A 60,948-nucleotide genomic window follows, 5' to 3' on the forward strand; every position below is an offset into this window, starting at 1 on the left:
AAGAAAAAGAAATTCGAAGTAGAAGGATGTTCCAAACAATAACAACAATAACTCAGTCTTATCCCAACTAAATGGAGTCGGCTACATGGATCCTTTCAAAACAAAGTAGGGAAAACTGAGATCCACACAAGAAAATGAAAGAGGAATGAAGAACAGAAATGAAGGAATGAGACGAGAAAAGTGAGAGGTGGAAAATGAAAAATGAAAGTTGGAAGTAATAGGAAAAATTAAACCTATATAATTATTTAAATCATCTATAGTCATTACTTAAATATTATAAATGATCAAAATGACTTCAATTATTGTTTCCCATATATAGATTATGACTACCATTGAAATTTTATGAATTTGAACTTTACAGACAAATAAGTATAATATGAGACTCAGGATATGAATACAAAATGAAGTAACCATACTAGAATAAACCCCATGGGCATAAACAGTTCAATTAAAAATCTCAAATACAGTAATCCTAATGGATTTGTTATGATTGGCATTTTTAAGAGCCAGTTTATTTCTAATTCCATAGAGCACTCAATGATCATATAAATTATATGAATATGAACTAGAAACACAACACTGACTTGTCCTATTCTTTTATATTTATGGAGGCAATTTCCATTTTAATACTTCACAGTAGCATAGCTAATCTATTTTTAAAATCAATTGACCAACCTAGCTAGAACTCTTGATACAATTATTACCTACCATTGGTTGTCATATACTTGGCCAAAAAAAATTGATGTGTGACATGAAACTACTATGTGATAAGAATCTCAAGGAGGAATTCCTCAATTTGTTCATGATATGCATATCCATTATATACTAATAATTCTCATATAAAAATGCTAATAATGATGGTAACGCTTAATTACCAAGTGGTGGGGTAGAAATTTGTTTTATGAGGCTGTTAAAAAAGTGGTGCCATTAGCAATTATATGTTTATGCATATACCACAATATATTAGATGTAATATCCCGCATTTATTCAGCTATTCAGATAACTATAAATTTTGAGGATGAAATTTCTTTATGGAGGGTGGATTGTAATATCCCAGCCTAGTGGAGGAATTAATTTAAAGCTTAACCTGTGATATAATACCCAAGCCCAAAATACAAGGGTAATTTGGATATTTTACATCAGCTTAAATTTCAAATCGACGATTAATTGAGAATCTTGACTTTGAATCCTTGATCAATGAATTTTGAGGTAAGATGATCATTTTTAAATATATTAATTTCTATGCATATTAGTATGTAAATTGCTTAGCCTAGTGGTTAGGTTCTTATAAATAATAAAAGAGGTTTAAGGATCAATTCTAGATGGAAGTAATTAAAATATAATTTTTATATTTTTACCTTGGGCTTATAGGTGGGCCCAATTGATATATATTCAAAAAAAAAAGAAAACCGTGGGAGAAGAACTCAACCACGTGAAAGATAGAGTAGAACATGGAATCTAGAAAAAAGAGAGATTGTGGTGAGTAGGAGAGATAAAATAGAGAATTAGAGAGAAAAAAAAGGAAATAAGGAGAGGGAGAAAATCGTGGAACCATAGAAAAGATTGTGAAGAGTAGGAGAGAGAAAATAGAGAATTGGAGAGAAAGAAGGAAACAAGGAGAGGGAGAGAATCGTGGAGTCTATAATCTAGAGAAGAGAGAGAGATTGAGTGGGATTGAAAGAGAAAAGAAGAAAACGTGGAAGAGGGAGAAAGAGAGAGATTGAGTTGAATTAAAAATAGGAAAGGGGGGAGAAATCGTGTGTATAAGAGAGTAATAAAAATCAAAAAAAAAAAAAAAAGAGAAAGGGAGGCAGAAATCGTGGAAAAAAAAGAAAGGGAAGAGAGAAAGAAAGAAAAGAAGAAGAAGAGGAGGGAGGTCTGGTCTTTCACCATTAGAACCTTCAAGTTTTTCTTTAGAATTTGATTTTCAGCAAATCGGTAAGTTAACATCTACACTTTGTGCTTATTTTATGTAAACAAAAATATTCTTCTCTCTTGCTTTTAAAATTCTGGTTTTACAAGCATGTGTTCAACAATTCTTTTTGAGAAAACTATGTTGAAAAATCCATTGATTTATGCGCATAATGGCATGAGATATAGTGAAAAGGATGTTATGATGATATTCTTCATGATTATGAAAGCATGGCAATCCTTTGCATGCTTATGGATGTATGGATGTTTTTTTTTAATTTAAATTGTGATTGAGAAGATGAGCCTGTAGTACGGTACAAGGCATATTTCTCGTCCTCACCTTAGGTGAGTGAGCTGCGTTTGTAGTACGGTACAAGGCAGGTGTTTGTGTATACATTGATGTGCATGTTCATGATTAAAATTGATATCGTGGTTATGCTCTTGGCCAGGTGTAAGCATGGTATTGGTACTTGATTATGTATATGCAATGCTGTTGTTTTTGTGAAATTTTCTATAGGGATGAGTAACCCTAATGTTATGTATATATTTTTCCAACTTTGTTATGGTGCATGCTTTTTAAAATGCTCGTATAAGGTTTAGATGTTATCTTGCTAAGTTTCTTCCCGAAGCTTACCCCAACTATGTTTCAGATGGAGAGACCGTAGATATTGATCAAACTTGTGTGGAGAATCATGAGGATGAAGCATATGATTGTGAAGGAGACATCATTAGGATTGAATCTTGAAGTTGATTTAAACTCTGTTTCAGACTTGAATTTTTTGGACATTTAATTTTGTTTAATTTGGGTTTTGAGACGATGTAATGGTTAGTTAATTTTTAGTACTATTAGAGACTTAAATCTTATTATATTGATTGAATGGATGTGGTTAGAGACTTCCGCTGCAATGTATAATTTGAGGTTACTAGATGATTTATAAATTTGGTTCACATTCCGGTTCCTATTTTCCTATGACTTAGATCTTGTGGACCGTCAATGTCCCTAAAACGCTAGGGTGGTTTTGGGGGCGTTACATTAGAACTGTTGGAAAATATTATGATTAGGTCAATGTGTTGAAGATTTGGCCATTTAATTTAAGGCAATTTCCTAATCAGCAAACCAAGTAAGGGTTGTCTCAGATCGGGACACCTAATTCAGCCATGTGAAATTATCAAATGGCAAGTCAACTATCGGGACACCTATTGGCATGAATTCCCCATGTATGTTCAGCATGCCTCTGATACTCAAACCAGTATTAGATCACTATTAATTTTTCAATGCTTTGTTTTGTCACATGACAGACTCCATTCAAGCTGAAATATCAAATGTGAATAGGAAAGAATTTATCTATCCACAAAAAATTCAGCCTAATACAATTTATTATATGATAGGAATAGACACTCGACCATAGCTGGATTATATGGACCATAGACTAAACTTTTCTCCCCATATTTGCTTCTTATTTTAGCAATTTTAATCATTATAACACCAAATACATGGTCTGATCACAGGCAGATTTAGTTTTTAGGCAAACCCAAGAGAGGAAACTCAAGATCTCAAGACAATTGTAGCGATTGTTGCAGTTCCGGTGATCGGAGTCTCAGTACCAGGTATATTTGGTTTTGGCCAGTGGCTTTGTGGGAATCAGAACATGCAATGTAGAACAATTTGTCCTTTAGCAGTCGCTCTATCCTTGTTGTGCATATCTTTCCTCATGGGCATAGTTTTATTTGTATTGTCCTAAACCCATTGGAACATCCAGACCACGAGATTCTTCAATAAATTTCTCCTCTGGTCTGCAGCAACTTCAATTAGTATAGGTGTACTATTGGTAGCTCTTTATATTATTTTGAATAGACTATAATTTTATTCAGGCTGTTCAATAGTTTTTACTTTTTGTGGTGCTAGCAGAGGACATGCATCTACTTCCTGTCATACTTTCAAATAATTATTCAATGAAAATTCCTAACTAAGGTCCTTTATTTTGGTGAGCATTAGTGATTTCAACTGAATCAATTCAAAACCTTCGATTTGAAATCTTTTGAGATGAGGGGTTCAAAAAGTAATCCCATTGAATCAAGGCTTGGGGTATCCACTGATCCTGCTGTCTTTTTTTTTTTGGTAAACCACTGATCCTGTTGTTGTTGGCGTCTATAGTTGAGGACAGTAGGTGGGAGAGGCACATCAGCGGGTTCGGAAGCCAACAATGGAATGAGAATAGTTTATTTTTTTTTAGGAGGGGAATAGGGAGGGGGTAAGGTAGCAACCAGGAGACTTGAACTTGAGACCTCCTGGTGAGCATGGGCATGAAGCGCACCACGGCTCACCAACTGCACTAGGCAGCTATTGGTATAGGAATAGTTTGTTCTCCAGGTGAGCCAACACACTTATTGAAAATGGAAACATGGAACACATGGTGGATCCGTGATGTATCTGGTAATGCCAAGTGATACGCCACATGCCCAATGTGTTCTAACACTTGAAATGGACAAAAAAATAGACCGCTCAGTTTTTTATGAAGACACAAGGCGACTAAATGTGGGTGATACGGCTTTAATTTGACAAACACCCAATCTTCCACAACGTACTGCTTATCCAGCCAGTGTTTATCAGCTTGGGATTTCATACGGGTTTGTACGCGGAAAAAACTCGAACTGAGTGAGTGTAAATTCACATCACGAAGCTGCAACTCCTAATCCACAGCCGCATTAGAAGAGGAACTACCAATATACCTGGCCAGCACATGTGGTCATCCCCACAGCAGAATGGAATGACGTATTGTACCAAAATTCGGCCCACAGTAATGCTTAGATTCATCAGAAACAAAGCTTCGAAGATATGTCTCCAAACATCTATTGAGGATTTCAGATTGACCATCTGATTGTGGATGGTAGGCACTGCTCATGGCCCAGGCCGTCCCTTGTAGATGAAACATTTCTCTCCAAAATGAGCTAACAAATAGAGGGTGTCGATCACTTGCAATGGTACGTGGAATTCCATGTAATTTGGTGATGTCCCAACACAAACAAAGCAACAACCTTAGCACTGGAAAAGGGGTAAGAAAGAGCACAAAAATGTGTGTACTTTATGAGTCGATCCACCATCACCATAATTGCAGATTTGCTATTGGAATTTGGTAGTCTAGTGAATAGATGGGAGCCTTAAAGCGCTCAATAGACCCATTTGCAAGTTCCTTAATTTTATACACCCATTGGCAGCCAACAATATTGATAGAGAGAGAGAGAGAGAGAGGGACCCACCACTCTATTCATATTAATAGTTAACCTAGGGCATAACAGGGAAAAATATGAAAAAGAAAAATAAACACAATTACACACCTACCCTCACCGTCTCGGTATTAGCTTGGCGCTAATACCTAGATTCACATAATCATGATTAACACTCCCCCTTAAGCTGGACATAGACGTTAATCATGCCCAGCTTGTTACAAATATAATCCCCTCTTACGCTCCCCAAAGGCTTTGTAAAAACATCTTGCTCTCCTGTACGAACATGACAAAGAGAAATCAACCTTTGTTGCATTTTTCCCAAACAAAACGATAGTCTACTTTGATGTGTTTTATTTTTTCATGAAACACAAGATTCGAAGCAACATGGACAACAACTTGATTATCACCCTCCATAATTGCATAGGAGAATCTTCTGAAAATCCAAGCTCAGTCAATAATTGTTTCACCCACTTTAACTCACAAGTAGCCTGTACCTTGATCCCATATTCTGACTCTGCCTGTGCTAGGACACTAGTTTCCCTCCAACAAATGTATAATAACCTATAGTCGACCCTCTTGTCAACTGGAGTTCCCACCCAATCAGCATCCAAAAAACCCTCTATTTGCCCATGCCCATGATTACTATAGAGGAGACCACGTCCAGGAGCCTTTTTGAGGTAACACAAGATATGCACAACTACCTCCCAGTAACACGTTAGAGGAGCAAACAAAAACTGACTCACCACATTAACAGGAAAGGCAATGTCAAGCCAAGTCACTGTTAGACAATTCAATTTTCCAACTAGCCTCTGGTACTTCTCAGGATCACCTAAAACATCACCATCATCAGCTGTAAGCTTTAAATTGGGATCCATGGGAGTATAGGTTTAGAGCCCAACATCCTTGTCTCCGAAAGAAGATCAATAACACATTTTCGCTGTGAAAATTAAATCCCTTTCTTTGACTGAGCCACTTCCACACCCAAGAAATAACTTCAAATTTTCCAGATACTTGGTCTGAAATGTTTTTTGTAAATGCACTTTCAAGTTCTCAATACTAGAGGCATCATCTCCTGTAATAACAATATCATCTACATAAACGATAAGGAATATTTTCCTTGCACCGAAACGTCGGAAAAACACTGAATGATCACTACCACACCGTGTTAGCCAAAATTCTAACGCAACTTTAGTGAACCAGTCAAACCAAGCCTAAGGGGATTGTTTTAGTCTATACAATGATTTTCTTGAGCTTATGAACCGGACCAGACTCCCCCTTAGCAACAAACCCAGGAAGTTGCTCCATATAAACTTTCTCATGAAGATCCCCATGCAAAAAGCATTCTTAACATCTAACTAAATAAAGGCCAATGATAAGTAGCAACAAGGGAAATCAAAATATGAACAGAAGTATATTTAGCCACAGGAGAAAAAGTATCCAAGTAGTCTACACCATATACTTGGGCATAGCCCTTTACCACAAGATGGGCCTTTAAACGGGCGAAGGATCCATCAGGTTTCACCATCACCACATACACCCAACGACAACCAATAGTAGATTTACCTAAGGGTAGGGGAACAAGATCCCAGGTCTGATTTTCCTCCAACGCCAACAGTTCCTCATTCATAGCAACCCTCCAACCAGGAATAGATAATGCCTCTGAATAGACTTCAGAATAGGATGATTTTCAACAGTATTCATACACGAATGGAAGGTAGAAGACAAACTAGAGTTGAACACAAAGTTAGAAATGGGAACAGCTCCGAACACCTTTACGATGAGCAATAGAAATATCAAGATCAGACTAAGGTTCTAAGGAAGAAGAAGTACCTAGTGCAGGCTCAGCAAGCGAAGAAGTAGATGGAATAGAGACAGCCGGAACGGATGGGGCCCATATCCAATGGTGACGTTGGAACACAATAGGAAGTGTCAGTGATGAGGCAGCCTGTGGAATGAGGTTAATAAGCGACTGAACAACATAAATGGGAAGATCATCACCCAATTCAGAAATAGTAAAAGAAGATGCATCGTAAGGGGTGGATTCAAGAAGGAAACATCAACAGTAACAAAGTATTTTTGTAAGTTAAAAGAGTTACAACGATAACCCTTCTTGGAGTGGGAATAACCAATAAAGAGATACTTAAGAGCTTCAGGATCCAACTTCGAAATACTAGGATGATGATCACGAATGAAGCAAACACTACCAAATACACGGGGTGGTAAAACAAAGGCATAAAAGGAATTAAGAAAGAATAAGGAATACCACCACGTAAAATAGAGGAAGTCATATAGTTAATAAGGTAACACATAGTCAAAACAACATCTGCCCAAAAAGGTTTAGCCACTTTCATCTTAAACAAAAGAGATTGGATGACTTTCATTAAATGTCTATTCTTCCTCTCGGCCATTTATTTTATTGTAGAGTGTCAGCACAAGAGGATTGATGAACAATACACGTTGAACCATAAATTCAGTAAAGGGGGCATAAAAATACTCCTTAGTATTATCACTATGAAGAACAGGCAAAGGATTTTGACATTGAATATTGATTTAATTTACAAATACACAAAAGATGAAAAATAATTCTGAATGATTTTTCATTAAATAAAGCCAGGTAATTCTGGAATAGTCATCAACAAAAGTAACAAAATAACAAAAATCTAACTTGGAAATGACTAGACAAGGATCCCATACATCAGAATGAACCAAAGAAAAAGGTTAGTCAGACCGTTTATTGACTCTAAGAGGATAACTCGTAGGGTGAAGTTTCCCAAATTGACAAGACTCACAATTTAAACTAGAAAGAGACTGAAACAAGTATCTAAAAGTTTTAAACTCTCCAACAAAGGATGACCCAAACCATAATGAATCTGGTAAGGTGACGCCACACTAAAACATGCCATAGATGAAGTGTCCTCAAGTATATAGTGCCCCCCTGATTCACGACTTCTACCAATCATCTTCTTCATCGTAAAATCCTGAATTACACAAGAGTCAGAGAAAAAGGTTACAGAACAATTATAGGTTTTGATAAACCTATTCATGGATAAAAGATTAAAAGGAAAGTCAAGTAAATAAAGAATGGAAGATAAGGACAAAGAAGATGTAACATGAACAGTGCCAGTACTAGTCACTTTAGCTACGAAACCATTAGCTAAAGTAAACACTAGATGATGATTTATGGAAGGAGAAAAATATACTTGAGATATCAATCATATGATTTGAAGCCCTTGAATCAATGATCCAGGGATGAGAAGTAGAAGTCGAAAGACATGCAGTGGCCCTGTCTTAACAAAAGTGGTAGTTAGAGGCTAGGATGACTGAGAAATCTAAAACTGGGTAAAACGAGCATACTCCTCATCAAACATCATCACAGTCTTACCCTCAGACTATGGAGATGAAGAAATAGCAGACTTAGTAGTAGCAACAGAATTGCTAAATTGTTGCTAAGGTGGTTTGCCATGAAGTTTCCAATAAAAACATTGGATATGACCTGGGGCGACCACAATAGTGACCAGTCTTCACCGAACTTGGATTATCAAGAGCAGTCTACATACCTGAAGAAGGGGTTTTCCCACAACCAGCCAGAAGACAACTACTACCACCACTATTAATATTGCCACCATTACCAGCCCCACTATTGGGTCCACGATTAGATAGAAAAGAAGCCAAGGCTGATGTATCCACTGAAGCAGAACTCTCGCAAGAGACACAGAACTTGGGAAAATGTTTTTGATAGTGTGGCTATCTTGTTACCACCACGAATTTGAGAACGGAGTGAATCAAACTCTTTCCCAGGTCCTCCTAAAAATTCCATGACAACGAGCTGCTCTCGTTGACTTTGCATTTGTTCCACAATAGAAGTGATAAGAAGTAGGGATCTCAGCTTATCATACATCCTCTTGAAGTCAAAGAAATACTAGGTCAAAGGGCGACCCTTTCAATCAGACCGATAAAACTCTTGAGACAGATCATAAATGCGAGAAAGGTTGTTCTGTCCAGAATGCAAAACATTAAGATACTCCCACAGCTCCTTAACAGTGTCAATGTGAGTCACCAAATCCACAATTTGGTTATCCATAGAATTCAGCATTTGTCTCAAGATTCTTGCACGAATTGCATCTCACAAGTATCATCATCTGGTTTAATTTTCAATAAATGATCCTGCTAATCACATCTAGTCAGAACCAACTTAAGAATTTTCTTCCATTGGTGAAAGTTGGTAATCCCCTCCAGCTTCTTTTCAGTAATACGATTTGATGATGAAGATAATAGCTTAGTCACCACATTCTTCGATCGTTCAAACATTATTCATAGAAAAATGATGGAATGAAATTATAATAAAAGATGAAAAATTCTGGAAAGTCAATTCTATAAACCCTTCCAAAAATCGATCTCAAAAACTTGAAGTAAAAGGAAAATCTACCTATACAGTAGCTTCTGAAAAATCCAGCAAGCTCCAAAATCTCCAGCAAACTCAGAAATTGATTCCAAAAGCCCAACAAAAAGAAAATCGATTAATCACCTTGGGAAAAATTGATCTCAAAACCATGACAGGGTGCTGCGGATATTTGATCTTCAAGTTCCAGCGTAATTTTCACTCCATCAATCATCCAATAACATAAAAGAGACCTAGTTCTTAATTTTGAACATGAACTAATCTCTAAACAACCCACAACACAGCATAGGGTGTTGCACCCCTTCAAACAAAAGACAAGAGAAGGCGCAAAACTCTAATCTGAAATGAACACTTCAATACCGATAGATGTCTTGAGAAAGAGAAGAAAATAATCAAGGAGAGCTGTAACAGCCCTTATAGCTCTGAAACCATATAAACAATGAGAAAGAGAGAGACAGAGTTGGGAGTCACAACTAAACACAATTACACATCTACTCTCACCATCTCTGTATTAGCCTAGCGTTAATACCGAGATTCACATAATCTCGACTAACAAAGGCATTATGGTTTTCGAGTGCCATCCCTGGAGCGGGTAATCATTGGGTGTGATCGAGTACTTGGTATGGAAATTGGTAATGGGGCATAATCAGGGGGGACAAAGCAGGGACTAGAAGGTCGACAACTAAGGGGGTACCTGGAGAATAGTTTGACGAGGGAGAGGATTGAGACACAGGGGAACTTGAGGATGGGGGTGATGGTGGCAAAGAAGACAATGGAGAGGATTTAGTAGCTGAAGATGAAGAAGGTGGAGATGATAGGAACAGTGGTAGAGTGGTAGGAGCGGCCGATGAGGAGAGACCTGTAGGGATAGAGTCCGAAGAACTTACAGTAGAGTCCTGAGAGGCAAAAGGAAAAACTGCTTCATCGAAGAGGACATGATGAGATAGATATATGCAAAAAGAGATAGGATCAAGACATCAATAATCTTTATGAATATTACTATAATCAAGAAAAACACATCGGTTTGATTTTTTTATCAAGCTTATCGTTGTGAATGGAACCAAGATAGGGATAACCAGGACACCCAAATACCTTAAGATGTGCATACTCTACAGGGGACCTAAACAAGATCTCATGAGGGGAGCGATTGTCCAACACAGGAGTCGGAAGTCGATTGATTAGGTAAACTATAGTAGCAAAGGAATCAAGATAGAGATGAAGAGGGTAAATGAGCCTGAAAGCTAAGAGAGAGTGTTTGCTTTTCCCTTCTTGACAAGCTTCACAAATAGATGCATTGGATAGACTCGGACAAACAAATACTTTTATACACGAGATTAGAAAGGACACGAGAAGAAGGGTAACCAAGGCGCCGTGCCATAACACAGGTGAAGCTGGCTTTGACGAGACTAAGGCAGACGTAGTTAAAGCTACAAAGGGACAACCAGGGAAAGCACAAGAATGAACCTGAACATCTTTGGACTCCATATGCTGGCAATCGATAGAGGTTGTTTTCAACTGGACCATCTAAATTTATCCTCTCCGTGCGAAGATCTTTGATCGAGTAGCCCCAAGGAAAGTATTGAAAGACACAGAAATTATCACAAGTGAGTTTGGCAACAGATAATAAATTTTCTTTAAGAATAGGAACATTAAAATTATTAGATAGGGATAATGAAGAAGAGAGAGTGGATAGAAGACCATTACCAACACGCTCAATATTTAACGCATTACCACTGCCCACATAGACATGCTCATTGCTAGAGTAAGGACTGGATTGGTTCAAAAGTGATGGATTGGCTACTATATGACTAGTTACTCCAGTGTCGGCAATCCACTGAGAGGACAAATGGTCGGAGAAGGCATCAGATGAGCAATTGGCAATAAGGTGCATGCCAACAAAGTTAGTGGCCAGGGATTCTTGCTCATGAGAAGGACGATCACTACGCTTGCTGGAATCACGAAAATCTCAAGAGTCGCGATTGTAGTGGAAGTAACAGTGGTTGGCAGTATTCCCCGACCATTTACAAATTTGACAAGTGCTGGAATTTCTATTATTAGTCCAACCATCACGAGAGTGAGTACCACCATCACAAGATTGAGTACCACGAGAATCACGTCGCTGATTGCCAGGCCAAAAAGTCTTGTGTTGGCGATCACCACCACATATTGGATTGGAGGGACATGGTGACTATGATCGGCTACCATTGAGGTTTCAGTAACTTGAAATCCAATTGGAATGGGAGCAGGAGACGTGATATGAAGTTGTTGGACCCACTGTTCATGTACAAGGAGTTTTGCACAAAGATCATTATAGGTGGGAGGTTGCTCACGATTCTCAATTACAAACACAATGGGCTTATGGTATATATATCATTCTGCAGTCTATTCAAGATTCATGTGACTTAGAATCCGAGTCGGTAACACGATGGCTGAGAGCAGCAAGTTGATCAGTGATGCATTTGATTATGGCGATATAAGTTTCAGCAGACAAATTTATGTTCCCATTTTGATATTCTGAAGATGATCATGCAATAGACCAAGTCGAGCCTGAGATTGTTGTAGAAAAAGAAATTCAAGTGCGTTCCAAACATTTCTGGAATTCTACACACCCAAATCATGTCCACACGCTGCAGGAGACAGAGTGGCTTTGATGCAACTAAGGAGAAACTGATCTCGGTTCAGCCAAACCTTATATTTTGGATTTGGCAAAGTTATCTTTTTTTCAGTATCAGTAATGAGTTGATCCAATGGAGACAATGTGCCATCAACAAAACTGAGAAGATCGGTACATATGAGAATGGGCATGAATTAATCTTTTCAAAATAAGAGTTTTCAAAATCTAGTTTGACAGAGACATTAGAGACACTATTGGTCATAGGGAATGCAAAAGGAGGGAGTGAGAAAGTAGTAGAAGAAGAAGCCATGAATAAAGAGTGAAGGCGACTGTTTTCTTAGTTTTCTAGTTTGTTTCTCTGGTGGCTCTGATACCATGTAAGAGACCACTATTAGAAAGAGACAACATACCCTAATCTGGGGTGTTGTGTTATTATATATATGTGAGTATGTCAGTAATAGCCTTTACAATATAAAGCCCAAAAACCAGTTACAATAATACCCTTAACAAATGTCCCTATACTTAAATGCTCTATTAGTATATATTGGGTTTCTATTAGTCCAATAGCCAAACCAAAAGATTTCAATCTGACAACTAACATGATCAGCAATTCAATTATCTCTTCTCAATCACATTCGTTAGATAACTAAAAAAAAAAAATGAGAGTGAATATTAAGATCATATTCTTATTTTTTCTGTAGGAAAATATACAAGTGTTGAATTAGGGATACAAGCAGAAGTTGACAAAACCTGACGTGGTTGATGTTTTTTTATGAAAAGAAATTTATTAAAAGACTAGGAATAGTAGTGGTTAACAATATTGTTTAGAACATCCCCATGAATTTAACTAGTTCTAGCAAAGTTAGCTAAAATATGAGCTACCATGATCTATTGTCCATGCACTTTAATACAAACTAAAATAAAATTGTATTAGCTAAGTCAGTCCAAATTTTAATTTTCTGTTGTCCCATTGATAATGCATTGACTTGTTGATGTTGATGAATATATTCAGGCAACAAGCGAAGAGAGTGATACAACCACTATGGATATGCCGCAAAACACTGCCGATGTCATGCAATCAGTGAATTCTCCAATGATTTCTTCAAGGCAACAAAATCTTGAGGTATGAAATAAAAAAGAAGCATGTATACTACACTACTATCATCTTGATATTTTTTGCATTCAAGATTGCTAATTGGTTTCGAAAAAAGAAAAATAAATACTAACCGATCTGAGTTATTTATTACTAATTCAATCCAATAGAGTTGTTTGACTAAAAGAAAAAGAAATTCGAAGTAGGAGGATGTTCCAAACAACAACAACCACAACTCAGCCTTATCCCAACTAAATGGAGTCAGCTACCTGGATCCTTTCAAAACAAAGCAGGGAAAACTGAGATCCACACAAGGAAATGAAAGAGGAATAAAGAATAGAAATGAAGGAATGAGACGAGAAAAGTGAGAGGTGGAAAATGAAAAATGAAAGTTGGAAGTAATAGGAAAAATTTAACCTATATAATTATTATTTAAATCATCTATGGTCATTACTTTGATATTATAAATGATCAAAATGACTTCAATTATTGTTTCTCATATATAGATTATGACTACCATTGAAATTTTATGAATGTCAGTTTTACATAGACAAATAAGTATAATATGAGACTCGGGATATGAATACAAAATGAAGTGACCATATTAGAATAAACCCTATGGGCATAAACAGTCCAATAAAAAATCTCAAGTACAATAATCCTAATGGATTTGTTATGATTGGCATGTTTAAGAGCCAGTTAATTTTTATTGAGGATTTTAGACTGACCATCTAATTGTGGATGGTAGTTACTGCTCATGGCCAAGCCCGTCCCTTATAGATTAAACAAGTCTCTCCAAAATGAGCTAACAAACAGAGGGTTTCGATCACTTTATTGTGATGCTACTAGCGAAGTATCCCAGACGTATGATACCTGGAAGTGATCGCTTTAATGAGATTGTGGAGGAAATTAACCCTTCTGCAACATCATTTTGTATTGCTATTCATGTGTCCGCAACAATGACCAAATCAACATGGAAGTAAAATTTGGAGGCTTATAAGAGATGGGGTTTGCCAGAGGGTGAGATTGTCTTGGTGTTCAGATTGTATCCTTGGCTTATGACATTTTCTGAGAAGAAGATAATGAGTCAAACGGACTTCTTTGTAAAAAGAATGGGTTTGGAATTAACAGATATTATGAAAAACTGGGTAATTCTGGGGGTTTAGCTTGGAGAAGAGGATTGTTCCAAGGTGTTCAGTTTTAAGAATTCTGATATTGAAAGGCCTGGTGAAGAAAGATCTTAAAATAGGGTATCTGTTGTAGAAAAGTGAACAGCAGTTCTTGGAGAAGTTTGTAACTAAATATGTGAAGCAATGGTAGGCAAAGCAGCAATGTGCAGGGCAGAAGGGAGGATGGTGCAGGTAGCGATGGCGAGGCTGCAATGGCAGGTGTGAGGTGATGGGGCAATGAGCAGTTGCGTGCTTGGTGCTGGCGGTTAGCAGAATGTAGACTGTAAATGGGTTGCACCAAGTGATAGGTGCTAATGAGGAAGAAGGAGGAGGTTACCGTTAGCAATGTTAGTCAAATGGGGTTGACCGTATATTTTGGAAACACAGGAGAAGATCGTGTATTTAAGGCAAAACTCAGGGGAGGTCGATATAATTTACCCTTAAATTTTATTGTTTGGAACATTCTTCTACTTTGAATTTCTCTTTATTTTAGACAAGCAATTCTATTGGACTGAATTAATAAATAACTACGATTGATTAGTATTTATTCTTCTTTCTATAAACCATTCAAGCATCATTTGGATGCAAAAATTATCAGAATGATCTATAGTAGTAACATCTTTCTTTCATACCTCAGAAATGTGATGTTCTGATGGATTCACTTGTGGGTTCTTCAACTGCATGTCTAGACTTATTTGCTGACCCTGTTCAGTGGTTGTATCACTCTCCTCGCTTCTTGTCTGAATATGTTCATCAACCAAATATTAGTATATTAAAAAGCACTATAAAAGGCATAATAAAAGATATACATAGAAGTTATTATACCAAAAGTCATTACCATAACAACTAAAATAATTTACTACACAAGATAATAGAAGTTTGTAAATCATAAATAACGACAAGAACACACTCAGCCTTATCCTAACTTAATGGGGTCGGCTACATAGATCCAAACAAAACAAAGTAGGGGAAGATAAGGAAAAGAGGGATGAAAAAATAGATGAGAAAAAAAAAATGAAAGAAAAAGAATCAAAGAAAAAAATGAAAGATGAAGGATTGAAGTAAGAGGAAAGAGACACAACCCAGCAAGTCAGGGGAATCTCAGCTAAATGGGGTCTGGTACATGGAACTTTGCCTTCTACACAATGCATGTCCTTCCTCACAACCTCTCCTATGGTCATCTTAGGCCTGCCCCTAACTCTTTTAGGTCCTTCAATCGAAATCATATCACTCCTCCTTACTAGGGTGTTCCTAGGCCTCTGTTACACATGACTATACCAACCATCAAACAAAAACAAACTAAAATAAAAACTTGTAACAAAATCATACGTTGAAGCATATCAGAAGCATGTGTACAACAATAACTCAGCCTTATCTCAACTAAATGGGGTTGGCTACATGGATCCTTGCCCTCCAATCAAAGCATATGTGTAAATCATAAATAACGCACAAAAAAAGCTTACTAAACTAGAGTCTTTAATATATGATATATTAAGTCTAAGAATTTACTAAATTTATTGTTATAAAAAAAAAAAGATAAATGGACAAGAAAAATACCAAAGAGAAAAACCCTTAATTTGATCAATGATGTTTAGAAGCTAGAACAAGTTGTCCATTTGTCATCTCATGGAAGTCTTTCCATGACCACCCATCTGATTTGAGCAACAGGAAGGTCTCGTTTGGCCATCAAAAGTTGGTTAAAATTTTCAGTCTGCTAAATTGGGGGAAGAAGGAGAATGGATGTTGCAGAATTACTAAAAAGGATGAGTATCATATCAGTGCGTATTTCTTCCCTATTAAGACCCTTGTTATGAATTGAAGATCAAAGTAATTTTCCTTAGAGAAATTGAAAGAGAGAACATTATCAAAATCCCTCTCATTTTTTTTTCTCATATTTGGGCGGCTCCAAACTCTATTCCTAGTATTAATTTTTAGTACAAATCAGAAACCAAAAAAACCCAACACACCAAAAGAGGGGAAAAAAACTGCTAACAGGCCAACAACTCATCACATTTAGGTTGGATATGGACATTTTTATAGTTAAAATATGATCAAGTCCAAATCCTATCCAACATGGCTGTATAAAAATTCGCTCTCCATTGCTATAAAGAATGAGAAAGAATTGAGCAGACATACCTTCAATATTGAAGCTTTGTGTCTCAGAATTCAATCCTTTCTGGAGTTCATTAGATCGATGAAGATAAATCAAATAAGCATTGCTAACGAAGACATATATATATATATATATAGGAATGGTTAAGATCCGCCGTGTCCGGAGAAAAATCAGGAAGTCTCGACATCTTCTAGAAAATGTTGACAATTAATTATGAGATTCTGTTATAAATAAATCTAAAGATAACCCTCCAACTAAAGTGGCGGTTGGCATATTTTAACTTTTCTTGTTCCGCTGTCTGGACAATATGTGGAGTTGTAGACCTTTTCCAAAACGGGATTTAAGTGATTTAAGGAAAGTACTGTTTAAATGACCACCTTTATAGGTATATTTAGAATTTAATATCTTGTAATTTTTTGAAGTCAAAGATAAAATTAAAAAAATTTTAAATAATTAGAAAGTGATGTAAGATCATGTTATTATCAAAATTGTTACTATATATGTTACACATTTTTCACATATGCATGTAAAATAATATGATTTATTCCTCGTTGTAAAACAAAATATACCGTTCGAGTAGTCTTTTTGAGGACTATCCAAAGGTATAATTTGTAGTCCAAGATTAGGTGAAAAAATATTTTAATTTATAAAACAGTGATTAACCCTAATTTTGTGTCGGCAAATTGCCGATAGTGTTTCCGATCACTATTTCTGCACCCTTGGCTATCATTGAGTATTTGACACTTTAAAAAACGCTTGTCCGAACCTTATTGGGATAGAAAAGAAGCATGTTAAGTGGTTTAGCCCTTCTTGAGAGAGAAACTTCACCAATTCACATCAGGTTGTCATCATTGTCGAGGGGGTGACAAAATTCAGGGTCTACAGAATGCCCCTCTTCTCCCACTAGTCAAAGGGCAAAGACAAAAGAGCATTTGATTTTGTCACCCATAGCATGTACTGCCGATATCTTGCTCAGAGCTGACGGAGATGCAAATATGAAATGCGAACGATAAGACCAAACTCGGTAAAATCGATCGATTGAAGGAAATAGCGTTAACCAAAACTAAAAACATGATGGTTGGCCCTCATAAGGCTTCAATAATTGTTTAGGTAAACCCCTCGTAAGGTTAAAATAATTGTGTAGATAAACTCCTCGTAAGGCTAAAACAATAGTGTAGGTAAATCCCTCATAAGGTTAAATCATTTGTGGAGATAAACCCCTCGCAAGGTTAAAATAATTGGGTTGATAAACCACTCGTAAGGCTAAAATATTTGTGTAGTAAAGCCCTCATAAGGTTAAAACAATTGTGCAGATAAACCGCTCATAAGGTAAAATCCATTGTGCAGATAAACCCTTCGTAAGGTTAAAACAATTGTGTAGATAAACCCATTGTAAGGCTAAAACAATTGTGTAGGTAACCCCTCATAAGGTTAAAACAATTGTGCAGATAAACCCCTTGTAAGGTTAAAACAATTGTATAGATAAACCCCTCGTAAGGTTAAAACAATTGTGTAGATAAACCACTGGTAAGGTTAAAACAATTGTGTAGATAAACCCCACATAAGGCTAAAACAATCATGTAGATAAACCCCTTGTAAGGCTAAAATTATTGTGTACGTAAAACTCCTCATAAGGTTAAAATTGTAGGTAAACCCCTCAAAAGGTTAAAACAATGCAAACTGCCTTTCATGAGGCTGAAAATCTGTAGATTGATATGCATGAGTAGCCAGCCCCTCATAAGGCTAAAACTACGCAAATTGCCTTTCATAAGGCTGAAAAGATGCAAATTAATATGCATGAGTAACCCCTCATAAGGCTGAAAACATTAGATTGCCTTTCATAAAGCTGAAAATATCTAGATTGATATGCATGAGTAACCCCTCATAAGGCTAAAACTATGCAGTTTGTTAACAACTGATCCACCACAAAAAGCATTCATATGGTTATTTACTTATGGTGAGGTTTGGAGGACACTCCCTACTGGCAGCCTACAGCTATCAACCTACAGATTTCGGATAACAGTCCCTATTGGCAGCCTCATGGCTATCAACCTAACGGTTTTTTAGTAACAATCTCTATTGGCAGCCCCATGGCTATCAACCTAAGGGTCTTTTAGTAACAGACCCTATTGGCAGCCTCATGGCTATCACCCTATGGGTTTTTTAGTAACAGACCCTATTAGCAGCCCCTTTTTAGTAACAAACCCTATTAGCAGCCCCACAACTACAAATCTAAGGGTTTTTAAGCAACAGTTCCTATTGACAGTCTCACAGCTATAAACTTAAGGGTTTCTGAGTAACAGTCTCTTTTGGCAGCCTCACGACTATAAACCTAAGGGATTCTAAGTAACAATCTTTAATGACAGCCCCATGGCTATCAACCTAAGGGTTTTGGATAATAACCCCTATTGGTAGCCTCATAGCTATTAATCTAAGGTGTTTTTGAGAGTAACAGTCCCAATTTGAAATAATCCCTATTGACAACTTCATAGCTATCAACCTAAAGGTTTTTGAGACTAACAGTCCCAATTTGAAATAATCCCTATTGACAACTTCATAGCTATAAACCTAAGGGTTTTGGGTAATAATCTCTATTGGCAGCCTCATAGCTATCAACCTAAGGTTTTCTAAGAGTAGGAATCTCTTTTGGTAGCCTCATAGCTATCAACCTAAGGGTTTTTGACGACTGAGGATCAAAGGTAGTAATTATGGTCAAACAACATTGGTACTCCTTGTCGACTTAAATCTGGTTACAAACCTGAGGGGGAAGGTATGAAGGAGAATGTGGGTGAGATGGCAACACTCAATTGGACCAAGATGCATGAGGGTGAGAAGGCACCACTCGACCAAAGGGTAAAGATGATTAGGCACCACCCAACCAAAGAGTGAGTATGATAAGGCATTACTCGACCAATTACAGGTTTATGAGGGTGATAGGGCACCGCTCGACCGATTAAAGATGTGTGAGGATGATGGGACACTACTCGACCAATCAGAGAATTATGAGGGTGATAAGACACCACTCGACCGATTAAAGATGTGTGAGAGTGATGGGTCACCACTCAACCGATCAGAGATTTATGAGGGTGATAAGGCACCACTCGACCGATTAAAGATGTGTGAGGGTGATGGGGCACCACTCAACCGATCAGAGATTTAAGAGGGTGATAACGCACCACTCGACCAATTAAAGATGTATGAGGGTGATGTGGCACCACTCGATCGATCAGAGATTTATGAGGGTGATTAATGCACCACTCGACCGATTAAAGATTTTTGAGGGTGATAAGGTACCACTCGACCGATCAAAGACTTGTGAGGGTGATAAGGCACCATTTGATCGATCAAAGATTTATGAGGGTGATAAGACACCACTCAGCCGATCAAAGATTTATAAGGGTGATAAGGCACCACTCGACCAATCAAAGACTTGTGAGCGTGATAAGGTACCACTCGACCGAACAAAGATTTATGAGGATGATAAGGCACCACTCGACCGTTCAAAGATTTATGAGGGTGATAAGGCACCACTCGGCCAATCAAAAATTTATAAGGTTGATAAGGCACCACTCAACCGATCAAAGGTTTATGAGGGTGATATGGCACCACTCGACCGATAACGAATAGAACTTTGGATTGACTCCCTTTGGTCAGTTCAAGAAAACAAGAAGTGGAAAGACATCCATTGGTCGATCGTAGAAAATGAAACCTTGGAGTGACACCCTTTGGTCGATCCAAGAAAATGGTATGGTTTTGGCCGATCTAGCTAACTTGTGGCTAATCTAGTTTTTCAAACTTTGGAGGAGTAAAAAGAAAGATGCAATCCTATGCACAACAATCCATGATGTAAATGGAAAAGCAATCCAACATGTATACCATTGGAAATCAAGTAGTATCTATGCTAGTACTATGGTGACAAGAGATCAAACAGCATATGAGTACTGCTATAATCAGAATATTAAAAAGTACAAAGGTGATGAAACCCTATACACATAAATCCAATGGAAAGGAAAAGCAATCCAACATGTATTGGAGTCACATAGTACACAAGTATTATGATGATAGAGATTTGACAGCATATGAATGCTGCCATAAGCAGAGTATGGGAAAGTACAAAGGAAAATGAAATCCTATGTACATAAATCCATGATGGCAATGAAAATATGATTTGTAACATGTATTTGAGTCACGTGGTACACGAGTAATATGGTGATAGAGATTGAACAACATACAAATGTTTTCATAATCAGAGTATTGGAAAGTACGAAGAAAGATGAAATCCTATGCGCATAAATCCATAATGGAAATGGAAAACCGATCCGTAACATGTATTGGAGTCCTATGGTACACGAGTACTATGGTGACAGAGATTAGATAGCATGCAAATGTTGTCATAATCACAATGTTGAAAAGTACAAAGGAAGATAAATCCTATACACATAAATCCATAACGGAAATGGAAAAACGACCTATAACATGTATTGGAGTCATGTGGTACACGAGTACTGTGGTGACAGAGATTGGCCATCATAAGAATGTTGTCATAATCAGAGTATTGGAAAGTACAAAGGAAGATGAAATCCTATGCACAAACCCATAATGGAAACGGAAAAATGATCCATAACATGCATTCCATTGGAAGTCAGGTAGTATGCTAGTACTACGGAACTGAGAGACGAGGGCTTAGGAAACACAGTCCTATTTAAACGATTGTAAAATTGATGAGAATCCAAAAGGAAACACAATCTTATGTGAGTAATTTTTTATTTTGCAAAGACAAACCCTAGTGACTTCGAGCTCGAATCCATAATGGGTCTTGGCTGAAAAGCCAAAATTAAACACCAAAAGCTCTCTTTCTTGTTATTGATGCCTCTGCAATGCAAAACTGTAGCTACTGCAAGACCTCTGATCCCACATGGGTCTTAGAAAGGATTTTTTTTTGCCTTCGGAAAGCAAAAAGCCCTAGCGACCGTGCAAGCTCTGATCCACCATGGGTCTTAGCCGAGAAGCCAAAAATTAAACACCAGAAGCTCTCTTTTTTGTCCATGATGCTTTCGTAAAACCCTAGCTACTGCAAGAGCTCTGATCCACCAAGGGTCTAGGCCGAAAAGCCAAAATTAAACACCAAAAGCTCTCTTTCTTGCTATTGATGCTTCTATAACGCAAAACCATAGCTACTGTAAGAGCTCTGATCCGCCATAGGTCTTAGAAGGATGCCTCCGCAAAGCAAAACCCTAGCAACTGTGCAAGCTCTCCTGATCCACCATGGGTATTATCAAGGTTCTTTCTTTTTCTTTTTTTGGCAAAGAAAAACCCTAGTGACTACACGAACTTTGAACCACCATCGATCTTAGTGAGGATTTTTTTTTGTCTCTACAAAGCAAACCCCTAGCGACTACGCCAACTTTGATCCACCATGGGTCTTGACAAGGATTTTTTATGCCTCTGCATAGCAAAACCCTAGCGACTGTGCAAGCTCTGCTCCACCATGGGTCTTAGCAAAGATATTTTTTAATGCCTTGGCAAAGCAAATTCCTAGAGATTGTGCAAGGTCTGATCCACCATGGGTCTTGACAATGATATTTTTTTGTCTCTACAAAGCAAAATCTTAGCGACTGTGCAAACTCTGATCCACCATGGGTCTTAGCATAACAAAACCCTAGTGATTGTGCAAGCTCTAATCAACCATGGGTCTTAGCAAGGATTTTTTTTATGCCTTCACAAAGCAAAACCCTAGTGACTCTGCAAGCTCTGATCCACCATAGGTATCGACAAGGAGCCAAAACTAAACCAAGATTTTTTATGCTTACGAATGTAACCAACTTTTAACACTAAAGGGAGGGTGACATTCTCAAAGACACTCCTAATACCTGAAAGGCAATAACTTTTTTTTTTAACCGACTGACCCTTGAAAAGAGACTTGGTGCCAAATGGCAGAATTGATCATGAGGATATCTTAACTATAACTCAAACTCTTTTTAAGATGCAAAGGAAAACACAATCCTATGCAAACATGATCAAAATGCAAAGAAAAAACACAATCCTATGCAAACGATTTTTTTTGTTTTTGAGATGCAAAGGGAAACACAGTCTGATGCAAAATATATCGTGACATGCAAGAGGAAAACACAATCCTATGCAAATACTTTTTGAGATGCAAAGGGAAAAGAGTCCTATGCAACATATAAAATGCAATAAGAAAGCCCAATCTTATGCAAATGATTTCCTTTTTTTTTTTTTAATACACAGGGGAACACAATCTTGCACATACAATCCTACACAAACAATTTGTTGTTTTGTTTTTTTTTTTTGTTTTCTGAATGCAAAGGGAAAAGAGTCCTATGCAACACATGAAATGCAATAGGAAAACACAGTCCTATGCCCTATGCAAATCATTTTTTTTGGAGTAAATATCATCCCCCTCCCCTCTAAGTTTGCCTAATATCAATCCAGTACCCAAGTTTTGAAAAATATCTTCCCCTCCCCTACTTTATAAAGTTACTATCAACCGTACCCTAACTATATAATGTTGTTAAAAAAATATGTAAAGACAAAATTACCCTTTTAAAAATACTGTAGAGCCCTTTAACAAATTTAACAATTCAGTATTCAGAGACATAGCCATGTGAATCTGTGATTCTTCTTCGTCTTCCTCTCGGAACACCAGTAGTTCCTCTGAATGCATCTGTAACTCCGCACCACCCAGCCCTGTAAACCTGCCCCAAAATCCCACCATCACCACCTATTCCGCCTCCTAACCCCATACCCTCCCTTCCCTGCCAACTGCTCCGCCATTCCTTAGTTCCCTGAACTCTGATATTTCCATCTCAAATTCATCTTTCTTCAGTTCTTCTACTCTCTCTCTCTCTCTCTCTCCTTTTACCTCTCTATTTGTTCTTATTCTCACACTCTCTCTGGTGGGTCTTTCAGAAAATTAAAAATCTATTACAATTGAAAAAAAGGGTTTTTTTGATTCATCCATAATCCTCCGATAGCCCCTGTTACTGTTTGTTTCCTTCGTTTTACACTACTAGTACCGATTAGCTTTTTGTTTAGTTGCTTCCTGAACCTTATCCTTGTTGAAACAGAGACCCATGGCTAAATACACCCGGAATTTACTATTTCAAGAGCGAAGAACGGATCTAATTTTTTGGAGGATTCGTGTACTGTGAATGCTTCAAAGAGAACCCAGATCAGATTTCAGAGCTGAAATTGATATTGAAGACGAAAAAGAAATGGGATGCTGGATACCCCATTGCTTCATCAGTCTGAGACTCAAGAACTGGACCCTGACATCACAGCCAATCGTGGCGGCCGTCAGAGAGATGAAAACAATAAAACAAAAAACAAAAAGAAGAATATTTTAGAAAGAAACCAATTTGGGATTCTGATATTGGGATCAAATTTCAGGCACTAAAGTTGATTTTAAAGGAGAGGTCAGTAACTAGCACATGAGCACATCGGAGACTTAGAACAGATGCAAAAAAACAAAAAGAGAAAAATTAATGGAAAGTAATTGAAACTACAAGTGAGGGTTTTATTTTAGAACAGGAAGGAAGAAGTAGGGGGAGAGAGCGAGAGAGAGAGAGAGAGAGATATGGAAAAGAGGCAAAAGGATTGCAGACTTGCTGTACACAAATGCCACACTGCAGCAAACCCGTCAATAATGTACTGTTTACTTTTAGGAAGAAGAAGTGATGATGATGGTGGTGCTGGCCGAGGAAGAAGACAAAGAAGAAGAAAGTAGCAAAAGGGAAAGTACGGGAGGGTAAAATTGGAATATACTTATACTAAGGGTATTTTGGGGTTTTATAAATTTTGTACATGCCACATCATCACTTAATGGAGTTTTTTAACGGTTAGGCTACGGTTGATAGAATCTTTATAAAATAGGAGAGGGGGTAGATATTTTTCAAAACTTGGGTACTGGATTGATATTAGGCAAACTTAGAGGGGAGGGGGATGATATTTTCCCTTTGTTTTTTTTAAATGTACAGAGGAAAACAGTCTTGTACAACGCATTGAAATGCAATAGGAAAACACAATCCTATACAAATGATTTTTATTTTTTTTGAAATGTACAGAGGAAAACAGTCCTATACAACATATTGATGAAATGTAGTAGGAAAAAAAAACACAGTCCTATGCAAATAGACAAACATAGGCAAAGGAAAACACAATCATACACAACCATAGACAAATGATTATGCTTACATTCTCCACTTTCTTTGTCTACATTGCAAGACACCTGCTCTTCACAAAGGGTTAGTGCACATGTGATGACATCACTAAAACAAAAAACCTTTGATTGTCTTGTTGTAGAGACAAAATGGGAGTCATTTAAATAGTTCCTATAATTGTGACTCATTTTTTAAATTTTTTTGAAAAACATTTTATTTCTGGAAACCCATGTTTATTCACATTTTGACTTTGTAATGTACAGTTCCACATAGACACATTATTCACATTCCCGCTACACACGTAGACTCAACAAATAACACTAGTGGCCCAATATTGAATAAGTCTTGGATAGACTTGACGAAATGGGTCAATGGGTGAATGAAGAATGGCTATAAACAAGATACGTATATAGGTCATTTTTTCCCTCATAGATATGCTTAAAGGATTTCTTTTATTGAGTGCACCTTCCCTGTCCGAGAGCGCATCTGGATGTAGGCTGCACCCTTTTATATTTTATTTGGAGAAAAAGTCGAAGCTCGATGTGTATAATCCCTTAAACGCAACACTTTTAATCTCATCCGTTGAATAACTAAACTTAAATCTCAACCGTCGATTAAATAATTGGCAACCGACTTTCTACCCAAGTAGGGTTCTATTCTCGCTCCTCTCTCACAATACCACAGACCATCTCTCCGACAATTCTCCGACGCTCTCCATCTCGCCGACAATCAGCTCAAGATTACAGGCGAAGGGTGATGACTCGATTCTCCACTGCTTACAGGCCTTAGCATCACCAAGCATAACAACCGAGTGACATTTGAAGCTTTGATCAGAGCATGGAGCAGAAATGAGAGTTTTTCTTTTGTTATTTGGTTCGTTTTAGGTTTTTGGTTTTTTTTTTTTTCTTTTTTTTTTCCTGTCTTTCTTTAATCTGCTTTGATCATGGAAGTTTTAGAGGTTTAGAGAGAAGAGATTCCATTTCTTTTGAAGAGGTTTAAATAGAAACAGGATTATGGAACCGAAGGAACATGATTATGACCTAAAAAATCTATTGCAGAACATAAACTCCAGGAGCAGAAGGTAGGGGAAGATCAGAAGGGATGGGACCGCCAAGAAAGTCTTTCAGCGTCATGGTGGACCCATTGAAAGGTTTCTTCTTCGACATTCTCCCTCTTTAGCTTCGCTACTCTCCACTCCGCTTCTGTTCTCTCTCCTATGTGTACAATTACAGAACGACGATCACTCATTCTTTGAGTCTTTGGATTGCGCAAGACAGACAGAACTCAGAAAAGAGAGTAAAACCCCAATCTGGAAGATGGACTACTCTGATAGAATCTAGGATCCTCAGTAGACCTAAATCTTATTCTTCTTGACTTCTGCTTTCCGTTGCTAGAACAGACCAGAAATTTTCTCTCTCGCAGCTTCTTTTTTTTTTTCTTGTTGATTCCTCCTCCTCAATCCTGATGATGAAATTTGATTTGGAGGAGGAGGTCTCGTTTAAAAGCTGTTTCTTGAGGCTGAAGAGATGCGTTCGCCGACAAGTACAGCCCACTGATAAAACCAACGATTGGATTGGAGGTAGAAGATGGAAGCCCTGCTCCCCCTCTCCCTCTTTCCAAAGACGACGGCGGCGGCGAGACCTGCTGTAGAGAGGGGAGAAAGAAGAAACTTGCTGTCACGGTGAGCAGGTTGAAGGCTTTTTTTTATTCAACGATTAGGATTAAAAAGTAAAAAATTAAACGGCTTAGATTTTCCCGTCACGTTTAGTGGTGCGTTTAACGAAAATCACCGTCGCGCTGCTACCACCCGCTCATTTTTTTTTTAAGATGTGTCCACTTATGCTATCCAGTTAGTTCACCCTCGGTTCATATCAAATCAGTTCTAGAGAATACGTATCAATATCATCGGTACCTGGTATTAATACGATATTGATATTGATATAATCATAGTTGTGATATTAGTATAAGGGTGGGTAATTGGTCCAAAAAAAAAAACTGCGGTATTCATATTTTGTGGGGAAAAGTGGTCCGGTTTGACTGATCTGTATCGATATTAATATTAGCTGATCGAGATGATTCGGGCCATGAATTTATCAATATCCAAAAAAAAAAGGAGAAATTATGTAGAAAATAAGTGGGCTTACCACAATATGTTTTCAGGTTTACTTGGACAATCCTTCTGGAAGGCAACTTATCGACATTCATTAGAGAAACTTCACTTCCAAGGTAGATCCACTTGACAAAATAAAAGCATCCAATATCTCAAATGAGTCCATATTGGTGAGCTTCTATTCCCTCATTGATCTCTACTCCTAATTCCTCTAGTAAGACTATCCATTTGTGATATTATCTTGCTCCAAAATCTAGTACCATGTTATGTACGCCCCTCAATAATCTAAGATATAAGTAAGAAATCATTCTATTCCGTACTTGCATTGTCATTGTTTGCGACCACCATATAACAGAGTGAAAGGAAATGTTTTTACTAGTAATGAAACCAAGTGATAGTAAAATGATGGAAGAGAGTTTTCAAAGTAAACATGGTACTCTAAATCCTCACATTTTTTCAAAGGGAAAATTATACGGTGACCCCTTGAGGTTTGCCATAAATACAGTGTGACCCCCTGTGTTTCCAAAATATACACCCTGACCCCCTAAGTTGACAGATGATGAGATCCAAGAGAAGCTCGAAGAAGCAAGGAAGACCTTGGAAGCTGTTACAGACTCTGAGGAAGGTGGTGCGAAAGGTAGCTTGATGACTGAGAAAAAGGTTTCGGATACACAGACCCACCAAATTGCTTGGAGGAAATTATATGTCAGAATATTGAGAGATCAAACATAAACGAGTTGAAAATTATTTTTATTGTAAGAGCTTTCAAACAATTACTTGCACCATCGTTTCCTATTTGTGAAGTGTCAACCTAAAAATTCTTAAAGATATTCTATCAAGTAAAGAGATGACTACTTGAAAAGGCTTAAGGATATGAATTGAAGATTACAACTAGGGATGTAAATGGATAATCGAAAATTCGAATTCGATCTGCATCCGTATCCGTTAGGGACACTTGTATTCGTTTAGACATTTTCGGGAAAAAATCTGACTAATCCAATAAAAATTTGTGCAGAAAAAAAATTCGAATACTTAATAATAAAAAATTATATAAATAATGATTTTTAGTGTTTTTGAAGATTCAATAGGTTCTAGAATACGAGGAAGAGAGAATCATGTATTCGATCAGAGAATATCCAGATCTGATCACATCTAATCCGTATCTGAGCCGAATCCGATCCGTTTACAAGCGAAATTACAACGCAAAAGGAAACCATGGAGATCTGGAGCAACATGTGAATCTTTTTTGTGATTGGATTTCAGCTGCCACATCTCAAATTCATAATCAAATGCCCCTTAAAAGACCAAACTTAGTTTGAAATCCACCAAAAGACCAAACTTGTTCCTACTCTTTCCTGACTGATGCCAATAGAAATGAAATAGATTTACAGAAAAACATATTTTTGCTATTTCCACTCTTAAAACTTTAATTTACAAAATCCACTTTCTTATACACCAAAACTGGTGCTCTGTACATGAAAGCAAAGAAAAGCTATCATGAATCTTCTTCGACCTTGGAACCCATTCGATACATCCTCTTCGGTGATCGTGTCTAACCTTCTTGGAGAATTAGATGATTTCTGGTGGGGAGAGATGTAGAGGGCTGGTACAACTTCTTCCATCCATGGCTGCGAAACGGATCTGTTCTCTCTTGCCATTTCTGTTAACTATGAAGATGATGAGTAGCTGAGAGTGCCCTTTCCTGCAAAGATCAGGAAAGATCTTTCTTGATCTGAGTTGGTTTTGAACCTTTGGGTGAGAATTAAAAGCAGGTTTCAAGATAAAGGGAGGATTAGAGATATGGACTTCTGAGAAATGTATTCTTGTGAATTGCCTTTATATAGACAGAGTTGGTGTAGGAAGCTAAATTGGTGGAGACACAAGATGGAAAATGAGTTTAAATTAATAGGTTTTGTAAAGGATAAGGTAAGGGTCGCTTGGACCATATCGATGCAGGGGAGGTTTTATTGAGGATTCTAATCAATGACGAAGAAGTCAGGAAGAAACTTCTTCAATTATTCTAAAAGGAAATAACGGGGAAAACACCCTTTTTCTAAAAGAAAGAGGCTGGAAAGATCTAGTATAATAAGGCGAATTTAATATTTTTACTTTTAAGGATAAGCTAAGTAGGGGATTGTCCCACATCGGGTGTGTGAGTGTGGGATCTTTATCCTTACAATTACACTGTTTGTACTTGACCTCAAGTACATCTAACAGAAGAGGTGAAAATGACTATCCTACCCCTTGCCCAAACACGTTGCCCGAGATGGGATCCACATGGGGTCCACCTCCTTCTATTAGATGTACTTGAGGTCAAGTACAGGCAGTGTAATTGAGAGGATAAAAATTCTTGTGGGATTACACTTTCATCAAAAATACAAAAAAGTAGGGGATTGTGGAAATTTTTATCCCCTCCAATTCGTTGCCGTGGGTGGTTATTTCCACTCCTATGTGAGGGATTGGAGGGAATTGGAGCGGGCGGGAATTGGAGGTGATAATGATTTGGGATCCTGGTCTTCAGGATTTATCTTGATCGATATCAATATGAATGGCCCTCAATCGGGTCAAATTGGATGGAATTGTCCTCGCTTTTTAATGAAAATCAGTTTTATTACCTTTTTTGTATCCTTGGGTTGTACTAGTGGATTGGTATTGGATTAGTCAAGAATCAGGATTGGCCTCAACCTCAACCGATACCAATTTGATTAAGATGAATCCACCAATCCGAGACCGATACTACATGGTCTGATCCACCTGACCATGTACCAAATTTGATAGGCTAATTCAATCATACCCTCTTGTATATTGGCATGCATTCATACATGACTATGGTACTCCAACCATAATTCACATTCTTTCTTTTTAGTGAAATAATTGCACATTCTTTCGTCGTTGTAAACTCCTGATCCGTGTGGGTTCATATGATCATGTTTGCTTTCTAATTTCACACAAATAAAGCATATTATCTAGAAAAACAAAAAAAAAAAATTTAAAGGACCATCAAGCACTATATGGTCCTTCATCTTCTTCTTTTAAACAACAAACAGATCTATTAGTGCTCCTCAATTTGTGCCCTTCATTATTCCCAAATTCCCATCTAGATAGACAACAAGGAATTCGTTAAGATATTCTTTCTTTACCGTGGGTACCGGCTCCTCTCCAGTGCATCCAGAGCTGGACCTCGTCCAGCATGGAGGCAGATGTCGCAAAAGTCTGGAATTTCCAGCTTTTTGGGCAGTGGTAGTCGCAAAAGTCTAGAATTTTGGGTCTCAAGGGTGCTTGGACAACGGGTTTTATCTTGATCCCTTGTTCTATTTGGCTTGAAAGGAATGCTAGAAGGTTTAATGGTGTTGCGAGAAGCTCCGGTCATATTTTTTGTTTAGTGTTGAGCGAACTTCGATTTGTGGCCCCAAGTTTCCAAGGTCGGGTTTCTTCAGTTGCTGATCTGCTTTGCGCTAGAAAGCTGAATATTCTTGCTCCCCAGGGTAGACCTTAAATCCATGTTTGAAATTTTTTGGTGCCCTCCCCAGTATGGCTGGTTCAAACTTAATATAGATGGTTGTTTTCTTGGGAAAGCGAGGGTAGGAGGGGTTATCAGAGATTGCAATGCCAAGGTTCTCTTCGTTCAGATCCTACCTCGGGGTCTTTACAAATTCTTTGGCGGAGTTTCAGGCTTTGGTTCTTGGTTTGGTGCTAGCTCAAGCTCTCCATATTCCTAAGCTTTGGATTGAGTGAAACTTTGCAGTTGTGGTTTTGTTGGTTTTGAAGCTAACGTTTCCGTCAGGTTGAGATACTCAAAATTCTTGAAATCTCGACCAAGATATAACGAGTTTTTGTAAATTGGTCAATACTAGTGATATACTGTAAGCTAGCACCCTAAGTGTCTATCTCTCTCTTCCTTCCTTTGAAATGACTCTTTTATCTCTTAAAGGGAGGAAGAGAGAGATATACACAAAGGGTGCTGCCATACCCAGCCTTTTCCCATTAGTTTATGGGGCACTGTTCTCTGTGCCGCAACGTAGCCTGTGCCAGACCTTTATCCCCTGAGGTTCGCTGATTGGTACGGTTGTGCGGTTCCTCTCATAGGGGGGCTGAAATGACCATTCCACTCCCTGACCGAACACATTGCCCGGATGGGGTCCACCCCCTTTAATTAGAGGCACTAGGGAACCGTACCAAACAGGGGAACCACAAGTGATAAAAATTCAGCCTATGTCCAGGCACATGGGGGTGGGCGCAATGACCACCCTGCCAACCTACACCGGCTACCCATGTGCCTGGGCGCAGGCTGCGCTATGTTTACATCTATTTATTAATTGTTCCACCTCTCTCCATTGAATGATGCCAATATAAAAGACAAGCGATTAACAAAGAAGAGATTTGCTATTTTCCACTCCTTTTAATATTTTAATTAACAAAATCTACTTTCTTTAATAGGGTGGCTCTTCATCTTTAGCCGTCCTCAATGTAAATTTTCGACACTAGAAGTGGTTCTCTGTATGTGAAAGCAAAAGAGAGAAATGAAAAGAAAAGACATTAAAGCTATTGTGAATCTTCTTCGACTTCGGAACTCATTTGGCACATCCTCCTCGGTGATTGTCTCTAGCCTCCTAAGAGAATTAGATGACTTCTGACGGGGAGCTATGTAGAGGGCTGGTGCAACTTCTATCCATGGCTGCGAAACTGATCTGCTCACTCTTGCCATTTCTGTGAACCTTTCCTGCGAAGACCTTTCTCAGAGTTGGTTTTGAGCCTTTTGAGTGAGAATTAAAAGAAGGTTTCAATGTTAGAGAGAGGATTAGAGATATGAACTTACTGAGAAATGTATACTGGGGAATGCCTTTATATAGAGAGAATGGGTAAAGAAAGCTAAGAAGGAGGGGGGGGGTACGTGGGTGGGTTTGGCAGGCAAAGCGATTTCGTTGGGGCTCCTAAATCATCTCAACAAGATTGAAAATTCCTTTTAACTGACAGGTTAAATAAATGGTAAGCGTAGCCTGGCTTTCTCTCCTTGGTCATATTGTTACTGGGGGAGGTTTTTTGAAGCTTTCTTCAGTTTCTTCTAGGCGAAATGACCAGAAAGACCTTTTTCTAGGTGAAAGAGGCTGGTAAGACTAAGTTTAGTAGGAGTTCGATTCCTCTGGACGTACCAATAGGTGAGCGTACATGTGAGAGCCAACCACCTGTCCTATTTTTATCATTCACAAGGGGAGGAGAGGTATTTATAGAAACAAAATTAAAATGTGATTGACTCTCACATGTACATTCACCTGTTGGTACATGCAGATGATCCATTCTCATTTAGTAGGGGGATTTTATATTTTTGTTTACTTTTAAGCTCTAAATTGGGATTATGTGGTGTTCCTGGAAAAATATCACCTCAATTTGCCTGCCCGTTAATTTCCTCAATTTCTTCTAATAGAGAAAGGTAGACCCCACTCTGGGTAGTGTGTTTGGGCAGGGGATAGGGTGGTCATTTTCACCCCCTATTAGATGGAATTGAGGAACTTGAGGGCAGGCAAATTGAGGGGATAAAGATCTGATGTTCCTCCAATCTCGTTGTTCCATTTTTGTGCGGCGGTTGGGAGAAGGCCCCAACAGATTTTACATTTAAATATTAGAAAAAGGAATGCTATCTGGTTGCGTGGCTCCTGCGGCATTTTCATTGGCCTCAATTCTGGTGCAGATTGATATGCGATTAGATAGCGATCTCTTACCCATATATTAATGGGGCAATTTCTTAAGGCAGTATTTGGTATGCATTCTTGGAATGCATTCTAAGTTGATTTTACATTCTTGGATGATAAGATAGTTGCTTTTATTGTGTGAGAATGCAAAATCAACCTTGAATGCAGTCCAAATACAACATATATTTACAAAACAAGTAAATTTAAAATAAAGTCAAATCTACTTGTTTTGTAATTAATTTTTTTATCTATTAGGTCTAAACAATTTTCTATAAGCATTGATATTATGATTTGATCATTTGAGCCGCTCGGCATTGATAGTTTGTTAAAGTGACACATGAGTGGCTCTTATTGCCACTAAATTAACCAAAACATGGGTTAATCCATATGGATCCACATAGATCCACACGTATCTGGTCGGACATATCCACTCCGTCACCTTATTTCCAACAATCCTTGAATACATTCATTCCTCTTCTTAGGTGATTAAAAGGTTAAGGGTAAATTACTCAGACCTCGCTTAATCTCTCTGACAAATATGCAACCCCCCTCCTCCTACGTTTCTGACAATTACTCAAATCTCTCTTACTTTTCAAAATTTGTTGCACTTAACCTAGTCTGTTAACGGTTTTAGTAAAATCTTATTGTGACCAAAATACCCTTTTAAAGACCAAAACTTTATCCTTCTTTCATCAAACTATGTTTTTTTACTTTTTCTAATGTAAAAAAGTGTGACCCACCACTACTGCATCCTCTTTTTCTTCTTCTTCGTCTCTTTCTCCCTTCGTCTTCTTCTACCACCGCTCCACTGTGCAGCCCACCGGCCACCACCACTGCAACCTCCGACCACCTCACTACTTGTCCAGGCTATCCATGTGTACTACCAGCAGTGGCAGCAAATCTCCAACCACCCCACATCAACGCACCCTTTCCCTTTTCCCTTTCTTCTTCTTCTTGTTGCTACAACCCCATCCAACCCCATTCCCGCAGGCCACAACCCCCCTTTCTGCTCTCAGTTTTCTTCTATCTTCTTCCTACAATCTCACCCCCCCCCCACCCATCTTCAACCCCATCCCTACAGGACGCAAAAGGTAACAAATAAACCCATTCCGCTAGTTTATGACTAACACTGTTAAAATCAAAAGGTAAAGTGACAAAAATGCCCCTCCAAGAAAAAAAAAAAAAAAAAAAAACCTACAACTTATCTTCCCCAAATCGATGGAAGATGAGTTGCAGGTATCCTTGTAGGTAACACCATGGAACCGATCCCGATTGGCTCTCCTTCCTTTCCCTCTTCCATTTGCTTTAGGTTTTAACCCATTTGTATCTGTGTTTCTAGCTTTTGCTTTTAACTTTACGATCAACTTTATTTCTGCTCAGAATCTAGGGTTTGTTAAATGTTACCGTCTTCAAAACTGCAGTTTAAGTTCAAAGAGTAATAACTAATGGGATTTTATGCTGCTTTGATTAGGTTAAAAAATTCTGGATTCGTGAGATGGAGTTGTCATTCACGCAAGGTCGTTGGAACTACGAACGATGGGGTGGATTTGATCCTGTATCGACCGCAAATGCGAAACCTCCCGGAGTTGAGTTGTGGGTTGTCTTCGATGTCCTCAAGATCAGGTCGATTCAACCTGGAAAAATCTGACCCACACCTTCTCGGGTCTCTTCTGTGCTTCAATTAACTTCTATGTCCGCACAATTTCCTCCCCATCTCCTTCTTCTCCTCCCGGATTTCCTCTTCTTCTTCCTAATCTTCTTCTATTTTTATTGCTCCACATTTCTTTGCACCACAGCCGACAATGGATTCCAGAGAGCTTGAAAAAAAATGATGGCAGCCAATGGATTCTGATTCTGTGTTGGGTTTGGAAAAATGAGAATAAAAGAAAAGAAATAGGGATCCAATGGTTATTGGGAGGGAAAATGGAAAAGGAAATCAAAGACATGATGGGATTAGAAATGATAGATTAGTTGAGGATGGGGTGTGGTCATGGCTGGAATTCAGATTGGGGTTTTGTTTAGACAAGGATGTGGGTTAGATTAGAAGTGAAAAGAAATGGAGAGGAGAATCGGTGATGGTGGGATGAGAAATAGGGATCCAATGGTTATTGGGAGGGAAAATGGAAAAGGAAATCAAAGACATGATGGGATCAGAAATGATAGATTAGTTGAGGATGGGGTGTGGTCATGGCTGGAATTCAGATTGGGGTTTTGTTTAGACAAGGATGTGGGTTAGATTAGAAGTGAAAAGAAATGGAGAGGAGAATCGGTGATGGTGGGATGAGGGTTTTTAGAATGAAAATGATAAAAAAAAAAAAATAATAAGGGTAATTTACACATACCACCCCTGAGGTTTAACGAAAGTATGATTTTACCTCCCAATTTTTGAAAGTTCTGCATACCCTCCTAAGGTTTTCAAACGTTAACAAATAAACCCATTCCGTTAGTTTATGACTAACAGTGTTAAAATCAAAGGGTAAAGTTACAAAAATACCCCTTCAAGAATAAAAAAAAAAAACCTGCAATTCATCTTCCCCAAGTCGATTGGGGAAGATGAGTTGCAAATATCCTTGAGTCTTGAATGTGCTAGGGTTTTGGTTCCGGAAATGGTGTTTTTGAATAAACTATCATGGCAAAGAACGACAATCGATCGCAGAAGCAAAAACGAATTGATTTCGGGGTTGATTCTTGGAATTGCTAAGCTTCCTCATACCGAAGAACTTTCCCCAGTTATATTCCTTATACTTGGCAGGTTGCTTCTCCTTATCTACCAGCTGCTGCAAAGGGTTTCTCATCACGTAATGTAAAGGGTTGATTAAGAATGGAATAGACAACCTCTCCCTCTCTGAGTTTACTAGAACCCTGTGCTCCACGCTCTCGTAAGTCGTAACTGTCATTGCTCCAGACCTGTTGAAGGTTGAAATCTACTTCCATTTAGCTACAATCTGTAGTTACAGTTGGTCATACATGCACACCCAAGAAAAAGGTCAAGAAGGAGAGAAACAATTTGTCATGTACATCACCTGAATAATTTCACCAACGTTGATGATATAAGAATCAGGGAATGGCTTCACCGTCACCCACTTACCATTCATCTTGCGCTTAATAGACTTTAAGATCGGACTGCCTGCATCTTCCTGCACAAGGACTGAGGAAATCGTCTGGATTTTCTCCAAGCTGTTCTCAGTTTCTGCTCTCTGCAACATCAGAAAAGGGGGAGAGGGGGAGAATGAAGGAAATCAACCCGAAAAAAGATCTAATCTCTAAGAAATAGAAGAAACCCAATTTGCAACTGAAACCAAAATCCTCAACCACACCTAAGAAATCCATATCAGTCATAATTTAACACCGGAAGCTCACCGGAGATGTTCCATTAGAAACCATGGATGGAGCAATCGAATAGCATATAATCTTAGACTTAAAAGATATATATATTTTTTTTGATAGGTATAGACTTAAAAGAAATTATTATGAAATTAGAGAATTATAAAGGAAAAATGTTCTGGCGGTGAAACGAGAGGAAACAGAGAGCTCTGTTTTGGCTTTCTCGTTGGAATATGTCAAGCAAGAGACATCTGACCAAGTCTCCGAGGATGATTAGACAGATTTTCCAACCGAAACCAAAGCTTTCCCAACGGAATCCTGAGGAATCTCATCCATATCCGACCATATCTCCGTCAAGTTTTTCTTGGATATCACGATATAGAAAATCGGTCAAATGAAAATATCATATTTGTCGATATCGTGAGATATCGGAGATATCGAAATCCGTGAGATATCGACAATATCTCGATATCTCGGAGATATCGACGAAATATGTTTTTGGCTTAAAGTGTCACGTGAAGGGGGTTATACAATTTCGTAAATTTCGGTCCATATTTCACCGAGAGCTGCATTTGCTAAGGAATTTCAATCTTTTGCCTATTCTTCCACTCTTCCAAGCTCTCATCCAACACTCTAGCCATTGTTCAAGCACATTGTTGTCGGATTTTCCCGGTAAACTCATCGGAGGGTCATCTAAACTCATCATCCAAGCTTTTTTCCACTATTTAAGGTAAATTCTATTCCTCTAAAACTATTTTTTGAAAAGACTATGTACAAATTTTGTTGGATGGTGATGATATTAATATATGTTGACACCGAGGCCATCTATAGCCTCACAAAGAAATTTTTTTCCATATGTATTTTTTTTTTTTTTCTGGTTTTAAAATTCATTTTCCTACAATTAAAACAGGAAATAATTAGGGTAATATGACTTAGATGGTAAAGAATTAAATATATGTTAGACACCAATGGCCGATCTACGGCTTCACGGTGTCGGATTTATTTTTCTCGCTCTTAAATAATTATTTTAATTTTCGCACATACCACTCCATTGGCATCGGATTATGGTGCATCACAACCTTACGATGGATATAGATATGGATCATCATCATATGGGCGCTTAGTGGGGTAGGGACTATGACTACATCCCCACCCCAGGGACATACTAGATCATCTTTTGTAAATAACATCTTTGCATACCCTAGCGGACCTAACTACCAACCTCACACACCATACATGCAGCCAATGCCATCGCCTCTTGCGCGGCGCCAACATCATATCACACGTGGATCATCTTCTTCACGGATCGGATCGATTGGTAACCCTAGTTTATATCCTAGGATAGGTTACCTACAAGATGTTGATGATTCCATTTACGTGACACTTGTGGATGACTACACTCGCTTTCTTCTCCGATTCTATACCGTGGTCCACATATGTCCTTCAAACAGAGAGCAATGGACGTCGACTCAGAGGCATGAGTGGGATTGATCCAGGAGGCACAAGAACTACTATTAGCAGTTTAGCACTTGTAATTTGTAACTTAAGTTGTGATTTCATTGATCTATGAACTTGTGAGTTGTGACTTGCGAGTTGCGAGTCTTGTGACTTACTAACTTTGACACTTAGTGTATTGCCTTTAAGGCTTTAAGCGAGTTATTGAATATTATGGAGTTTATGAGAATCATGGCACTCATCAATGTGTATTGGCTTTAACTTGATATGTGATGAAGTTAAATACTATTATTAAATATTAACTCGCCTAATCTATGTGTATTTAACTATTTATACATTAGGGTCGGTGACCGTATGTCAATCAAGGGTGCAAGCCCAAAACACCAATTTGAATTCACATTTTTACAATTTTATAGTTTAAATGTGTTTATTAAGCTTAAATAAGGCTGTCCATGAAGTTTCAGGCCTAGATATGGCCAAAAACCCCGAGATGGACCCCGAAATATTGCAGAAAAATGCAATATTTCGGTCATATTCGCGATATCTCGGATATTTCGGATATCTCGGTAGGCCCGAGATACCGATATATCGCGAGATATAGTACTATGATCCGAGCATATCTCCGTCGAGTTTTTCTTGCGATGATCAAAAGCTAAAGAGGAAGAATCAATTCGTTTTTGCTTTTGCGATCAATTCTCGTTCTTTGCCATGATAGTTTATTCAAAAACGCCATTTCTGGAACCAAAACCCTAGCACATTCAAGACTTAAGGATATCTGCAACTCATCTTCCCCAATCGATTTGGGGAAGATGAGTTGCAGGTTTTTTTTTCTTTTTCTTGAAGGGGTATTTTTGTAACTTTACCCTTTGATTTTAACACTGTTAGTCATAAACTAATGGAATGGGTTTATTTGTTAACGTTTGTAAACCTTAGGGGGGGTACGCAGAATTTTCAAAAATTGGGGGGTAAAATCATACTTTCTTTAAACCTCAGGGGTGGTATGTGTAAATTACCCAAAAAATAAATAGAAAAGATGTATTTGCTTTTGGGCTTGGAATCATCTACTGCTTATGCTTCTCCACATTGGGGTTTTCGACCGTTCTCGGGTACCCTTAGATATGGTGCTCTGCCACGGGAGGTTGTTTTTACAGAGAACCTAACTCCCTGGTTGAAGTTGCTCCCTTGTTGAGATAAAGCTGGGCTTGCTGTTCTAATGGACAGACCTTCTATCTATAGCCTGCAACTCATCTTTCTCCAATCGATTTGGGGAAGATGAGTTGCAGGTTTTTTTTTTTTTGAAGGGGCATTTTTGTCACTTTAACTTTTGATTTTAACAGTGTTAGTCATGAACTGACGGAATGGATTTATTTGTTACCGTTTGTAAACCTCAGGGGAGTACGCAAAATTTTCCAAAACTGGAGGGTAAAATCATCCTTTCGTCAAACCTCAGGGGTGGTATGTGTAAATTACCCCTTTTTTTTCTGGTTTTTGAAACCGTTTAGTTAAACGGTTTGCTTTCGGATTTCTACCGTTAAGCATGCTTACGGAATCGAACCGTTTAACACCCTTAATCCCAACACCATCTTTCTCTTCTTATTTTTTGGGGTAGATACCATCTTCTCACTAATAAAAATACTATAACCCACTACAGTGACCATTGGTTGGCAAACTCCTTTTAAGAGAGAGAGATTTCACCAAAAGTTCATTAATGTTTCAACTATGTTATGAGTTACAATTGTATGATTTTTGTCCATCTCCATTTTTTTTAAGAAGAAAAAGGTCTGGACAGCTTCATTGGAGATGTGCCACACCAATTTATATCTCTTAATTAATCTCTGTATGTAATAAGTGAGATTAAGAAAGAAAAAGAAGACTCATTACTATGTACCTTCTATATCATCCATTACCTCCTCCTCGACTCGTCTCCAAAGTCGGGCAATTAGATGGTTTCTGTGGAGATATGAAAGGATCTGGTTTGACCTCCATCCATGTTTGCCACAACCTGGCCTTTATTGCCATTTCTATGACAGGAAATGTTATCTTCACTTATGAGAATGGTTCTTTCTCCTCTCTACTCTTAAGGAGAGAATAAGACTTGAGAGATGAGCTTGCTGCTAAAGCTTGAAAGGTCTCAGAATTCATAGTAGGACAAGAGATATATGGGCTAAGTGAAAGAGGAGCCTTTTATAGAGAAGAGAAGGAAAGAGTGTTGTTAGAAGCAAAGAAAAATATATTTCATATCTCAATGTTGTTTGTGCAGTCAAGACTCATCACTGTGTTACCAAAATACTCATGGGCACATCATTGTTCCATGTTTATTGTTGGACACGATAAATTAATGGATGAGATTTTTTTTTTTTTGGATAGGTCTTACTCTATTCTATTCTATTAGGGTGGAGAGATGTGAACTAGAAAGATTGAACCCACACCACATGCTACCAAGTGCGCTAGACACTTGTTCACAATGGATGAGATTAACCCTAGTCTCCGTCGTCGTCAAATGACGCCGTGCATCGTCTCCTTTGTCTCAGAGAATTAGAGAGATACACAGATAAGAGGACCCAAAGAGGAGAGCGTGAGAGCGCTCAGATGAGCTAGCTAGCGGTGGTTCTGTAACCAAAGAAGAAAGCCCTCGTTCTGGAAATGGGAAAACCGAAAATCAGTGAAGTCGAAACACAAAGGCTAAAAGCCTAAAACGGTAAAATGACTAAATTCAGTGCTAAAATCAGGGTCGGGCTCAGCCCAAGGTTTCAACCCTAGCCCGGCCCAATCCTGACACTGGGCCTGAAAAATCGAACACTAACCTGCCCTCAGGATTGAAAAATTTGGCTCAGACCCTGTTTGGGCTCAAGGCAGGTCAGGGTTCACAGGGTCAAACTTGCACCTCTACGGGATCATCAGATGTGTCGATTTGTCCAAGGTAGATCCCAAATATTGATCAATCCAAGGTTAAAAAAGTAATAGAAATTGATTTTTTTATTAAAAAATAAGGACAATTCCATCTACTCCGAACCGATTCAAGCTAGGCACTCCAGATCCGTATCGGATCAATATCGGCTGAGACTTTGAGACCAATCCAAACAAATCTGATGTGCAGGTGTGGAAAGAATAAAGATGTTCACTGCTATATGTGAGACATGTTTAAGGAACGAAATTATCAGCAATGACTAGAGATGATTTTAACAATATATTTTAATCGGGCTTAGTCCCTTATTAATGACTTTAAATCTTTAGTTATTAAACAGAAAACTACCCAAGACAAATTGGATTAGGGAAATCAATTAAAATGGGGTAAAATATTAATCCAGACACTAATAAAACAAACAAGATAACCAACCATCAAAGTAGGAACTATGTATCGTTATTAACTGCACTCACTGCTACAACAAAAGTTGAACTCCCTAAGCGCAAAATCAAGAATCACTATATCGATCCTTACAAGAAATTAATCTCCAAGTAGAAGATTATACAAACTTCAACTCTGTTAACGAACTACTAACCTTCCCTAAACGCTACTGATCACTTCTTTACTCCTTAATCCTAATAATGAATGAATGAATCCTCATATACACAACTACTGTCTACTGTATGAATGATCACTTGCTAAGCTGATCGAGATGGACATGCATCATATTGGGTCGTCATTGTCAAGCACAGGTGGGCTTAGTCGGAGGCGTTTGCGTGCGAATTCACAAAGTTCAGGATCCGGAGGTGGAGGAGCTGCTGTGGCGACTACTGGTTCAGGAGCGGCACCATCTGGAGGAAGAGGAGATCTCTTGAGTACAGAGAAACAGAATCCTCTGGTGGAAGGGTCCCATAACATCCCGATCAGATCCCCTGTTCGAAGCTCTCTCCTCTTCACAAATTCCTTAATCCAATTCAAACCAAGCTTGTAAGAGTGGTTGCTGTTCCACTTCTTGAAGCTCAGCAAATGGCGTGTGCCTGTATCCAAGTCATAAACCCAGACATTGAGTCCTCTAAAGCTCTGTACCACACCATGGATTTCGCAAGGATTTAGGAATGGAAGGACATGCTTCTCCACCTGATCGCTTGGCAATATAATTCTGCTAAGATGATAGAGATCACTGGCCGTGAGATTTTTCTTGACAATCCATGGATCCCTGTACAACTTCAACTCCAATGGATCCTCCTCCTTCTGCTCCTCTCCATCTCTCCTTTTCTTCAGTACTTTCATCTTTCCTCTTTCCTCTCAGCAAGAGAAAGGAAACGCAAGAACACCAGAAACCGATTACGATCAGAATTCAGAGAAATTGAAATTAAAGTAGAGATGAGAAATGGGTAACTGAAATGGTTGAGGGATCGAATGGGTACGTATTATTTATAGAAGTAACTGAGGCGCTCTCTCTCTCTCTCGCTCAGGTGACTTAAACACTACCAATACTAATCTGAATAGGAAACACCAAGGAGTTACTTACTAATTTGGAATGACGAAGTTTCTGATCGGTCCTCTTTGATTTGTTTCTAAAAATGAATCCTATTCAAATTTTGATTGCAGAGTTCGTTGGAAGGGCAGATTCGGGCAGATTATTTGCTTAACCTCCAAGCACTAACGGTCATATTTGAATTTTGTTGGGAAGGAGATCTCGTTTAACTTCCGCGGGCAACAAGGACCGCTCAATCTTTAAAGCATGCCTCTCCCTGATTCTTCTTATCAATGTGCAGCTGGTTTTTCAATAATAATAAAAAAATCCAACCGATTTTTATTGAGTAACTAATTAGTTAATGTGTCCATTGAGAGCCGGACCTAGCATTAACATCCAGATCTTTATTCCCTCCAAGTCCTTGCCCAACCTAGGTCCTTGTCCAACCTAGTTCCCCGATGCCTCTAACAAGGGGGATGTAATGATCATTCTACCCCTGCTCACACACTCTGCTCAGGTGGGGTTCACCCGCCTTATTAGAGAGGTACTGGAGAACTGGGCCGAGTAAGAAATTGGACGAGATAATTTTCCACTAACATCATGGGTTGGGCTAAAGCTTGAGTTTGGGAATGACCCAATAGGTGGTGCTAATTGGTAGAGCAGGTTTTCCCTGACGAGCCTAATCGATCATGGTTTTAGTGCATTGTACCAGATCGGTATCGATCATCTTCAAATCCGATACGATACTAATACAGATTGGCATAGATAGGCCTGTATCGGGCACGTTTGCTTTTGATTTTCCTTAAAAAAATTGGGTTATTTTTTTTTTTTCTCTTTTATCTATCGTCCGTACTATTTCACCAATACAGTATCCACATGGTATCGAGATTGGCGGCTATCGAAAGTAGGGATCAACTACCCCCATGGGGAACAGTAGGGACAGATCTAAACCCTCCATGGGGTCTGGGACCCACCTCTAGGGTGTGGGACCCATGCCCCATGGAGGGTTCAAATCAGTTCCCTTCGTCTCCAAGTGGGGAGAAGATCCGGACTCAGTTAGTGGAGTTTGATTCTTCGTAGGAACAAAAAAAGAAAGTTTAGCTATCACTATGCCGATCAAGTGGTGAGAGAACACGAGCCTTAGTGGGTTACAACAACTTTCATCTTAATATTCCACTTTGACTGGGTCTCATGCCACATATTAATCATTCAACAGTGGGCTATTTTTATACATATGAGATGCTTCTCTACTACTCTGGATCCGAATAGACCTGATGGAGTAATAGGTCATCCACCTGTCTCATTTTCTCTTCTGGTGGTAATACTTTGATCAGTGTTGCTTGACTGCTCTGACATGTGTTTTTTGAAAAAATTTTAAGATTCTTTTTGGCGGGGTTTCCCTAGCTTTCTCAAGAAGCTTTATGGAGTGCTTTCAAGAGCGCACCACGTCGTCAATTCACCTTGAAGATTGGAAGGGTCACCTGGAGAATTGTGAAATCGTGAGATTTTGGACCATCCGTTTAAGAGAACTTGAGCCTTTCATGCTCCTATATAAGTGATGACCAGCCTTCAGTCTTTCTACTTTCGCTTAGGGGCATCAATCGGTCAGTTTGGACCAGCTTCAGTTTGATTTCATCGATTTCAGTGTGAGAATGCGTGAATCCAAAACATGATCCATTAAGGGTGTAGCGGTTTAGGTTTGGATTCGGTTTCATATCGGTTTCTTTTATCAGTTTGGTTTTAGTTTGCCATGTAAATATATCCAAATGTATTAAAAAACATGTTTTTTATTTTTTAATGAATTTCAGGTTGGTACAGTTTCTAATCGGGTTATATTGGTTTCGACCCGGTTTGGTTTCAGTGCCACAAAATCTCAATCCGAAACATGGTTCTATAAGCTCATATCGGTTTCGGTTCGACTTGATTTCGGTTTCACTAGTTCGAGCTATATTTTGACACCCCTACTTTTGCTACTTTTGATTTTTCAAGAGAGGTCGTCTCCGAATCTTCTTGGCTCTTTCTCGTTAGTTAAGAGTGGTGCCTTCGAAAGCTTTCACTTTGGCCCAGTCACCTCGACAATCCACATATAAAGGGAAATCATTTTGAATGTTCCACCACAGATTTGGCCAGGGACACAATCAGACCTATGTCCCAATGCAGGCGGGGCCCACATAATTAGGGTTTAATGACATGGTGGCCAAACAATACAGGATTCGAATAAAATTTTAGGACATGCTTTAAAATCAATAAAAAAAATTCTATTCGAAGAGTTCCAACCCATTCTGACAATGTTTGGCCCTCCAGTCATTACAAAGGAAAATGTTCATTTTTCGCAATGCAAAATCTTGGGGAATATTTTGGGGTCCAATTACTAGCAGTTGGGAGGGAGATGTTTTGGAGTGACAAAATTCAATATCTACAGCCTTCTCATGGTGTTTTCCCATTTTAATGATTTTTTTTGGATTTGAAATTTTTGTAGGTTTGTTTTTGTAGTAGGAAGTTTTCATTGACACCCTCGACCGAATGGACTTGTCATCAACGCTCTTGATTAAGCGACTTAGTTACTAGCACTGTTGACCGAGTGACAGTACAGTAGACAATCATGATCATGCGACGACATTAGTAGTACTTCTGCCCAAGTGTCACACTTTTGTTTCTGGCCAAGTGGTGACTTTCTTTCCTTGTTCCTTGGGGTTATAGTTCTTGTAAAAACTGGCAGTCCAAGTGTCACACTACTATGGCTGAGTATGCTATGGGTCCTGGTTGTCAGTCTAGATGTTGTGAAGTTATGGTACCTGTCACTTCAATGTCATCGAAGCCGTCAGTACGAACACATATGCACTTACTTGGGCTAATTGACATATGCCACGTCCTCAGGTGCGTTGCTTGGAGTAGGAGAACGAAAAGGTGTCTTTTTAATTTTGATATCCATCCTTTCATGCTTGCGTCTGTTCATTTCGTGGGCGCAAATTTTATGGAGCATTTATTGCTCCATTCCTTACCTTCTCCGCTTTACTTTCCTTTTAAAATCCTCTTCTGCTTCATTCTCTTTTCCTTTGCTTTTTCTATGTTTTTTCTCCAAGTTCTACAACTCTTTGCGCTTCTAGGGTGGCCTTCATTGTGCATGTGTCCCATGTGCTAGGGTTCCTCTAGGCTTTGTCAAGCTTTTCACGTCGCCCACCTTTCTCTACAAACTCAACCAGTAAGATTTCCATCACTCCTCTTTCAGTTTCTATAATTTTATGTTTCTGTTTCGCTTTTATCTTGGTGTAGATGACTTCTTCCTCATCTTCCTCCTCTTCTTCCCATCATATTCTTCGTGTATACTACCCTTCACATGCGACTGTGATAGCCTCTGCCAATAGATTGACATACCCTGGCGGAGGTTTAATCCTTCCTCGAGATCCGGAGGCCGTAATTCTTGAGTTTAGGGAGGTTCTGCCCCCCTCAAGGAGCGCGGTAGCTGTAGGCGCACCAAGCTTGGTTGTGCCTGGCGCCACCAGGGGGATCGGTGTCGTGCTTGCCACTAATGTTCCCTAGGCGGCCTTGGACTATCTCAGCTTCTTCGAGGAAAGGGATTTGTCGAATTATAGGGATAGGTATGACCTACCTTCCAGTGTCGTTCTCAATTAAGCTCCCTAGGTCTGGGGAATCTGCGGAGTATGCATGTACTCTATCAGTGGAAGAGATGTGTCTGTTCAAGGGTTTGAGATTTCCGATTGGGGATGCCATTCAGGGTTTCTTAGGTGAGTTGTTTGACCATTTATAGGTAGCCCCCATCCAGATCATCCCTAAATCTTGGCAAAGTGTCTTAGGATTCATGCTTCTTGTCATGAACCTAGACCCTCCCCTCTCCTTTTTGCTTTTTCATCATCTCTACCATCTCCAATCCCAGCAAGGGAGGGGATGGTATAGCCTAAGCCAACGTTCTGGCGTTCATCATGTTGTTGGGTTCAACACCTCGGTCAAGGGGTGGAAAAACCAGTTCTTTTTTGCCTTTGGGTTGGAGGGTCTTTTGATCGAGAACATCTGGTGTGAGCCCGTGATCAAGGTAGTGAATGCCAAGATTCCTCTTAGTCATCACCCTTCGCTTGATGAAAATAGCACCTCCATTCGAAGTTTTTTACTTAACAAACGAGGGGCTTCTATTCCGTCATGGGCTTAGTCCTGGTCATCTTTGCATTTTTCTTTTTGTCGCCTTAAAATCGTTATCTGATTGAGTAACCCTTTTTCTTCTGTCTTTTCAGTGCAATTCAACGATGCGGATATCCAGGCTGCCCTAAATGTTCACTATGCTCGTCACGTTCCTCGGTCTGTACCCGATGTTGTGGCGAGCTTAGCCGTTTGGTCCAAGGTCCCTTCCTGACCCAAAGCTCAACAAGCAAAGAAGAGGAAGAGGACTAAGGGATCTACCTCCCAGAGGGCGAGTCGTTCCTCGGCTGGTGCTTTTCGGGTTGCGTCATCTGTTGGTGCAATCACAGATTTACTAGTTGGGGACCTGACAAATGTTCGTCGAGAGAAGAGATAGTGGATGTGGAGCCGTCATTGGCTGATCTGATCGGTGCTCCGATCGATCCTCCCCCAAATGATGCCCTCCACCTGGCCACGAATCCTCCCATAGCTCCATCTGCTAGCGAAAGTGGTTTGGGAGACACCCTTCTTCCCCTCGAGGATCAAGAAAATGACCTGCTGGTCGATGCACCTGCTCCCGCTATTCCTGACTGGGGACTCTCTGTAAGAGATAGCATTTTTTAGCATACCGGGGAGGGGGTGAAGTGGACAAAGGGCTATGTCCTTCCGTCCGATTGGGAGGATCTGAAGCGAAATCTTCTCATGGTGGTTGCTAAACATGGAAGAGTCTACACCACATGGGTTAGCTTATTTTTGCATTCTTTTTTATCATTCGTCACGGTTTATTGGTTTTCTAATTCCTCCTTGGCTGCAGCTCATTGCCTGTGCATCCCAGGCCTTTGATTTGATTGACAAATTCAACTCCACATATGCGGCACTGGTGTAAGAGGCAGAGGATCTAAAAGGCTCTATCACTGAAGCCGAGGGTGAAAGGGACACCGTGCGCTCCGAGCTCGCTATCTCTGAGACCGACAGGAAGGAGATTGAACTTGAACTCCAAAACTTGATGTCAACCAATTGGAGGACCAAGTTAAGGTGCTTTTCGAGCGGCTCAAGATAGAGGAATCTTGGGTCAAGGAGTTGGAGTCTAACTAGGGTATTGAGAAATCCAAGTTAGAAGGGGTAGCGACCAAGCTGGCGAAAGAGCACATGGTAAGGGGGGCTGCCGAGAAGCGCATAGCCCAGCTCGAGGACTCAGTGAAGGCTGCAAAGGTGGTGAATTCTTCCATAGCTACTCGAGCTATGGAGGACTACAAGGCCTCTGAAGCCTTTAATGCAGACACTACAAGTGCTGGCATGGCTCTCTACATCAAGAGTGAGGAGGAGGCATGGACATACATTCTAGCTTGGATCCCTAACTTTGACTATTCCGATTAAAGGGCTCTTTACGCTGACCAAGTCCCCGTGTGTTCACCGGTTGATGAAGGGGTTCCAGTGGCTGGCATAAAGGAAGTCGATGAGGAGCTAGAGGTCAGTGGCGAGGTGGAGGAGAGTGGCGAGGAATCAGAGGAGGAAGGTGGTGACCAAGGCAAAGAGGTCACCGAATAAAATGATTTGTAGTTTTACAGCTATTTGCCTCTTCTTCTCTCCTTTTTTTTTGTTGATTGGCACTCGCCGATCGTTGTAAACATCTTTCTAGAATGGAAAACCTTTTGATTTTTCTAATTGTTGTTTGGAAAGTTTTGCTAAATCCTTGTGTAATTGGCTCAGGTTCCTTCCGCACCCCTTACTCAGCAGCCCAACGCTAACATGATTTCTCGCGAATCTGCCATACGGATAGCGGAGTTGGAAGTGCAGTTGGACGACTGTAGGATGCGCTTTGATCCTCTACTAGCCTGTGCAAGATCCTTGGAGAAGAAGTTGAGAAAAGTGGAGGAGCGTCTTGCGGATAATGAGACTGATTTATACAAAGCTTATAACCGGGTGGAGGATCTCACCGAACAACTTGAATTTACCCAGGAAGTGAATGATATCGTCCTTGACTGGGTTGAGACAAAGAAGATAGTTGCTGTCGACCTGACTGGGTTGAGACAGAGAAGATAGTTGCTGTCGAACATGCTATGGAACAACTCGAGAGTTCTACTGCTCGACAATGGTTAGGAGTATAATCCCTGATTGATAGGAATCATGGGCGCTACTCTTATAGTTTTCTTATAGGAATAAAGTGGTATAAGGAAGGATTAACTCACGCTTACGTGGCATGTTGTACCGTTCTTGGTAGACTCTTTCTTGGAGTGGGCATGGAAGTGATCTGTTGGATTTTCATCGTTGATAGGTTACAATGCTCCGATGTTGTGGCATGATTTAATTGGATAGTTATATTTGGGTATATTAATGTCTTTTGATATTGACAGTAACTACTACTGGTGAAAATTTTCAGAACAAATGATTCTTTTGCAACTTTAAGTTTCATATTATTTTCATTTATTTTTTAGTAATTATTAATGAAGGAACAAATGCAGTACTAAAGCCAAGGAAACAAACTAAAAGATCTAGGGTCGCATCCCTCTGCTACCGAGCTGCTCGTACTGCCCTGTAAGCCCCAGACATAGCAAGGTGGCAAAAAGACCGCCTTACCCCTACCCAAGTGCCTTGCCCCAACGAGGGTAAGGCGGTTTTTTTTGCCTTGCTGTGTGTGGGGTGCACGGAAGTAGGGGCAGCTCGAAAGTAGAGGATCCAGATCCAAAGATCTAACTCCATCTAAAAAGTTTACAACACCCGAGAAGAAAACTAAGAGAATTGCTTACAAGGGTACGTGTATCATTCCCAAGTCGCATCCTAGGATGCATAGCCACCTTTTTACCAAGTAATCAGCCATCTCTGTAGTTATTCTCATATTCCATTCGTATAAATAGTTCATGGAAGACAAAATGGCATATGTTAGCTGTAATTGACTTGTACAAACTTCTAACAAGTTTTTCCATCAAGAGTTTGTTCAACAACAGGTTTTTTGTTGAATACACGTACCCCTTATAATGCATCTAATATTTTCAAATTATAGGGTTGATTAGAAGAAAGGGTAGTTTGGTTAATTAAATTTTCTTTTAGCATTTAAGGCCTAAAGTTAACAGTTTGGACTTAAATGGCTTTAGGGGGTAAAGTAGGGCTAGTACGTGGAATTTTCAAGGGGTGCATGTGGACTTGTCAAAACCTTAGGGGGGCATGAGGAATATTGGGTGCATTATACGGGGGTACGTGTACTTAACCCATTTTAAAATGATTCTACCCAAGGGAGAATCTGCCACTGTCGAGTGTTGTTGTGATGGAGAACACTATGCAGTTGGTTAAGAGCATTGTAGATAAGGGAAGAGTACTGCTCTCCAGCTTAGATAATCTTGTAATAACTCCTTTCAATGCTTGAAATAGATTATTAGCATACATCTTCTTGGCTCAATCAATCCATATACCTATATTGCCTTTTGCAGTAATGTCTCCCATCTCTCCCTTAGTGTGGAGAAGCCAAAATTATTTGTGGGCAACAAGATCAGTGGGATTTACCTCTTGAACCCATTTGTTCTTTGGTCGAATAAAACTGAAGAAAACGCCAATTGAGACGAAGGGGCTTGCAGTAGGCGATTGCGCTAGAGGGGAAGCTGCAATGGCAGATTAGTGGGACGAGGAAAGGGGCAACAGGGAATCATGGCTATGGGGTTGCAGTCACAAGGGCGCCGCTGACAGCAGCTTCAAGTTTGCTTTGGAATTAATAAATCGAATCAAGAATCAAGATTAATTGTGTTGTGTTATTATTATGGGATTTGGATGAAGAAGAGGAAGAAGAAGAAGAAGAAGAAGAAGCAGAGGAAGAAGAAGAAGCGGAAGTTACTTGTTGATCAAGGGGTGGTCATCGCGGTGCAGGAGGTGGTCGTCGCCGGAGAAGATATGGATCCAGTGTTAGTTTAATACTAGAGAATAGGAAGGGTAAAATTGACTTTTCAAATCAATAAGAAATATAGAAGGGCAAAACTGAGCTTTTCAATTTAAAACTAAGAGAGTTAGCACTCAGGGGTATGGACATAATTAATTAATTTACAGAGGTGGTAAACGTAATAAACTCAAACTACGGGATGGTAAACGTAAGGGAATGAATTAATATCATAATCAATATATACATATTTTGGTTAAAAACTATTTTTTCAATTTTATTGTGTAAAAATAATATTAAAAGTATCCTTAATTTTAAAAGTGAATTTTGGGGAAAAGTAAAATGTTATCTTTAGAATTAGTTTTGGACATGTGGCGACCATCAGGAGAGGTATTTGAGGAATTGGAGGGGTGTCAGAATTGGAGGTGATAAAAATCCGCTTATCTTGGACCTAATCAGACCTGGGCTGAGTCCTAGGATCCTAAGTTAGGCCTTGGTTTTCAAAATTCTGGTCCAGCCCAGCCCAGCTCAGTTACACCCTAGTAATAATTTAGTGGGAAAAAATGATTGTTATTAATTATTATATTTCTACTTGTTGCTATTGTAATTGTAACCTCCATTACCATTATATGGTAATTGTTGGATAAGAACATATTCTCGAATTGGGCAACTAGTTAACAATGGGTGGGTGGCTATTGGGCCACTTGGATAGGTGATTAGGACTTGATGATCGTCACACGATCCACTCATTTTATTTGTTGATGTTCTTCAGATTCTTTGATACATCAAAGGCACTCTCCTCTATGGCTTACTATACTCCTTCGACTCCTTTTTTGAGTTGAGGGCCTATTGTGATGCCAAGTAGGCAACTGATGCTATTGATCAATGTTTTACAATAAGTTATTGCTTCTACCTTGACAATTCTCTTATTTATTGGCGTAGTAAGAAATAAAGTCATATTGCTCGCTCTAGCGCCGGAGCCATGTATCATGCTCTTGCTCATGCAACATCTGAACTTATTTGGCTTCACTGGCTTCTTCAGGATAAGGGTGTCTCTTTCTCAACTCCGATCCCTATATATTATGACAACTAGAATGTTCTTTAAATTGTTCACAATGATGTATTTTATGAACGCACCAAGTAAATTGAAATAGATTGTCATTTTATTCGTCATCTCTACCTCACGGTACTCTCACTTTTCTTTCATCCCATTAGTGCATCAACTTATAGATCTATTTACCAAAACACATCCTTCCAGCTGCTTTCATTTATTAGTGTCCAAACTCAATTTGATTTTCTCTGATGTTAATGTATAATATTTTGTGTTACTCTTTTTTCTTGTTAGATCTTGTTAAATATAAATTAACAAAATCTGTTATCTCCTTCTCTATGGTGGAATTTGATACCGGTTCTATCAATCTTCACAGGGACATCCACTGTTAACCAATTCTTTCTAGAAGCAACAAATCGCTCATCCATGTGAGTAGGAAGGATTCATGTTCTTAGAGTTCATTAAGATGTTTTTTGTTTTTTGTTTTTTGGGTAAAATGTATAATAAGAATATATTTCTAAGCAAACAAGAGAAACCACTCGCCAAGTAGGGAAAAAAAGGGAGTTTACATTTACAAAGATTCTTCATTATAGCAAGGTTGTTGATTGTAATATTTTGGCGGCAATATGTAAATATATAGTACTAAGCAAACTACAAGTATACAAGTTGACTTCGTTGCTATTTCTTGGTGCAATTCTCTTTTCTTCTTGTAAGGGTTAATCGTGATTATTGATCATAATCTAATGGGACTTTAACATTCTCGTTGTTGAAAATATGTGTCCATCAAACCCGAATTTGTTTGAATAAATAATTACATGCCCTATAGGTCATTATGATGTATTGTTTAGTGTAGGGTCCTACGTGCAAATTAAAGGAGTTTAATTGTGCACGACATTTATTGGGAAATAAGTATAGGTTAATTTTCTCTTTAATTGTGACAATGAGATATACTTTAATTACATTAAATTGTCGGCCATAATCAGAAGAGATGAAATATCCCTTTTAGATTCTTTCTCTTCCCAATTTAGAAGCAAGATTTTTTGCGCAATTCTTCAGAATTCTATCAATCACCAAAGTAAGAGGTTCAATTTAGAAGACTGAACATCGTGCAGCGCAAAGAGGCAAGTACAGTTTAGGAAACTGACTGTTGCACATCACTAGAGCCCTAATAGGGCTTCACTCTTTAAGAGAAAGAGAGGGAGGAGGCTGGACCGAATTTTCCAGCCTCCTCTCTCTCTCTCTCTCTCTTGAGTGGTGAGTGGTGTAAGGGTTTTGGGATTTGGAATCCTAACTTTGGTGAAAGTTTTGATCATGATAGTGCACTAGATTGAAGAGTCAAGGTGTAGCACACTTCAATCCCCTTCGTTGTTTAGGTGAGGAAGAACTACTATTTGGAGGAGGAACTTCACTTGCGGTTCTAAGGTAACATAATATTTCCCATATAATTCGTTAAGGTATTCTCAAATTTGAATGCAAAGGTGCAATACCGGACCGGATCCGAATCCGTTGCGTAATCGGGTCCAATTCCTTCACTTGTAGATTTTTTTATTAAGGGTTGTTGTACAAGAGATTATTGAGCAAGAAAGTTTAGAAGACATCTTCATCAGTTGTTGGGTCTTTGGCTTCAAGTTTATTTCTATGTTATTCATCATGGTTTTAGGGAAGTGAAAGGTGTGGTAAGTGGTCAGATTGGCATTTCTTGCGATTTTTAGCAAAGCTTTGTCTTCAGCTATTTTGAAAATTTAATGACAACTACTGCAAGGTGTTGGCGTTCCAAGCTAGAGCAATAATCCCACATTGGATATGAATAACTCGGTGTGAAGACTTATAAGGGTTTGGGTACCCTCTCCTTAAAGGCTCGTTTTTAAGGATGAGGTCTACCCAAATCCCTAACAAATGGTATCAAAGCTTGGGCACCTCTGCCTCCCGTGGAAGGGAGATTATTGGAGTTCTACGCGAGAGCAATAATTCCACATTGGTTATGAATAACCTGTTGAGGAGGCTTATAAGGACTTGAGCACCCTCCTCTTAAAAGGCTGGCTTTAAAGGATGAGTTCTACCCAAGTCCCTGGCATAAGGAAGTTTGTTTTGGATGACAACGAATCAATTGTGTCGAGTAAAATAAACATGAAATTTGGTCAAGAATCAAGTAGACTCAGAGTCGGTCCGAGTTTTCACTGACTTTCTGTTTTTATTCGAGTCATGTGAAATTCACCAAGTCTTTTTTTGTTTTTTTCTTATTGATCATATACTATTCATAACATAAGTTTGATTTACAACTAAACAAAACCCTACAATCTTTGTTCCTTTTCTTCAATATAAACCTCCTTCTTTTTCCTTTTCACTTGTGAAGCAACCATAGCAGGGAAATAGAAGAAGGAAAATATTAATAAAATAAATATATATATATATATATATATATATAAAAAACATGACTCGCCCGAGTCACCAAGTTTTGAAAAGGATTTTCCAACCATAGAATATTCTTGAAAATTTATCATTTATTAGTGGTTTTTAGAAACAAATGGATCTTAAACGAATCACGTAAAAAAGTTTGAATGCACCATAATCAGGCCAGACTTGAGAATCGATTTCATTACATGCTAGCTCAACTATTTGAAAGTATCAAGGAATTAATGGCATCTCCATCAAAACAACAATTGCAGAAACTATTTATTTAGCAGAGAGAGAGAGAGAGAGAGAGATTTCCCAAAACAAAAACACAAACAAAAAATTAACTATGTTTCAAAGATATATATGAGTTACAAACTGAATGATTTTAGTGCATCTCCATTATTCTTAAGAAGTAAAAAAGGTCTGGCCACACTAAACCCTATCTCTTAATCTCTGTAATACTTGAGATAAAAGAAAGAAAAGGGAGACCCATTACTGTGCATCTTCTTCAATATCATCCAGTACTATTTCCTCCTCGGCGATGGTCTCCAACCTCGGCGAATTAGAGGATTTCTGTGGAGAGATGAAAAGAGCGGGTGCGACCTCCATCCATGTCAGCCATAACCTTGACTCTACTACCATTTCTATGAGATGAAAGGTTGCTTCACTCATGAGAATTGGTTCTTTCCCCTGTCTCCTCTAAGGAGAGAATGGGAATTGAGAGAGATGGTGGGGTTTGCTGCTAAAGCTTGGAAGGAAGGTCTCAGATTTCAGATTTCTTGGATTGATAGAAAGGATATGAGCTTTGTTCTTTTATAGAGAAGAGAAGGAAAGAGTGTTTAAGGAAGTAAGAAAAATATCTCAAGAAAAATATCTCAAGCCTCAACTCTCAAGGTTGTTGGGGACTCAACATGCTCAACAGCCGAGACCAATTCACTGTATCAGAAAAATACACGTGGCAACATGGAAAATGGCTCTTCTTAACTGATTGGACTAAGGAAGTCAATAATTCGATTAGTGGACCCAGAACTGTTTGGCCCAAATTAGTGGTAAGGATTTCCTTTTCAAGGAAAGAGCTGACATTATAAAGGACAGTAGGCCAGTTCGGAGTCGGGTTGTGGCAGGTCGGATTCGGCATTTGTGTACCTAGATCCATATTCAAAAATCACTTTCTTTCTTATAATGTACATCGAATTCTAGTTATTATAAGGGCGTATCCACTATATGAGGCTCTCGGCACCATTGTTTGAGGAATCAGTATTAGATTGGCTGGATCAGTCAATTCATATTGATATCGGTGGAGAGTGGAGATTGATATTGATTCCTTACCATTCCTATATTAGTGGATCGATACGGACCAAGGGTAAATTTGTAAAAAAATCTATTTTTTTTTTTGAAGAAAGCAACGATAAATGTATCTGATCTAAACCGATACAGATCGATCCAAATTGATATCAATCTCGGCAGATATTGGACAAGGGTCTAAGGAGGTTTATATGAATGCAGCCTTACCCTCACCTTACAAAAAGGTTGTTTCTTTACTCGAACCCACAATCACTAGGTCGTAATGGAAAAATCATAACCCTCCGCCTCTTTTTATTAGAGCCATATATTTTTGATAATATTAATAAAGTTGAGAAATTTTCTTGAAATTTTTTCTTCCAAGGCTTAAATGAATCTGGTAAAATAAGTTTGAGCCCACCATAATCAGGCAAGACTTGAGAGTTGAGTTTATTTTTAGCCCTAGTCCAAAGTTTAGGCTCAACTAAAATCCATCCTCATACATTATTCTATTTAGATATAACAATTAGAATAAAATTCTAAGTGTAAGCATAAGAGGGGACATTCTAACAAATGACCTTTGTATATATGTGGTAAGCATCAAGATGTGGTGTCTAAACCTTGCAAGCTTATTTTGTTCTCGGTGAAGAAGCACAATCATGATTTTTTTATTCATAAATAAATAAATATACTATATATAAAATAGTTAACAAAATTTATCAAAGGAAATAAAATACCCAAGAAATTGTGACATCCTAAAGCACAATTATTAGACCAGATTAGGGATCAAAACTATGGATGTGCTCAGTTTGCTGATTTGGTCTGACTTGATTCAACATTTTTTATACAGTAAATAAATAAAAAAGGGTAAGAGTTTTCTGTTGGGGAGTGTGACCCCTGCCCATGCATGGGAGCCAATGGGAAAACGTGCGACAGCATCAACAAGGTGGTCATTACCACCTTTCATGGGAGCGGGTGATCATTTCACCCCCATGTGTCTAGGTGCAAGGGTTACACTATTCCCCCAATAGATAACATTTCTCCAATAAAAAAATAAAAGCAGCAAAAAACTGGTTGGTTCACTAGTTCAGAGCTGATCAATCAGATGTGATTTGTATGATTAACCCAAATGAATTTGAGTTCAATCAAACAAATATTAGATGTTGTATTAAAAGTTGATGTTTCGTATCAATCAAATCAAAATTATTCTAAATATTTTACAGTGTGAGAATGATGATCTCATGGTGACAGCAAAATTTTCCCAATGCCACTGATTACTGTTGAAATTGTTAGGTATATTCTATAAGCCTATTATATGTTCTAATATAAGTCTACTAGAATAAGGAATCAGGCTGTGGTGGGTCCCATTGGATAAAACTTATCTAACCTAAAACCCTAGTCTTTCCTATAAATACTAGCTGGAGGCAGCAACCTGTTTATTCCAAACTTGATATGCAGGGTGTATTGCTTTAAGCAACCTTGTGCTTAAACCCTAAATCCTAACAGAAATTCAGCGATTATAATGTTGGAGTTCCACGCGAAAGGCAAAAAAAAGTCTCACATCGGATATGAATAGAGAATGGTGGGGAGGGGGGTTTATAGGTACTTGGGTACCCTCTCCTTAATTGCTAGCTTTTGAGGATGAAATATACCCAAGTCTCTAACAAGTGGTATCTGAGCCAGACTTGGGGCAAAACCAAGGCATAGGAATCTGGTGTTATCTCGATAAACCTCACATTATTGAGGTCAACGCGGAGTCACAAAAAATTGTTTGAAGATGAGTTCTACCCAAGTCCCTAACATATAAGGGTTGTCAATCTGTCACCATGTTGTGAAGCATGCTTGGTGATCCACATGCTCTCTCTCTCTCTCTCTCTCAAACATAATTTATTTAGAACTTTTGAATTGCAAGGCTTCTCCACATCCTCTCTCTCTCTCTCAAACATATTTTATTTAGAATTTTTTAATTGCAAGACTTCTAAATTATGAACGCTACTTAGTGATACGGTAATGGGGGAGTGTGGCCCTTGCGTGCGTGTGGGGACCAATGAAAGTGCACATGAAAGCATCATGGGATGTGGATTTTCGCATGACGGTCATTTCACCCACCACTATGTACGACGTGGGTGGTACACTACCCCATAGAGAACTTTTCTCCTAAAGTTAAATAAAGTTTTTTATGTGTATTTTAAAGTCAACTTCTAATATAAATAAGGGAAAAAGATTGATAACTATAGATTAGATGGAAACAAAAGCTTCTCACTTGGTTAGAGGGTAATCTAACTTTATGTTAAAGTTGGATTGGAATTTAGATGATTAGCCTTCCCACTTGGTCTAAATAGGTGGGATATAGAGGCAATTTTGGTTGAAAAGATATTTTCGTCAAATTCTGACCATGGTTTTAGTAATCGGTATTGGCATCACTATCGTCTTTGTCGATACCAATTCGTATTTAGTTCGAATCAATCAAGCTTATCCCTGTTTTCTTCAAAAAATTATATATATTTTTACATTTTTATCCTTGTCCATACCAATCCACCGATATGGGATCAGCCAGAAATTCGTATCGATCTCCACTGATATTGATACGAATCATCTAATCCTTTATCGATTCCTCAAACCATGAGTCCGACATGAAAATTTTTGTGTATGTTTTACTATACATCTTTTTATCCTTCTTCCATGAAGAAAACGCTTGTCTTTCTTTCATGAAAAGACACCTTATATAGCCTTCAGTAAGGAGAAAAAAACATTAATCTTATAATATTTAACCTTTTACTTACCATCTATACTAACCATAAATTGATTTTTTCTATCCAATGAAGCTGAAATATTGTCTACATCTAGAGTTTCGATTTCAAGATCACATGCATGGGAGAATATCCCTGATGTAATATGGAAGCGAATCTGGGCAATGGACACCTTCCAAAAATAAAAAATTTCATATGGTATTCCTGTGCTATGGGATTGGTCACTGGTGAAGTTTTATTTATTAGAAAGATGCCAATAGATCACTCTTGTCGACGATGTGGTGTTGAGAAAGAAAGTGCAGATCATATTCTATTGGGCTGCAGCTTTGCAAAATTAGTATGGTTTGGAAGCAGCCTCTCTTATTCGCCTCCTTCTGATAGGGAACCTTTAATTGTCGACTGGCTAAAGGGATGGGATGCTCTATTCTGTTCTGATAAGAAGCTTGCCCGTCAATCTCTTTCAAGAGCTTCCTTTATTTGTTGGTACCTATGACGTGCAAGGAATGACTTGGTATTTAACGTCAAAATGTGGTCGTCGTTAGAAGTTATCTTTGTAGCAGAAAAGACCTTCAATGAATTCTCTATATGTGGTTCTACTACTGTGAATCGTGTTTCAGCTTCAACACCTATGCCTAATGTTTTGTGTGACAATTGGAAGACACCTCCTTTCAGTGTTATGAAAGCTAATTGTGGTGCTTCTATTCCACTGGGCCAGGCGAAGGGAGGATTGGCTTTTGTTTTTAGAGACTATGAGGGACGCCTTGCGCAAGCTATCTCAATGCCACATCATTTTGCTTCTCCAATCCAAGGGGAATGTCTTGCAATTATAAGTGTAATCTATCAGACATTGGAATTCGGCTTCACTCGCCGAAGTCGAAACGGATAACAAGGAGGTCATTGAACTGATCAATGATCCCTCAAAACTCCCACCATTGGAGGTTATAGTTGTACTACAGGTTATTAGATCTCTTCTATCACTCATTCAATCCATTTCTTTTTTGTGTATTCCAAGGGCTACGAATTATGTAACAGATGCCCTGGTTAGGAAGGCGTTGTCCATCATTTGTAGGACAGAATAGCCACATTCCATTCCTTGGCTCTCAAGACTTTGTATGTTTGAAGCTTTAGATCGTACACATGGTTATCATATTCAGTAAATTCCCTCTTAACTTAAAAAATTTAATTTTTTCTGATACACTTCGTGATAAGTGACAACTTTTAAAGGTCTGAGTCTTTCTATTGAGGCCTTCGATCGGTGTTGATCAAAGAGTATAGCGTAGTAGTTGATGGGTTATTTCGATCATTTGTAAATAGGGGACAAACATTAATGGCCACTGATGCACCTACAATTTCACTACATGGTGAAGTAATGCTTTTCCCAATTTTAAAATTCAATGAAACAAAGAAATATTAAGAAAAATCATCTCATTTTCCTTTCTCCATCGTGCCACCCCCAAAAGCTCTTCCTTTGTTTTTCTTTTTTCCTTTTTTTTTATTTTTATTTCACTTTCCCCTTGTGGTGTATTAGTGTATTACTCTTAAATTCCCCTATTTACTTTTCTTTAATAAAAAAATATATCTAACAAATACTATATATATATTCTAGTCAAAATGGATATGTTATGTTTTTTTTTATGGAAAAGAAACAAAATATATTACTTCGGAACTGAATAATAAACAGTGTTTGTAGACTGAGCATATCTAGCTAGGTTGGTAGCTAAAGCTATACAAAAAGAATCTCCTTGTTTGTCAAAACATATATCATGAGATATATCAGTAATATAGCTTAAGTCCTTTATAAAGTGCCAAGGCCAAGGAGAATTGGTTGGAGATGGAATAACATCAGTGATCTATTGATTGGAACACCACACTTTTGTAATCTTCAACCCCATACTATTTGCAAAATCCAGGCCAGTACGTATACTAAACAGTTCTAGTACCATAGAAATATTAGATGTTATGTGTCTTGCAGCCAAAATGTTAAACTTGCCATCTACCAAAAAGTGATTGGGACAGATTTGTTAATTGTAGAACTTTTGTTATGCTTTTAAAATTCTACAATTAACAAATCTGTCCCAATCACTAGCTTTTATAGATTTGAACTACATTTCTATTTTTTTATTTTGTCTTTTTGGTACACAACTGCATTTCAATTAAGTTATAAGCAACTTCTACTTGTACTTATAAAATGGCATACTTTTTGTTAAGAGTTTTAGAATATTGCCCAAATAATAGGAAACATAAAGGGGTTGTAGAAAGGCTATAAGTACTTGCTAGGGGAACAAATGCTATTAATACTTATAAATTTTGAATGCTCTTTTGATTATAAAGAGGACATTCTAGCCCTCAAGGTAGGGTGTGGTGAATTATAAGTTCACGCTAGTGTGTTTCTTCTAGTTGATATTATGTTATAAAATTCTAAATTGATTATACCATAAGACACTGATTGGTAATACTTTCCCTCTCAATTCCATGATTCTGGGTGAAATGATTTTTTTTTTTTTTTTTTGGATTCTATGATTTTTTGGAGAAAAATCACTGCTTGGTAACTTTCATTGGAAATGATCTCGGGGTATATTCATAACAGAATCACTAATTGGTATACAACTTATAGAACCGTTCCGATTTTTGGGAGTTTAACTACAGAATTGTTATTAAAATCATTTGTTCAAGGTCCAAACCTTATGAATTATCAAAAATATATAGATATTTAACCATAACCCAATATTAATATAAAATATTCAATTGTCCATAACTTCTACCCAATTGTTATATGTTTCAAATTTTAATCAGTACTAAAATTACAATTATTGCAAGCATGTTGTATAAATAGTGAATCAAATAAAAAAAAAATTTGTCATATGCCCATGAAGATAGTTAGGCCATAGTAATGATAGAGGAGGGTTCGATCAACTCGAACTTCATGTTGCACTTGTCAGGTGACAATAGTTTCATTCACATTGAATTACGAATCAACTAAAGATGTGTGCATATGTTATTCCATCCAGTTTTGTTAAAGGTGTTGTTGGTTTTGTAACCCTTTTTGACCTCTATAATCATTGCAGCAAACATAAACATCTACTTCATTTTTTGTCCATTTTGTGGACTACACAACATTGGTGGAAGAACATGTCATGTATCTACAATATTTACTATGCATACAAATTAATTAATAATCTATCTTCGTATATAATATGAAAGAATATAGATAACATGATATCATTGAACAACAACCACATATTTCATTCTATTCTAATATATAAACTACTAAACCATAATAGATTAACTATATCAGTAAACAGGTCCATATCTGGTTAGGCACACATACATACACATGGGTACTTACATTTACCCCCCAAAAAATAACACATGGGTACTTACATACTTGAATTTAGCTCGTCTCCAGGGAGGCGTGCGCCCAGGGTGTTAGCAGGGGGCATCCAGTGGTTGAGCTGTGCCACACACATCTTGGCGCACACCTAAGGATGTGTGCGGCATAGCCCAATGGCTGGCAGCTCCCTGGGCATTCCGTACTCCCTGGAGACGATCCTGATCCTACATACATTAGCAAAATTAATATAGAGAAAGCTAGAGATAGAGAGAGGTAACAACCATTAAAGTAGGTAAGGCAATCCCAATTACATAGAGATCGAGAACATTCACATACAAAAGTAACACAAAGAAACTACATAATAAACTAGAGATGAGGGCCATGGGGATATAAAGAGAGCATTCTTGTGAACTTCATAGATTTTGTTACAAATAATATCATTCCATATTTCATGAAAAAACATAATTTAACCTCATATTTTAC

General features: G+C 38.4%; 1 long non-coding RNA gene across 1 annotated transcript; it reads left to right on the top strand.

Moving 5' to 3' along the window:
- Positions 1 to 28,321: 28,321 nt before the first annotated feature.
- Positions 28,322 to 45,903, top strand: LOC122640609. The gene is made up of 4 exons (XR_006329706.1): positions 28,322 to 28,479; positions 30,563 to 30,567; positions 36,953 to 36,956; positions 45,887 to 45,903. It is a non-coding gene; the product is annotated as an uncharacterized LOC122640609 (long non-coding RNA).
- Positions 45,904 to 60,948: the final 15,045 nt, after the last annotated feature.

This window comes from Telopea speciosissima, chromosome 9 (assembly GCF_018873765.1).
Source record: "Telopea speciosissima isolate NSW1024214 ecotype Mountain lineage chromosome 9, Tspe_v1, whole genome shotgun sequence".
In the NCBI taxonomy this organism is placed as follows: Eukaryota; Viridiplantae; Streptophyta; class Magnoliopsida; order Proteales; family Proteaceae; genus Telopea; species Telopea speciosissima.